Genomic DNA, 69,225 nt, shown 5'->3' with positions numbered 1-69,225 from the left:
AGGAGGAGCCAGAAAATAGGTGCAGGAGGAGGCCATTCGGCCCTTCGAGCCAGCACCGCCATTCACTATGATCATGGCTGATCATCCACAATCAGTAACCCGTGCCTGCCTTCTCCCCACATCCCTTGATTCCACTAACCCCTAGAGCTCTATCTAACTCTCTTTTAAATTCATAGAAACATAGAAAATAGGTGCAGGAGTAGGCCATTCAGGCCTTCGAGCCTGCACCGCCATTCAATATGATCATGGCTGATAGAAACATAGAAAATAGGTGTAGGAGTAGGCCATTTGGCCCTTCGAGCCTGCACCGCCATTCAATATGATCATGGCTGATCATCCAGCTCAGTAGCCTGTACCTGCCTTCTCTCCATACCCCCGATCCCTTTAGCAAAAAGGGCCACATCTAACTCCCTCTTAAATATAGCCAATGAACTGGCCTCAACTACCTTCTGTGGCAGAGAATTCCACAGACTCACCACTCTCTGTGTGAAGAAATGTTTTCTCAACTCGGTCCTCAAAGACTTCCCCCTTATCCTTAAGCTGTGACCCCTGGTTCTGGACTCCCCCAACATCGGGAACAATCTTCCCGCATCTAACCTCTCCAACCCCTTAAGAATTTTATGTTTCTATAAGATCCCCCCTGTCTTCTAAATTCCAGTGAGTACAAGCCCAGTCTATCCAGTCTTTCCTCATATGCAAGTCCCGCCATCCCAGGGATTAATCTGGTGAACCTTCTCTGTACTCCCTCTAAGGCAAGAACGTCTTTCCTCAGGTTAGGAGACCAAAACTGCACACAATACTCCAGGTGCGGTCTCACCAAGGCCCTGTACAACTGCAGCAGAACCTCCCTGCTCATAAACTCAAATCCTCTTGCTATGAATGCCAACATACCATTCGCTTTCTTCACTGCCTGCTGCACCTGCACGCTTGCTTTCAATGACTGGTGCACCATGACACCCAAGTCACGTTGCATCTTTCCTTCTCCCAATCGGTCACCATTCAGGTAATACTCTGCTTTCCTGTTCTTGCCACCAAAGTGGATAACCTCACATTTATCCACATTATATTGCATCTGCCATGCATTTGCCCACTCGCCTAATCTATCCAAGTCACTCTGCAGCCTCCTAGCATCCTCCTCGCAGCTAACACTGCCACCCAGCTTCGTGTCATCCGCAAACTTAGAGATGTTGCATTCAATTCCCTCGTCCAAATCATTAATATACACTGTAAATAACTGGGGTCCCAGCACTGAGCCTTGCGGTACCCCACTAGTCACTGCCTGCCATTCCGAAAAGGACCCGTTTATTCCTACTCTTTGCTTCCTGTCCGCCAACCAATTCTCTATCCACCTCAACACTGAACCCCCAATACCGTGTGCTTTAAGTTTGTACCCCAATCTCCTATGTGGGACCTTGTCGAAGGCCTTCTGAAAGTCCAGATATAACACATCGACTGGTTCTCCCTTATCCACTCTACTAGTTACATCCTCGAAAAATTCTATAAGATTTGTCAGGCATGATTTGCCTTCCATAAATCCATGTAAATTGGCCTCCACTGCCCTCTGTGGCAGAGAATTCCACAAATTCACAACTCTCTGGGCTCCTCCTGCACCTATTTTCATTCTAGGCGTCAGTTTCAGTATTCATCTGACGTGCTGAAGTTAATAAGTAGGCTAATTTTGTTAAGTCGGCAATGTTGTAGACCCAGCAGCTGAGGAAACACAATCTGCCACAGGCAATGATGGTTCAATTCTATACTGCCATCGTCGAGTCCGTCCTCACCTTTTCCATCGTGGCCTGGTTTGGCTCAAGCACCAAGCACGACATCCGGAGGCTGCAACAAATCGTTCGATCAGCTGAGAAGGTTGTTGGCTGCAACCTTCCCCCCATTGATGAACTGTACACTGCAAGGGCCAGGAAGCGAGCGGGAAAGATCATCTTTGACCCCTCTCACCCTGGCCATGAACTCTTTGAAGCACATCCCTCTGGAAGGCGACTCCGGACTGTCAAAGCAGCCACAGCCAGACATAAAAACAGCTTTTTTTCCGCGAGTAGTAGCTCTACACAATCTACATAGTCTCTTTTTGCTCTGGTTGATTTCACTCACACGTTTAAACCGTAATGTTGTATTCTTAATGTTTTAATGTTTTATGCTTTGTTCTTAATGGTTTACTGTATGTTCGTATTGTTACTTGCGAGCGGAGCACCAAGGCACAATCCTATGTGTACATACTTGGCCAAAAAACGTATTCATTCATTCCATTAAACAAATTAAAATACGGCAGCGGCCAAACAATATTCCCAACTGTAGGAACTATCTTTGAAGTAGTGGGGAGGTGTCCAACTGCCCTACGGCTACATTTATGCATGGAGGCGAGAATCATTCTTCATTATTTCTGGAGATGGCTGGCATTTTCTTTCATTATTGATAGCACAACATGAATTCTGAAGAATTCCAAAGAAAACAGTGAGGTCAGGAGAAACTTGCTTTATTTGTTATGTAAGGCACAAATGCGTCAAGACTTTCTATAAAAAAAACACTTTAAAATGCCTTTGAGTTTTGGGGCCAGTCGCATCCAGCTGGCACTGTGAGCAGTCGGCTGTGGGCAGCTTGGCCCACATTTTGCATTTTCACTTGGGTACAGTATGAATGAGAAGACGCTGATACTGTTGATTGTCTGCTCCTCGACAGGGCCGAGGAGGGCTGATATTAGGAACACTTCTCTGCCCGGTTCCCACCACGGATGGCTGACCTGCTGAGTTCTACCGGCACTTTGGAGGGGAATGGACAGGCGACGTGTCGGGTCGGGACCCTTCTTTGGACTGATGGAGTCGGGGGAGAAAGCTGTGGTGTTTGGGGGGGGGGGGGCTCCTTAATTTGGAGAATTCAATATTCATGTCATTGGGCTGTGAGCTATGAGGTGCTGTTCCTCCAGTTTACGTGTCACCTCACTCTGGCAATGGAGGAGGCCCAGGACAGAAAGATCAGTGTGTGATGAGTGGAAAGGGCAGTTAAAATGGTTGCCAACGGGGAGATCCAGCAGGCCTTGGCGGACCGAGCGCAAGTGTCGGGTGAAATGCACGCCTAGTCTAGGTACAAGGAACAGCAGATGCTGGTTTACAAAGAGACACATCTCCTGGAGCAACTTGCACCTCTGGAGAGCATGGACAGGCAACATTCTAGGTCAGGACCCTTCTTCAGACTACTTGGTGTGGGGGCGTTGAGAAAGTTGGGAAGGAGAGGTGGGAGAGGTCGCCTTAGATTCCCTTCCCTCCACAGATGTGAGGGGTAACTTTATCACACAAAGGGTTGGGGATGTATGGAACGAGCTGCCAGGGGCGTTTGTTGAGGCTGGAACTATCCTTTTAACGTTTAAGAAACAGTTATAGACAGGTACATGGATAGGACAAGTTTGAAGGGATATGGACCAAATGCGGGCAGGTGGGACTGGTGTAGCTGGGACATGTGCTGGAGTAACTCGGCGGGTCAGGCAGCATCTGTGGAGAACATGGATAGGTGACGTTTCACAGAGTGCTGGAGTAACTCAGCGGGTCAGGCAGCATCTGTGGAGAGCATGGATAGATGACGTTTCACAGAGTGCTGGAGTAACTCGGTGGGTCAGGCAGCATGAGTGAAGAACATGCTGTGTGTAAGTGACATTTCGGGTCGGGACCCTTCTTCAGACTGACATTATGTTACCAGATGAGGCGGTGATCGGCAGTTGGGTGGAGTGAGTGACAGAGGCGAGAGAAAACAAGCACCAAAAGGGTGTGAGATAAGGAAAGAGGAATGTACACGTGCAGCTTTAAGGGACATTGGTCAGGTAGCATTTGGAGTATTGCACACAGTTCTGGTCACCCCATTGCAGGATTGATGTGGAGGCTCTGGGGAAGTTGCAGAGAGGGTTTCCAGAATGGTTTAAAAACAAGGAACTGCAGATGCTGGTTTACAAAAAAGGACACAAAATGCTGAAGTAACCCTCCCTCCTCGCCACCACTCAACCTGGGGGGGAGAGAGAGAGAGTCGAGGTAGAGGGAGCAGCGGGTGAACGGGAGCGCGGGGTGGGGGAGGGTGTCAGAGGGTTCGGTGAAGGAGCACCGCCACTTGCGGGGGCTGCTCTCTCCACTCTCTCTCTCTCTCTCTCCCAGCACCAGCGAGATCTGCACCACCCCGTCTCTAACGCAACAAAATAAGAACAAAACACATGAAACTTCCCTGCTCGCCGCCGCCGCTCACCCCGGGGATGCAGGGCTTCTGACATCAACTGCACCTGTGTTTGTTCTTATTTTGCTGCATTAGAGGGAGAAGGGACCGGGGAAGAGAGTGGAGCAGTGGCGCAGATCTCGCTGGCTCTGGGAGAGAGGGAGTGAGAGGGAGGGAGCAGCACCTGCAAACGGCGGCGCTCACCCGCTACAAATTTTTGTTATTTTTAGTGTGTTTTAAAAAGTTTGTGTTTATGTTCTCTGGTTTGTTTTATGTGGGGGGTGGGGTTGGGGAAAGGTTCTTTAAATCTCTTACCTTGCCAGAGATATGCTTGTTTTGCGGATTGTATCATCGGTCACTCTGCGGTCTATGGGTAGAGAGTGGGGTTGGGGGAGAGAGGGGGGGGGAGAGAGAGAGTGGGGAGGGGAGAGCGGGAGTGCGGTGTGGGGAGGGGGAGGGTGTCAGAGGGTCCGGTGAAGGTGCCGGTGCGGCTCGGCCGCGGGACGTTTCGGTGCCCGGTGCGGCTCGGCCGCTGGACTTAACATCGCCCGGTGCGGCCGCGGGACGTTTCGGTGCCCGGGGCGGCTTGGCCGCGGGGCCTTCCATCCCCTTGCGGGGGCTGTGCGTGTCGGTTGCCTCGGTAGGGGTCGAGCTGTCTGTCCGTGGGTGCGGGGGGAGGAGAGGGGAAGTTTTGAAGTTTTGTTGCCTCCATCACAGTGAGGGGGTGTTTGGAGTCACTGTGATGGATGTTTGTGTTGGGGTCGTGTGTCCTGTGTTCTTTTCTGTGACTGCTGAAATTTCGTTCGGTGTTGTGCCGAATGACAATAAAGTTTTGTTATGTTATGTTATGTTATGTGGAGCAGCCGAAGTGGCGTTCTCCCGTGTGTGTAGGCCGGTGGGTCTCCAGCAGGCACAGCCTCAGCCAGGCCTTGCCACACACGTCGCACTCATAACGCTTCTCCTTGTTCAGCCCCGTCACTCACTGGGCTGGGGAAGGGGCAATTGCCGGCATGCACCAGCTGGTGCCTCAGCAGGTTGTTGGAGCGGGTGAAGCCCTTGCCGCACTGGGCGCAGGTGAAGGGGCGCTCCCCGGTGTGGGTACGCTGGTGCCTCAGCAGGCTGGAGGACTGGGTGAAGCCCTTGCCGCACTGGGTGCAGGTGAAGGGGCGCTCGCCGGTGTGGGTGCGCTGGTGCTCCAGCAGGTTGTTGGAGCGGGTGTAGCTCTTGCCGCACTGGGCGCAGGTGAAGGGGCGCTTCCCAATGTGGATGCGCTGGTGCTTCAGCAGGCTGTTGGAGCAGGTGAAGCCCTTGCCGCAGTCGCTGCAGGTGTACGGCCGCACTCCGGTGTGTAGGCGACGGTGCATTAACAGGTCCGGCGACGACTTGAAGCCTTTGCCGCAGTCGGAGCAGGTGAAGGGCCGCTCACTGCTGTGCACCCACTGATGCCACTGTAGCCCCGACGACCGGGCAAAGCTCTTGCCGCAGTTGGAGCAGGTGAAGGGCTTCTCGCTGGAGTGCACGTGGTAGTGCCGCAGCAGGTTGCCGTAGCGGGTGAAGCTCTTGCCGCACTCCGAGCAGTCAAAGGGGCTTTCTCCCGTGTGTGCCCGCCGATGGGTCCTCAGCTGGCTTGGGTGCTGCCAGGCCTTGCCACACACGTCACACACATAACGCTTTTCCTTTTTGTGCCCTGTCATGCGGTCGTCCACCGAAGCTCAGCCCGCACACCGAGCAGATGGGTGGGGGGCTCACCGGCACCCTGGCCGCCCTCAAAGGCCGCTCACGTCCCCGTCTCTCTGTCCTAAACCCTGGAGGGGAAAACAGAGGGTCAACAAGCTGGCAAACAGGACATTACTGACACACGAACATCACTAGTGCTTGAAGGGAGTGGGGATGGGGGAGGGATGATGGGTGGGGGTGAGTGGTGGGGGGGGGTGAGGAGTGTGGGGGTGAGAAGGATGAGGGGTGTGAGGGGGGTGAGTGGAGGGGAGAGTGGTAGCGGGGGGGTGAGGGGTAGGGGGGTGTGGGGTAGGGGGTGAGGGGTAGGGGGGTGAAGGGTAGGGGGTGAGGGGTAGGGGGGGTGAGGGGTAGCGAGGGGTGAGGGGTGTGGTGGTGAGGGATGGAGGGGGTGGGTGCAGGGGAGGGGGTAGGGTTGCCAACTTCCTCACTCCCAAATACGGGACAAGGTGACGTCACCGCCTTGCGCTCCACGTGCTCCCGCTCCCACCAATGGCGGCCGCCCGGGCCGGGGCCGCGTTGCTACGCAACCTCCGTTAGGCGGCGCCCGGGCCTTTGGGCCGGCCCTGTCCGGAACAGGTGGGCGCAGGTTTAACCAGCATCTGCAGGGTTTTTATCCGTCAGCGTCCGGGCCTAATACAGGACAAGGGCGGTTCCTTCAGGGGGTGAGGGGTCTGGGGGAGTGAGGAGGCGATGTGAGGGGGGGGCGGGGCCACACCGACTTGGGGGCGCCGAGCATCCGGGCACCGCGCCGAGCTCCCGCTGCTGGGGCGGGAGCGCCCGCGCCATGACAACCGTTGCTAGGGCGGGATGGGCGGCTGCGATTCGCGGAGGGCGCTGTCTGTCCGAGAGGCGGGGCTGCGGCTCGACCTATAGGACGCGCTCACCTGCGCCGGTGGGGAAGCTCACGTGAGGTGGGCCGGTGAGTCGCCGCCGCCGCCGACGACGGGACGAGGCCTCCGCTCGCTCAGCGCCGAGAGCTCAGGTGGGGAACAGCCGCCGCCGCTCGTCCCCGCGTCCTTTCCCCACCCCGTCTTCCCTTCCCGAGGGCGTTCCTGCGGCCGGCCACCCGAGGGGTGGGATGTGAGTGAATGACGGAGGGAGGGAGGTCTGGGCGCCCTCTGGTCCTCCCAACGCAGCGCCCCTTGGCGCGGGAAGTCGCGGTGCAGCGTCTCTGGTCAGCCGGCCGCAGCGCCCCCTGGCGGCGGGAGGGTTGAGTTTAGTTTATTGTCGCGTGTTCCGAGGTGCAGGGAAAAGCTTTTTTTGTCGTGTGCTAACCAGTCAGCAGAAAGGCAACACACGATTACAATCGATCCGTCCGCAGTGTACGGATACGGGATAAAAGGGAATTACGCTGAGGGCAACATTTGTGTGACACCAGCGCGGAGACAAGGCTTCTCCCTGTACAAGGTCAGAAGTGACAGGAACAGAATTAGGCCATTCGGCCCATCAAGTCTACTCCGCCATTCAATCATGGACGATCTATCTCTCCCTCCTAACCCCATTCTCCTGCCTTGTCCCCAAAACCCCTGACACCCTATCTCGGATCACGGAACGGTAATGAGCCAATATTAGGAGAAGGGGAGGTGCAGTGAGATCTGGGTGTGTTTGTACATCAGTCATTCAAGTTAAGCATGCAGGTACAGCGGGCATTGAAGAAAGCTCATGGCATGTTGGCCTTCATTGCGAGAGGATTTAGGTTGAGGAGCAAGGAGGTCCTACTGCAGTTGTACAGGGCCCTGATGAGACTGCAAGTCTACTTTATTTGTCACATACACATACAAGATGTGCAGTGAAATGAAAGTGGCAATGCCTGCGGATTGTGCTAAAGCTACAAAACAGAATAGAATTATTTTTTTTAAACACAACACAAAAAAATAAATTAATACTGTAAATTACTCCCTGGTGATATAAGAGTTGACAGTCCTGATGGCCTGTGGGAAGAAACTCCGTCTCATCCTCTCTGTTTTCACAGCGTGACAGCGGAGGCGTTTGCCTGACCGTAGCAGCTGGAACAGTCAGTTGCTGGGGTGGTAGGGATCCCCCATAATGTTGCTGGCTCTGGATCTGCACCTCCTGATGTATAGGTCCTGCAGGGGAGTGAGTGTAGTTCCCATAGCCGAACGCACTACTCTCCGCAGAGCCTTCCTGTCCTGGGCAGAGCTGTTCCCAAACCAGATTGAGATGTTGCCGGACAAGATGCTTTCTACAGCCCCAGAGTAGAAAGACTGAAGGATCCTCAGAGAGACTCGGAATTTCCTCAGCTGTCTGAGGTGGTAAAGGCGCTGCCTTGCCTTACTCACCAGTGCGGCAATGTGTGTTGTCCATGTCAGATCCTCTATGATGTGGACTCCCAGGTATTTAAAGCTGCTCACCCTATCCACGGTAATCCCAATTATCTCCGGTGGCGTATACGTCCTCCGATGTTGAACCCTTCTAAAGTCCACAATTAGCTCCTTAGTTTTAGTGACATTCAAGAGGAGGCTGCTGTCCTGACACCAGAGTGCCAGATCAGCCACCTCCTCCCAGTAGGCCTTCTCATCGTTATCGGAGATCAGGCCCACCACCACAGTGTCATCAGCAAACTTGATGATGGAGTTTGAGCTGAACCTGGCCACACAGTCATGTGTGTATAGGGAGTACAGTAGGGGGCTAAGGACGCAACTCTGGGGGGATTCAGGGTGAGGGGGTTAGATGTATGTCTCCCCATCTTGACCACTTGGGGCCTGGCGGTGAGAAAGTCCAGGACCCAGGCACACAGTTAAGCCCCAGTTTCAGCAGCTTCTCAGCAAGTCTGGTGGGGACTATTGTATTGAAAGCTGAACTAAAATCAATGAACAACATCCTCACATAGCCCCCCTTCTGGCTGTCAAGATGAGAGAGAGCGGTGTGCAGAACCTGGGAGACCGCATCATCCGTGGATCTGTTCGGACGGTATGCGAACTGCAGCGGGTCCATATTGCGAGGGAGGAAGGCACAGATGTGGTTCTTGATCAGCCTCTCGAAGCATTTCATGACCACCGAGGTGAGGGCCACCGGTCGGTAGTCATTCAAACAAGCTGGAGAGGCATTATAGACAATAGACAATAGGTGCAGGAGTAGGCCATTCAGCCCTTCGAGCCAGCACCGCCATTCAATGCGATCATGGCTGATCACTCTCAATCAGTACCCCGTTCCTGCCTTCTCCCCATACCCCCTCACTCCGCTATCCTTAAGAGCTCTATCCAGCTCTCTCTTGAAAGCATCCAACGAACTGGCCTCCACTGCCTTCTGAGGCAGAGAATTCCACACCTTCACCACTCTCTGACTGAAAAAGTTCTTCCTCATCTCCGTTCTAAATGGCCTACCCCTTATTCTTAAACTGTGGCCCCTTGTTCTGGACTCCCCCAACATTGGGAACATGTTTCCTGCCTCTAATGTGTCCAATCCCCTAATTATCTTATATGTTTCAATAAGATCCCCCCTCATCCTTCTAAATTCCAGTGTATACAAGCCCAATCGCTCCAGCCTTTCAACATTCTTTGGCACTGGTACGATAATGGATCTTTTGAAGCATGCAGGAACCACGGACTTGGCCAAGGAGAGGTTGAATATTGTGGTGAGCACTGGAGCAAGCTGAGTAGCACAAGCCTTTAGTACTTGCCCAGATATACCATCTGGGCCTACAGCTTTCCTCATGTTCACACCATCAGAGCCCTCCTCACGTCGGAATATTGTGTGCAATTTTGGTCTCCTAATTCGAGAAAGATCATTCTTGCTATTGAGGGAGTGCAGCATAGGTTCACCAGGTTAATTTCCGGGATGGCGGATTTGACATATGATGAAAGAATTGGTCGACTGGGCTTGAATTCGCTGGAATTTAGAAGGATGAGGGGGACCTCATAAAAACATGTAAAATTATGAAAGGATTAGACAGGGTAGATCCAGGAAAAAAAATTCCTGATATTGGGGGAGTCCAGAACCAGGGGTCACAGTTTAAATGCCATTTAGGACTGAGATGAGGAAAAACGTTTTCACCCAGAGAATTGTGAATCTGTAGAATTCTCTGCCACAGAAGGCAGTGGAGGCCGATTTCAAAAGAGTTAGATTTAGCTCTTAGGGCTAACGGAATCAAGGGACATGGGGAGAAAGCAGGAACGGGGTACTCATTCTGGATGATCAGCCATGATTATATTGAATGGCTCGAAGGGCCAAATGGCATAATCATAATCAAAATCATACTTTGCAACATATGAGAAATTTGATTTGCCGCAGTCCTACGACTTGAAGCCTTTTGACGCCGTCGGTGCAGGTAATGGCTAGAGGGGCTGAGGGGAGGGGGAGAAGGGAGGGGGGAATGGAGGGGAGAGGTGATGAGAAGGGGGGGAAGTGGGGAAGGCACGTCCGCCTGCCACGTGCAAGTGGGAGGCGCGGTGCCCGGATGCTTGGCGCCCCCAGGTCGGTGCGGCCTTCCACCCCTCACACATCCCCTCACCTCCCCACCTCCCCTCCCACTTTCGCCCCCCCCCCCCCCCCATTCAAACACTAGTGATGTTCACGTGTTAGTAATGTCCTGTTTGCCAGCTTGTTGACCCTCTGTGTTCTCCTCCTGCAGGACGGAGAGACGGGGACGTGAGCGGCCATTGAGGGCGGCCAGGGTGCCAGTGAGTCCCCTCCCATCTGCTCATTGTGCGGGCTGAGCTTCGGTGGAAGACCACATGATGGGGCCCAACAAGGTGAAGCGTTTTGAGTGTGACGTGTGTGGCAAGGCCTGGCAGCAGCCGTGCCAGCTGGACATTCACCGGCGGACGCACACGGGAGAACGCCCCTTCGACTGCTCCGACTGCACCAAGACCTTCAAGACGGCGCAGGAGCTGAAGATCCACCGGCGATTGCACACGGGCGAGAAGCCGTTCACCTGCCCCACCTGCGGTAGGAGCTTCACCCAGTCGTCGGGACTGTGGGCGCACCGGCGGGTGCACAGTAGTGAGCGGCCCTTCACCTGCTCTGACTGCGGCAAGGGCTTCAAGTCGTCGCCGGACCTGAAGGTGCACCGGCGCATGCACACCGGGGAGCGGCCGTACACCTGCAGCGACTGCGGCAAGGGCTTCTCCCACTCCTACCAGCTGCTGGAGCACCGGCACACCCACACCGGCGAGCGCCCCTTCACCTGCGCTCAGTGTGGCAAGGGCTTCACCCGCTCCTACAGCCTGCTGGAGCACCAGCACAACCACACTGGCGAGCGGCCCTACATCTGCCCCCAGTGCGGCAAGGACTTCACCAGCTCCACCAAGCTGCTGGTGCACGAGCGGTTGCACGCCGGCGAGCGCCCCTTCACTTGCTCCGACTGCGGCAAGGGCTTCAAGAGGTCATCGGACCTGAAGGTGCACCAGCGCCTGCACACCGGGGAGCGGCCGTACACCTGCAGCGACTGCGGCAAGAGCTTCATCCGCTCCTACAGCCTGCTGGAGCACCAGCGCATCCACACCGGCGAGCGCCCCTTCACCTGTGCCCAGTGCGGAAAGGGCTACAGCCGCTCCTCCAAGCTGCTGCAGCACCAGCGGGTGCACGCCGGCGACCGTCCCATCCCCAGCCCGGTGAGTGGCGAGCGCTTTGCCGTGGCCTCCCACGCCCTGTCGCACCAGCACGTGCACACCAGTGGCCAGCCCTACGACCGCCAGTACTGAGGTGAGGCGTTTGACAGCTCGCGGGGGCTGCGGCAGCACCGGCGAGCGGCTCTTCCCACCGCGGCAAGTGTTTCAAGAGTGCACGGGGGCTGTGGGAGCACCAGCGGATACACACCAGAGAGAGACCCTTTGTGTGCGCCGAGTGTGGCAAGGGTTTCACCCGCATGTCCAGCCTGTGGCGTACCCACACTGGCAAGCCTCCCTTCCCCTGCCCATCCTGTGGTAAAGGCTTCACCCGCCTAGACCCCCTGTTGGAGCACCGGCGGATCCACACTGGCGAGCTCCCTTTCACCTGCCCGCTCTGTGGCAAGGCCTTTGCCCGCTCCTCCAGCCTGCTGGCTCACCGCACCGTTGGATAGGTGTTTGGGTATACACAAAATGCTGGACGGAATGGGCAACATTTCGGGTTTAGACCCTCTTCTATCTCGACCCAAAACGTCACCCTTTTCTTCTCTCCAGAATTGCTGCCTGTCCCGCTGAGTTACTTCAGCAATTTGTGTCCTTTTTTGTAAACCAGCATTTGCAGTTCCTTGTTTTTAAACAATTCTGGTAAACCCTCTCTGCACCTTCCCCAAAGCCTCCACATCAGTCCTGTAATGGAATGACTAGAACTGTGTGCAATACTTCAAATGCTACCTGACCAATGTCTCTTAAAGCTGCACATATACATTCCTCTCTCCTTATCTCACACCCTTTTATCTGCTTGGTTTCTGAAGAAGAGCCCCGACCTGAAATGTCACCTATCCACGTTCTCCACAGATGCTGCCTGAACCACCGAGTTACTCCAGCACTCTGAAACGTCACTTATCCATGTTCTCCAGAGATGCTGCCGGACCCGCTGAGTTACTGCAGCACTTCGTGTTAGTCATAGAGTGATATAGTATGGAAACAGGCCCATCGGCCCAACTTGCCCACACCGGCCAACATGTCCCAGCTATACTAGTCCCACCTGCCCGCGTTTGGTCCATATCCCTCCAAACTTGTCCTATCCATGTACCTGTCTATAACTGTTAAACGTTGGTATAGTCCCAGCTTCAACTACCTCCCCTTCCATACAACACCCACCCTTTGCGCGGAAAAGTTACTCCTCAGATTCCTATTAAATCTTTTCCCCTTCACCTTGAATGTGTGCCCTCTGGTCCTCGATTCCCCGACTCTGGGGGAAGAGTGCAAGAGATTCTGTGCATCTAACTAAATTGTGTTCTCTGCAAGATTCCAGCATCTGCAGTTTCTTGTGTCTCCCTCACCTATATCCACCTTTCACTTCTGAAGAAGGGTCTCAACCTGAAACGTCACCCATTCCTTCTCTCCAGAGATGCTGCCTGTCCCGCTGAGTTAGTCCAGCATTTTGTGTTCGCTGATCACTTGCCAGGCTTTGTCCAGCCCCCATCTCTCTTTTCCAGCTTCCTCCTCCCACCCTCTCTGATCAGTCTGAAGAAGGGTCCTGACTCAAAACGCCATCTGTCCATTCCCTCTAAAGCGGTGGAGGAACTCAGTGGGTCAGGCCGCCTCGGTGGAGGGAAGGGAATCTTAGGCTACCACTCCCACCTCTCCATCTCAACTTCCTCCACCCCCCACACCAAGCAGTCTGAAGAAGGGTCCTGACCTAGAATGATGCCTGTCCATGCTCTCCAGAGGTGCAAGTTACTCCAGGAGAACGTGTCTTTGTAAACCAGCATCTGCTGTTCCTTGTACCGAGACTAGGCGTGCAGTTCCTTGTACCTAGACTAGGCTTGCGCTCGGTGCGCCAAGGCCTGCTGGATCTCCCGGTTACCAACTATTTTAACTGCCCTTCCCACTCCCACACTGATCTTTCTGTCCTGGGCCTCCTCCATTGCCAGAGTGAGGTGACACACAAACTGGAGGAACATCACCTCATAGCTCACAGCCCAATGACATGAACATTGAATTCTCCAAATTAAGAAGACCCCCCCCAATCTCCTAATCAAGTCATGGAGTCTGTTCCAACCCCATCTCTTTGTTCCAGCTTTCTCCCCCAACTCCATCAGTCCAAAGAAGGGTCCCGACCCAACACGTCGCCTGTCCATTTCCCTCCAAAGTGCCGGTAGAACTCAGCCCTCCTTGGCCCTGTCGAGGAGCAGACAATCAACAGTACCGGCATCTTCTCATTCATGCTATACCCACATGAAAGTGCAAAAAGTGGACCAAGCTGCCCACAGCCGACTGCTCGCAGTACCAGCTGGCTGCAACTGGTCGCAAAACTTGAAGGCATTTTTAAATGTTTTTTTTAAAAGAAAGTCTTGACGTATTTGTGCCTTACATCTATCTATCTATATATATATTACTAAAACTTTCTGTTTGTTTGTGTGTATGTGTCCCCCTTGCCTCTCGCCCGGCGGTGACTCGCACGCCGGCAGTCAGCGCTGAACGCATGGGCACTGGTAAGTGGCTTTCGCCGCCAACAGGTCCACGGAGGGGAGTGAGCGTGGGGGCCGAGTGGGTGGAGGGGAAGGTGGGGGTAGGGGAGAGTGGGGGTGGGGGGGGAGAGTGGGGCTGCGGGGGAAGGGGTCGAGGGAGAGTGGTGGTGGGGGGAAGAGAGTGGGGGTGGGGGGGGACAGGAGAGAGTGGGGGTGGGGACGAGGGGAGAGTGGGGGTAATGGGTGGGAGAGAGGGGGTGGGGAAGAGGGCAGAGTGAGGGTGGGGAGGAGGGAAGATTGGCGGGAGAGTAGTGGTGGGGGGAGGTGGGGGGGAGGGGAGAATAGGGGTGGGGAGGGGGAATGGGGGTGGAGGCAGGGCTGGGGGAGTGGGGGCAGGGGAGGGGCAAATGGTGGTGAGGTAGGGGGATGGAGTGGGTCAGCGGGGGGATAAGGGGGATTGAGTGGGGGGGGTATTGAGGGTGCTACACCAATACAGGAGAGGCTTTGGGTCCAGGGCTCACTCAGTCACACCCTTCCCCTTCCCTGTTCCCCCTCTACGAGGAATGGGCCCAAAGGGTCCATTTGGTCTGGTAACAAATAAAGCAAGTTTTTCCTGACCTCACTGTGTTCTTTGGAATTGTTCAGAATTCATGATGTGCTATCAATAATGAAAGAAAAAATGCCAGCCAAATCCAGAAATGATGAGAAATTATTCTTGTCTCCATGCATATCTGTAGCCGTGGGGCAGTCGGACACCTCCCCACTACTTCGAAGATAGTTCCTGCAGTTGGGAATATCGTTTGGCTGCTGTTGCATTTTGTTTAATGGATTTGATTAGATTACGAAATGTTTGCTGTCCTACAAGGGTCTTTCCTCTGAGGAGTTTCTATCGCAACATGCCCACTCTTGCCTTTATGAAGAGACTGATGTTTTGTACTGCAAAATAAGACCCATTGATTGAATTGTGGTCAAATCCTAGCAAACTCTGTCACCTTTTTAATAATGTAGCTGTCACCAATGTTGCAGAAGAAAAAGAGCAATTATTACACACTGCACAACATACTTTTTTGACAACAAACAATGTCACATTTTGTTTCAGGCTATTCCTCACTGATCCTCACTATTTGAAGCCATTTCAGGCTTCTATGATGAAAACTGATAATCCCCGGGATGGCAGGACTGTCGGATGAGGAAAGATTGGAAAGACTGGGCTTTTATTCACTCGAGTTTAGAAGGATGAGAGGGGATCTTATAGAGACGTATAAAATTATGAAAGGATTGAACAAGCGAGATGCAGGAAAAATGTTCCCATTGTTGGGGGAGTCCAGAACCAGGGCCCACAGTCTAAGAATAAAACTGAGGTGAGAAGAAACTTTTTCACCCAGAGAGTTGTGAATGTGTGGGATTCTCTGCCACAGAGGGCAGTGGAGGCCAATTCACTGGATGAATTTAAAAGAGAGTTAGATGGAGCTCTAGGGGCTAGTGGAATCAAGGGACATGGGGAGAAGGCAGGCACGGGTTACTGATTGTCGATGATCAGCCATGATCACAATGAGTGGCGGTGCTGGCTTGAAGGGCCAAATGGCCTCCTCCTGCACCTATTTTCAAACTAATTCAATTGCTTATCCCTGCTGATGCAAACTTTTAGCTTGTTACAGAGTGTGAGGTGTGGGTGGGTGGGTGGAGGGGCTGGATGATTTTTTGGACCACGATGCTTAATCTTAAAGTGAGACGGAGCCGAGATCACTTCCAGAGCCTTTTATTTTCAATCTCAGCAAGAATCTTTCCTACATGCAGACAGAGGAGCAAAGACGGCGCGTCGCGACTTCCGGACGCCAGAGGGCGCTGTAATCGGAGGACCAGAGGGCGCCCAGACCTCATACCCGCGCCCGCACGCCACGGACTCCGGCTCTTCGGGTCGGCGGCCGCAGGATCGCCCTCGGGAAGGGAGGAGGGGGTGAGGGAAAGGACGCGGGGCCGAGCAGCGACGGCGACGGCCGTTCCCCACCTGAGCTCCCGGCGCCGAGCGAGCGGAGGCCCCGTCCCGTCCCGCCTCCAGGTCCCGCCTCCTCCTCACTGACTGGCAGCGCCATCGGCCAATGGGAGAAGGGCCCGCCTCCGACGTCACAAAGGACCATGACCTCCCCCCGGCGCTGATGAGCGCGTCCTATAGGTCAAGCCGCAGCCCCGCCCCCCGGACAGACAGCGCCAATCGCAGCCGCCCATCCCGCCCTAGCAACGGGGGCGCTGGTGGTTCAGCAGGTTGGAGGAGCGGGTGAAGGCCTCGCCGCAATGGGCGCTGGGGAAGGGGCGCTCGCCGGTGTGTAGGTGCCAGTGCACTTTCAACTTGAAGCCTCAACCCCGACGAATTCATAGAAACATAAAATATTCGGCCCTTCGAGCCTGCACCGCCATTCAATATGATCATGGCTGATCATCCAACTCAGTATCCTGTACCTGCCTTCTCTCCATACCCCCGATCCCTTTGCCACAAGGGCCACATCTAACTCCCTCTTAAATATAGCCAATGAAAACTGGCCTCAACTACCTTCTGTGGCAGAGAATTCCACAGATTCACCACTCTGTGTGAAAAAAAACTTTCTCATCTCGGTCCTAAAAGATTTCCCCCTTATCCTTAAACTGTGACCCCTTGTTCTGGACTTCCCCAACATCGGGAACAATCTTCCTGCATCTAGCCTGTCCAACCCCTTAAGAATTTTGTAAGTTTCTATAAGATCCCCCCTCAATCTTCTAAATTCCAGCAAATTCAAAAAGCTCTGGCCGCAGTCGGAGCAGTGGAAGGGGGATGGGAGGGTGGTGGTGAAGGGGGGATGGGAGGGTGGGGGTGAAGGGGGGAGTGAGGTGGCAAAGCGCGGGGGCAGTGACGAAAGGGGATGAGGGCGGTGGAAGTGAGGGGAAGGGGGAGAAGCGGGGGGGGGTGAGAGGGCAAGTGTCGGGGGGCTGCACCGACCTGGAGGCGCCGAACATTCGTGCACTGCGTCGAGGCCGCCAGCCAGCCGCCCTGTCACGTGCGGGCAGGAGGCAAGGCGCGGTGCCCGGATGCTTAGAGCCCCCATGACGTTGCGGCCTTCCCCCCATCACGCATCCTCGCCCCCTCTGCACTCACTCACCCCCCAGACCCTTCCTCCCCACTCCCTCACCCCCTTCAAGCATTAGTGGTGTTCACGTGTTAGTGCTGTCCTGTTTGCCAGCTTGTTGACCCTCTGTGTTTCCCCTCCTGCAGTGTTTAGGAGCCTTTACTGTGGACGGAGAGACGGGGACGTGAGCGGCCATTGAGGTCGGCCAGGGTACCGTTGAGCGCCCCACCCCCCCTCCCATCTACTCGGTGTGCGGGCTGAGCTTCGGTGGAGGACCACATGATGGAGCACAACAAGGAGAAGCGTTATGAGTGCGACCTGTGTGGCAGGGCCTGGCATCAGCCGGGCCTGCTGGAGACCCACCGGCGGGTGCACACGGGAGAACGCCCCTTCGACTGCGCCGACTGCCGCAAGACCTTCAAAACGGCGCAGGAGCTGAAGATGCACCGGCGGGTGCACACGGGCCAAAAGCCGTTCACCTGCTCCACCTGCGGCAAGAGCTTTGCCCGATCATCGGGGCTGATGCAGCACAGGCAGGTGCATAGCAGTGAGAGGCCCTTTACCTGCTCTGACTGCAGCAAGACCTTCAAGATGGCGCGGGGCCTAAAGATCCACCGACGGGCGCACACGGGCGAGAAGCCCTTCACCTGCTCCACTTGCGGCAAGAGCTTTGCCCAGATGTCGGGGCTATATCAGCACCGGCGAGCGCACACTGGCGAGAAGCCCTTTGGCTGCTCCAACTGCGGCAAAAGCTTTTCATCGTCGTCGGGGCTGTGGGCACACCAGCGGGTGCACAGCGGTGAGCGGCCCTTCACCTGCTCCGACTGCAGCAAGGGCTTCAAGTCGATGCCAGAGTTAAAGGTGCACCGGCGCCTGCACACCGGGGAGCGGCCGTACACTTGCAACGACTGCGGCAAGGGCTTCACCCACTCCAACAGCCTGCTGGAGCACCAGCGCATTCACACTGGCGAGCGCCCATTCACCTGCACCCAGTGCGGCAAGGGCTTCACCCACTCCTCCAACCTGCTGAGGCACCAGTGGGTGCACGCCGGCGAGCGCCCCTTCACCTGCGCCCAGTGTGGCAAGGGCTACACCAGCTCCTCCCAGCTGCTGAGGCACCAGCGGGTGCACGTCGACGACCATCCATCCCCAGCCCGGTGAGTGGCGAGCGCTTCGCCGTGGCGTCCCACGCCCTGTCTCACCAGCGTGTAAAAAACCAATGGCCAGCCCTATGACTGCTAGTACTGCGGTGAGGCGTTTGACAGCTCGCGGGGGCTGCGGCAGCACCAGTGGGCCCACGCCGGCGAGCGGCTCTTCCCACGTTTCAAGAGCTTCAAGCATGATCCATATCCCTCCATTCCCTGTATATCCATGTGCCTGTCTAAAAGCCTCTTAAACACCCAGTGGCGCAGGGGTAGAGTTGCTGCACGTTCTCCCCGTGGCCTGCGTGGGTTTTCTCCAGGTGCTCCAGTTTCCTCCCACACTCCAAAGATGTGCAGGTTTGTAGGTCTGTTTCCGCGCTGTATTACTAAAATCTAAAGCGCACGGGTGCTATGGGAGCACCAGCGGACACACACCGGGGAGAGACCTTTTGTGCGTGCCGAGTGTGGCAAGGGTTTCACCCGCATGCCCATCCTGTGGTAAGGGCTTCGCCCGCCTGGACCACCTGCTGGAGCACCAGCGGGTCCACACCAGCGAGTGCCCCTTCACCTGCCCACTGTGTGGCAAGGTCTTTGCCCGCTTCTCCAGCCTGCTGGCACATCGTGCTGTGGATAGGCGCTGTTTAGGTAGACACAAAATGCTGCAAGGAATGGGTAATGTTTCGGGTCAAGACCATCTTCCGGCTTGACCAGAAACGTCAACCATTCCTTCTCTCCGGAGATGCAGCCTGTCCTGCTGAGTTGCTCAAACACACACCTCTGCATAAATGTAACCTATTATATATATATGATACATGAATATGTGTGTGTGTGTGTGTGTTGATGTGAGAGGCAAGATAGAGATAAATAGATCTCAAAGTTCCTTCTCATGGATCAGAAGCAACTTTGATTTAAAGCAACACTCTATTTCTCTCTTCATCTTATTTCTCATATGATATACATAAACTATTAAGGCGATGCGACCTTTATAGTTTATGTGTCTGCATGTATATATATATATATATAAACACACATATATAGATCTCTAGTTTATTTCTTGTGATTTCCTCCAATTATTTGTTTAGCAACCTTTTTCTTTCGATCTCTCTCTCTCTCTATATATATATATATATATAAAATCAGTCATGCGCATACTTCTCAGCACATGGTTCTCCCTATCATGATTACTGTTCTCATACATTTCATTAGAGGCTACCCCCATAAACATTCACAATCAGTGACATCAAACTTATTTCCAGAAATCCTAATATTGTGAATAAAATAACTATGAACACGTCAAGATATTTTTTCATTCTTTTCATTCTATATTAGCGTAATAAAATGTAATGCATACATACCCACACTGATACAGAGGTGCTAGCTTTTGACATGAATAATGTACATTACTACCATAGTTTAGTTTTGAATTTAACATATAATTGAGGGGTCGATGCAATATAGTGCTAACCCTCACTTTTGTGAAAAATGAGTTACATGCATTAACACGATCCTTACCCACTACCCTACAACCTGTAAAAATTTCATATTTAAATTCAACCGATATGTTGGTCAAATAAGACAGTCACCTTTTGTTTTCTTTGTGATTTATGGATTTTTCAAATGTGAATATCTCATCACAGGACATTTGTGGGTAAGCAGTATATTGCACCAACCCCCTTCAATTTTACATAATTCATAAATGAACTTAACACTTTTTATTTCTCATTCATGGTAAGATTTACATCATTTTGTGTGCGAGATATACAGGGTTGCACTGTTTTGCATATGAGCTAACCAACGAAAAGCTGAGGTCCTGATTATACCAGCTCTTCACCTCCCCCCCTTGTCTGAAGAAGGGGCCCAACCTGAAACATCACCCATCCTTTTTCTCCAGTGATGCTGCCTGACCTGGTGATTTACTCCAAAACTGTGTCTATTTGAATTTGATTCATGCTTCTGTACCACATCAGGCAGCATTGGTCATTTTAGTAGCTGTCAAGGGTTTTTAACTAATCAATTTACCCATTGAAATTTTCTTGGCTCTAAGTATTAAGCTAAATGTATTTTCAATTATATTGTGGATACAGTAGAGTTCTATTGTTTGCAAATGCCTAATCTCTGCTTCCATGACATTTAAAAATAAAACAAGAGATACAGCTCATGGAGGTGAAATTACAATTAATTAGAGAAAGCTAAATGCTGCCTGACCTGCTGATTTAATCCAGCATTTTGTGAATAAAGTTAATTAAATATGATCAATTGGCCAGATACAGAGTGGATCTCTAGTGCAAATATTCAATCAGTTCCTGCATTTGACACCAACACCATTGTCAAGTTTGCAGATGACACAACGGTGATCGGGCTGATCACCAACGGTGATGAAACAAAATACAGAGCGGAGGTGCAGAACCTGGTGGACTGGTGCTCTGATAACAACCTGTCCCTAAATACCACCAAGACCAAGGAGCTGATCATCAACTTCCGTAGGTCAAACAACGGGGAATACGCCCCGATCTTTATCAACGGGGACAGTGTGGAGAGAGTGTCCAGCTTCAAGTTTCTGGGCACTCACATTTCGGAGGACCTAACATGGTCCAATAACACTGCTGCACTGGTCAAGAAGGCACAGCAATGAATGTTCCACCTAAGAACACTGAAGAAGTCTGGTCTACCCCAACAGCTGCTGACGACCTTCTACCGCTGCACCATAGAGCATCCTAACGCATGGCATCCCTGTGTGGTATCTCAGCTGCACGGAGGCAGAGAGGAAAGCTCTTCAGCAGGTAGTCTACAGAGCTCAGAGGACCATCGGAATGCAGCTACCAGCCTTGGAGGGCATCTACAACACACGGTGCCTCAGAAAAGCCACCAGCATGCACAAAGACTCCTCACACCCCTGCAACAGTCTGTTCGAACTGCTACCATCGGGCAGACGATACAAGGCCTTCTACGCCCGCACCTCCAGACTCAGGAACAGCTTCATCCCCAGGGCCATAGCTGCTATGAACCGGTCCTGCTGAGCCGGATGGTCACATCGCACAGTGATCCGGCACAGATCTACTTGCACTTTATTCTGTTTTACAATTATTACATTTATTACAATTTGTTTCATTGGGTTGTTTAAATTAATACTGACTAGCTAATTAAATTATTGCATCGTATGGGAGGCGCATTCCCAATCTCGTTGTACCCCTGTACAATGACAATAAAGATATATTGTATTGTAACATCCAAAGTTTAAAGATTGGACAACTCTTCAAGAAATAGTTATAAATGTCAACTATCAACTTATCCAAGAAGTTAAACAAAAATAATTGTTTGCAAACATTTTGTATACAAAGAAATCGCAGAGTTATGAACACTGCCCGGTCTAGCACACAGAAAAATCTGCCTACTAAAATGGCGCTGAGATTTAGCCATGCCCGACTACGGTTTTCAGTCGAGTGGTCGATCTTTCGTCCCTGCTCACGTGACCGGCGACCAGGTCCCGCCCCCACTGACGGGCATCGCCAGGGGCCAATGGGAACGAATCAAGTCGCTGACGTCACAAAGGGGCAGGTACAGCCCCCTCCCTGTGTCCGGCCAATCAGTGGAGCCCATTCCGCCCTGGCAACGGTTGCCACGTGCCGTCCGGCCAATCAGGGGACACGTCCCCCGTCCTAGATGGTACGGGCGCCCGGTTCCCGGATGCTCGGCGCCCCAGGTCGGTGCGCTCCCCCACCCCACTCACCCCCATTCCCTCCCCACTCACCCCCATTCCCCCCTCACCTCACCCCCTCATTCCCACCCACGCACCCCCATTCCACCCACTTCCCCCCACTCACCCATCTCCCCCACACTCACTCACCCCCTCCCCCTCACTCACCCCCATTCCCCCTCCCATTCCCCGCACTCACCCCCCTCATGACCCCACTCACCCCCTCCCCCACTCATCTCCCCAATCACCACTCACCCCCCCACTCACCCCTCCCCCACTCATCCCTCCCTCATTCCCCACCTCCACTCACCCCCCCTCACGCTTCCATCGTCCACCCCCTTCCCTCCTCAGGGAGAACCGGTCCCGCCTCATGGGGTGGGGGGAGAAGGGTCAGGCAGCATCTGTATTGAAGATAGACACCAAGTGCTGGGGTAACTCAGCAGGGCAGGCAGCATTTGCGGAGAAAAGGAATGGGTGATGTTTTGGGTCTAGAACCTGCTGTAGTTTTGTTTAGAGATGCCGCGCAGAAACAGCTCTATCGGCCCACGGAGTCCACTCCAACCAGCGACCACCCCGTACACGAGCACCATCCCACGCACATTAGGGACAATTGAACAATTTTGCAGGTGGAGGCCATTTGGCCCTTCGAGGCAGCACCACCTTTCAATGTGATCATGGCTGATCATTCACAATCAGTACCCCGTTCCTGCCCTCTCCCAATATCCCGACTCCGCTATCTTTAAGAGCTCTATCTAACTCTCTCTTGAAAGCATCCGGAGAATTGGCCTCCACTGCCTTCAGAGGCAGAGAATTCCACAGATTCACAACTCTGACTGAAAAAGTTTTTCCTCATGTTCGCTACACTGTGGCGCCCAGAAATATATAACCGTTTCCTCCACCCTAAACGCCCCCAATTCACGTGTTAGTAATGTCCTGTTTGCCAGCTTGTTGACCCTCTGTGTTCCCCTCCTGCAGGGTTTAGGAGCCGTTGCTGTGGACGGAGAGACAGGGACGTGAGCGGCCACTGAGGGCGGCCAGGGTGCCAATGAGCCCCCCCCCCCCCCAAATCTGCTCGGTGAGCGGGCTGAGCTTCGGAGGAGGACCACATGACTTCAAGTCAATGCCACAGTTGAAGGTGCACCAGCGCCTGCACACTGGGGAGCGGCCGTACACCTGCAGCGACTGCGGCAAGGGCTTCACCCGCAACAACAACCTGCTGCAGCACCGGCACACCCACACCAGTGAGCGCCCCTTCACCTGCAGCGACTGCGGCAAGGGCTTCAAGTCGTTGCGGGAGTTGAAGGTGCACCGTCGCCTGCACACCGGGGAGCGGCCGTACACCTGCAGCGACTGCGGCAAGGGCTTCACCCGCTCCGACAATCTGCTGCAGCACCAGCGGGTGCACGCCGGCCAGCGCCCCTTCACCTGCGCCCAGTGTGGCAAGGGTTTCACCTACTCCTCTAGGCTGCTGAAGCACCGGCGGGTACATACCGGTGAGCGTCCCTTCACCTGCTCCGACTGCAGCAAGGGCTTCAAGTCGATGCCGGAGTTGAAGGTGCAGAGAAGTGTTCCTAATATCAGCCCTCGGCCCTGTCGAGGAGCAGACAATCAACAGTACCAGCATCTTCTCATTCATACTGCACCCAAGTGAAAATGCAAAAAGTGGGCCGAGCTGCCCACAGCCGACGGCTCACAGTACCAGCTAATTGCGACTGGCCCCAAAACTGTTTTACAAAAGAAAGTCTTGACGCATCTGTGCCTTACATAACAAATAAAGCAAGTTTCTCCTGAGCTCACTGTGTTCTTTGGAATTCTTTAGAATTAAACAGTCGGATCCCTCCCCACTACTTCAAAGATAGATCCTGCTGTTGGGAATATCATTTGGCCGCTGTTGCATTTTATTTATTTAAAGGAATGAATGAATGAATAGGTTTATTGGCCAAGTATGTACACATACAAGCAATGTGCCTTGGTGCTCCGCTCGCAAGTAACAACACAAACATACAGTAAACAATTAAGAACAAAGCATAAAACATTGAAACATTAAGAATACAACATTACGGTTTAAACATGTGTGTGAAATAAACCAGAGCAAAAGGAGACTACAGACTTCTAGTTATTGAGTAAAGATACTACTCGCGGAAAAAAAGCTATTTTTATGTCTGGCTGTGGCTGCTTTGACTGTCCAGAATTGCCTTCTAGAGGGATGTGATTCGAAGAGTGTATGGGCAGGGTAAGCGGGGTCAGAGATGATCTTGCCCGCACGCTTCCTGGCACTTGCAGTGTACAGTTCGTCCTCAGTCTGAAGCGTCTCCAATTCCTTCTCTCCATGTGTGACGTCTAACATGTGTGGTAAGACCTGGCTGTACCCGTGCCGGCTGGAGATCCACCGGCGGGTGCACACGGGCGAGAAGCCCTTCACCTTCTCCACCTGCGGCAAAAGGTTTGCCCTGTAGTCTGGGCTGCAGCGGCACCGGCGGGAACACAGCGATGAGCGGCCCTTCGCCTTCTCCGACTGCGGCAATGGCTTCAAGGCGATGACAGTTGAAGGTGCACCCGCACCTGCACACTGGGGAGCGGCCATCCACCTGCAGTGACTGCGGCAAAGGCTTCACCCGCTCCCACAACCTGCTGAAGCAATAGACAATAGGTGCAGGAGTAGGCCATTCGGCCATTCTCAATCAGTATCCCGTCCTGCCTTCTCCCGATATCCCCTGACTCTGCTATCCTTAAGAGCTCTATCTTTTGAATGCATTCAGAGAACTGGCCTCCACTGCCTTCTGAGGCAGAGAATTCCACAGATTTACAACTCTCTGACTGAAAAAGTTTCTCCTCATCTCCGTTCTAAATGGCCTACCCCTTACTCTGGACTCCCCCAACATCGGGAACATGTTTCCTGCCTCTAACGTGTCCAACCCCTTAATAATCTTATATGTTTCGATAAGATCTCCTCTCATCCTTCTAAATTCCAGTGTATACAAGCCTAGTCGCTCCAGTCTCTCAACATATGACAGTCCCCCCATTCCGGGAATTAATCTAATTAGTAAACCTACACTACACGCCCGCACGGTGGCGCAGCGGTAGAGTTGCTGCTTTACAGCGAATGCAGCGCCGGAGACTCAGGTTCGATCCTGACTACAGGTGCTGCACTGTAAGGAGTTTGTACGTTCTCCCCGTGGGTTTTCTCCGAGATCTTCGGTTTCCTCCCACACTCCAAAGACGTACAGGTATGTAGGTTAATTGGCTGGGTAAATGTAAAAATAAATAAAAAATGTCCCTAGTGGGTGTAGGATAGTGTTAATGTACGGGGGTCGCTGGGGCACGGACTTGGTGGGCCGAAAAGGCCTGTTTCCGGCTGTATATATATGATATGATAATAGCAAGAATATCCTTCCTCAAATTTGGAGACCAAAACTGGCGAGCGCCCCTTCACTCCCCATTGCGGGAAGGGCTTCACTCACTCCTCCAACCTGCAGCGGCTCCAGCAGGTGCACGCCGGCGACCGTCCCATCCCCAGCCCGGTGAGTGGCGAGCGCTTTGCCGTGGGGCTCCCACAGCCTGTCTCACCAGCACTTGATACTTTGTGACATTGGGGGCGGGACCTGCTCCCATTGGCCGCTGGCGATGCCCGTCAGTGGGGGAGGGGGCGGGACCTGGTCGCCGGTCACGTGAGGCGGGACATGGCCTCAGACCGCTCAGCGCCGGGATCTCAGGTGGGGAACCGCCGTTGCCGTTCGGCCCCGTGTTCTTATCCCCCACCCCCTCCTTCCTTCCCGAGGACGATCCGGCGACCCGAAGAGCCGGAGCCCGAGGCGTGAGGGCGCGGGGGTGAGGGAGGTCTGGGTGCTCTCTGGTCCTCCGGCTCTAGCGCCCCCTGTCGGTTGAAGGCCGCGGTGTTGCGCTTCTGGTCCTACGACTGCACCGCCCCCTGGCGGCGGGAGATCGCGACGCACTTTCTATCTTATAGTATAAGAAAATAACTGCAGATGCTGGTACAAATCGATTTATTCACAAAATGCTGGAGTAACTCAGCAGGTCAGGCAGCATCTCGGGAGAGAAGGAAAAGAGAGCACTTTCTTTCTTCCTCTGCAGCGACTTCTGTAGGAAGGGGAGGGGAAGGAAGGGAGACGTGGGTGAGGAGGAAAGGGGGAAGTGGGATGAGGGCGGTGGAAGTGAGGGGAGGTCGCTAGGTGGGGGCTGAGGGGGCATGTGGGGGGGGTCGCACCGACCTGGGGGCGCCGAGCATCCGGGCACCACGTCGAGCCGCCCTGCGCTGTGACGCTAGGTGACGTCAAATGGCGCCGTGCGTGCGGGTGACGTCACGGTGCAGGGCGCCTCACGTGTGGGCGGGAGGCTCGGCGTGGTGCCCGGATGCTTGGCGCCCAGGTCGGCGCGGCCTCCCCTCTCACACATCCCCTTCACCCCTCCACCTCCCCCCCCACTTCCCCGTCACACATCCCCATACACATCTCATCCCCACACACCCCCCCTCTCACCCTCAAACCTCCATCCCCTCCACCTTCCCCCACTACCCTCTCAATCCCCAGACCCCTCGACCCCCTCACCCTTCGACTCAACCCCCTCAGCCCCTTCCCCATCGCCCTCAGACCCATCGACCCCCACTCCACCCCCCCCCCCCCTGTCTCCTTCAAGCACTAGTTATCTTCACATGTTAGTAATGTCCTGTTTTCCAGCTTGTTGACCCTGTGTGTTCCCCTCCTGCAGGGTTTAGGAACCGTTGCTGTGGACGGAGAGTCGGGGACGGGGACGGAAGCGCCCATTCAGGGCGGCCAGGGTGCCGGTGAGCCCCCCCCCCCGCCATCTGCTCGGTGTGCGGGCTGAGCTTCGGTGGAGGGCCACATGACGGGGCCCAACAAGGAGAAGCGTTATGAGTGTGATGTGTGTGGCAAGGCCTGGCACACTGGGCGCAGGTGAAGGGGCACTCACCGCTGTGCACCCGCTGGTGCCTCAGCAGCTCAGAGGAGCGGGTGAAGCTCTTGCCACACTGGGCGCAGGTGAAGGGGCGCTCGCCGGTGTGGGTGCGCTGGTGCTCCAGCAATCTGTTGGAGCGGGCAAATCCGTGCCGCATTCCTGGAGACCCACCGGCAGGTGCACACAGGCGAGAAGGCCTTTTGCTGCTCCACCTGCGGCAAGGGCTTTGCCCGGTTATGGGAGCTACACCAGTACTGGCAGGTGCACAGCGGTGAGAGGCCCTTCACCTGCTCCGACTGCGCAAAGGCTTCCAGTCGTCACCAGACCTGTTGCTGCATCGGAAGGTGCACACCTGCAGTGAATGCGGAAAGCGCTTCACCCTCTCCAACAGACTGCTGGAGCACCAGCGCACCACACCGGCGAGCGCCCGTTCACCTGCACCCAGTGCAGCAAGGGCTTCAACCGCTCCAACGGACTGTTGGAGCACAAGCGCACTCACACTGGCGAGCGCCCCTTCACCTGCGCCCAGTGTGGCAAGGGCTACACCAACTCCCGCAGCCTGCTAGAGCACCATCGCTCCCACAGCGATGAGAGCCCCCTCACCTGCGCCCAGTGCGGCAAGGTCTCCCACCGCACCAAAAGCTTGCTGGAGCACCAGCGCACCCACACGGGCAAGCGCCCATTCACCTGCGCCCAGTGCGGCAAGAGCTTCACCTGCTCCAACAGATTGCTGGAGCACCAGTGCACCCACACCGGTGAGCGCCCCTTCACCTGCGCCCAGTGTGGCAAGGGCTTCACCCGCTCCTCCAACCTGCACCAGCCGATGGAGGCCCACGCTGGTGAATGGCTCTTCCCAGTGCGGCAATCATTTCAAGAGTGATCCATATCCCTCCATTCCCTGTATATCCAGGTGCCTGTCTAAAAGTCTCTTAAATACCTAAGACCACCTGCTGGAGCACCGGCGGGTCCTTTTCGGCAAGCGCCCCTTCACCTGCCCGCTCTGTGGCAAGGCCTTTTCCCTCTCCTCCAGCCTGCTGGGACAACGCACTGTGGACAGGCGTTGTTTAGGTAGACACAAAATCCTGCAAGGAATGAGTAACGTTTCGGGTCGAGTCCCTCTTCAGTCTCCACCCCAAAAGGTCACCCATTCCTTCTCTCCGGAGATGCTGCCTGTCCCGCTGAGTTACTCCAGAATTTTGTGTCCATCTATCACTTGCCAGGCTTTGTCTCTTTGTTCCAGCTTTCTGCCCCGACTCCCATCAGTCCAAAGAAGGGCTCCGACCCGACACGTCGCCCGTCCATTCCCCACCAAAGTGCCGGTAGACCTCAGCAGGTCAGCTATCCGTGGTGGGAACCGGATGGAGACGTGTTCCCAATATCAGCCCTTCGTGGCCCTGTCGGCAATGCGGTGTCCATTCTTGGGATGGGATGCAAGGTCCGAGCTGCCCAGTCATCGACAGCTCCCCCCCGAGGGCGATCTCTTCGTCATTCCTCTGTATTCTCGCTGGCGAAAGGATTAATCCACAGACACCGCTTCCGCCCCCCCAGTCGTTCCCCCTCATCGCCGAATGGTGGCATCTCGCTCTCCGCCCTTGGACGGCGGTAAACAAGGACTTTTGCTCGTTCACCCGTTGGAGCCAAGTTGTATTCCAATGAAGTAAATGTCTTTTTTTAGTAAGCAGCTCAGGTCCTCTGGCTGCAGCGCCTCCTGGCGGCGGGAGGGTTGAGGTACCGAGGTGCAGTGACAAACTTTTTTGTCACATGCTAACCAGTCAGCAGAAAGGTAACATGATTACAATTGATCCGTCCTCAGTGTACGGACACGGGATGAAGGGAATTACGATGAGTGCTAGACATGTGTGATTCCAGCACGGAGACAAGGTTTCTCCCTGTATAAGGTCATAAGTGACAGGAGCAGAATTAGGCCTTTTGGCCCATCAAGTCTACTCCGCCATTGAATCATGGACGATCTATCTCTCCCTCCTAATCCCATTCTCCTGCCTTCTCCCCAAAACCCCTGACACCGTATCTCGGTTCATGGAACGATAACGAGCCAATATTAGGAGAAGGGGAGGTAACGCGAGACCTCGATGTGCTTGTACATCTGTCACTGAACGCATCCATCTGTTACTTAAAGATAGACACAAAAAGCTGGGGGAAGTTAGCGGGACAGGCAGCGTCTCTGGAGAGAAGGAATGGGTGACGGTTCGGGTCGAGACCCTTCTTCAGAATGGTTAGGATTAAGGGAAACGAGAGATGTTGACGGTGATGTGGAGAGATAAAGAATAATGAATGAAAGATATGCAATAAAGTAAGGATGATAAAGGAAACAGGCCATTGTAAGCTGTCTGGTGAAAATGAGAAGCTGGTGTGACTTGGGTGGGGGAGGGTTGGAGGGAGCGGAAATGCCAGAGCTACCTGAAGTGAGGGAAATCAGTGTTGATACCACATGGCTGTAAGCTGCCCAAGCAACATATGAAATGCTGACCTCCAATTTGCATTGAGCATCACTCTGACAATGGAGGATACCGAGGACAAAAAGGTCAGTGTGGGAATGGGAAGCAGAATTAAAGTGTCCAGCAGCCAGAGGATCAGGTTGGTTCAGCTGGGCTGAGTGAAGGTGTTCCGCGAAACGATCGCCCAGTCTGCGTTTGGTCTCGCCGATGTATAAGAGTCCACATCTTGAACAACGGATACAGTAGATGAGGTTGCAGGAGGTGCAAGTGAGGGTTTGTCCCACCCTCACCTCCCTTCCAGCTTCCTTCCCCAACTACAATCACTGAAGAAGGGTTCCGACCCGAAACCTCACCTATCCATGTACTTGCATTAAACATTATACACAAACCTATGTATCTGAACACTGGATGGTTCGATTGTAATCATGTTTTTTCTTCCGCTGACAGGATAGCACGGAACAAAAACCAGAGGGTGGTAGGTATGTGGAGCGAGCTGCCAGAGGGTGGTGGGTATGTGGAGCGAGCTGCCAGAGGGTGGTGGGTATGTGGAGCGAGCTGCCAGAGGGTGGTGGGTATGTGGAGCGAGCTGCCAGAGGGTGGTGGGTATGTGGAGCGAGCTGCCAGAGGAGGTGTAGGGAGCAGATATAGTGACAATATTTAAAACATGTTTGGACAGGTTCATAAGTCAGAACAGCAGAACTAGGCCATTCGGCCCATCGAGTTTGTTCCACCATTCAATCATGACTGATCTATCTTTCTCAATCCCATTCTCCTGCCTTCTCCCCATAACCGCTGACACCCGTACCAGTCAAGATTCTGTCAAATCTCCTCTTTAAAAGGCACGGCTCGGTGGCGCAGCAGTAGAGTTGCTGCCTCACAGAGCCAGGGACCTGGGTTCCATCCTGACTACGGGTGCTGTCCTTACGGAGTTTATACGTTCTCCCAGTGACCTGCGTGAGTTTTCTCCGGGTGCTCCGCTTTCTTCCCACACTCCAAAGATGCGCAGGTTTGTAGGTTAATTGGCTTCTCCCAAAATTGTAAAATCGTCCCTGAAGGGGGATGTGTGAGAGGGGGGGGCCGCCACGACCTGGGGGCGGCGAGCATCCGGGCACTGCGTCGAGCCGCCCTTCGCCGTGACGGAGCGGTGACGTCAAATGCTGCCGTGCGTGCGGGTGATGTCACGACAAATGCTGCCTCACGTGCGGGCGGGAGGCTCGGCGCGGTGCCCGGATGCTTGGCGCCCCCAGGTCGTGGCGGCCCCCCCCTCTCACACATCCCCCTTCACCTTTCCGCCCCGTCACACATCCTCACACACACACCCCCTCTCTCACCCTCAAACCTCCCTCCCCTTCACCTTCCCCCACGCCCCTTTCAACCCCCAGACCCCTCAACCCCTGTTTTCCAGCTTGTTGACCCTCTGTGTTCCCCTCCTGCAGGGTTTAAGAGCCGTTGCTGTGACGGGGCCATCTGCTCGATGTGCGGGCTGAACTTCGGTGGAGGACCACTTGACTGGGCCCAAGGAAAAGGGTTATGAGTGCGACGTGTGTGGCAAGGCCTGGCAGCAGCCGTGCATTTCTGGAGACACGACGGTGTGTGCACACGGGCGAGAAGGACTTTTGCTGTTCATCCTGTGGCAAGGGCTTTGCCCGGTTAAGGGAACTACACCGACACCGGCTGGCGCACAGTGGTGAGCGTCCTTACACCTGCAGTGACTGCGGAAAGCGCTTCGCCTTCTCCAGCAGATTGCTGGAACACCAGCTCACCCACACCGACGAGCACCCCTTCACCTGCGCCCAGTGCGGCAAGGGCTATAACAGCTCCCGCAGCCTGCGAGACCACCAGCGCACCCACACCGGCAAGCACCCCTTCACCTGCGCCCAGTGCGGCAAGGGCTTCTCTCGCTCCATCAGACTGTTGGAGCACCAGCGCACCCACACCGGCGAGCGCCCCTTCACCTGCGCCCAGTGCGGCAATGGCTTCTCCCGCTCCAACAACCTGCAACAGCACCAACGTAGTCACACCGGCGAGCGCCCCTACATTTGCGCCCAGTGCGGCAAGGGCTTCACCCGTTTCAACAGCCTGCAGGAGCATGAGTGGGTGCACAGTAGTGAGCGCCCCTTCACCTGCTCCGACTGCGGCAACGGCTACACCAGCTCCCGCAGACTGCTAGAGCACCAGCGCACCCACACCGACGAGCGCCCCTTCACCTGCGCCCAGTGCGGCAAGGGCTACACCAGCTCCCACAGGCTGCTGGAGCACCAGCGCAACCACAACGACGAGCGCCCCTTCACCTGCACCCAGTGTGGCAAGGGCTTCGCCCGCTCCCACAGACTGCTGGAGCACCAGCGCACCCACACCGGCGAGCGCCCCTTCACCTGCGCCCAGTGCGGCAACGGCTACACCAACTCCAACACCCTGCTACAGCACCAGCGTACTCACACCGGCGAGCGCCCCTACACCTGTGCCCAGTGTGGCAAGGGCTTCACCCTCACCAGCAGACTGCTGGAGCACCAGCGGATGCACAGCGGTGAGCGCCCCTTCATCTGTGCCCAGTGTGGCAAGGGCTTCACCCGCTCCGAAAGACTGCTGGAGCACCAGCGCATCCACACCGGCGAGCGCCCCTTCATCTGCTCCCAATGTGGCAAGGGCTTCACCCGCTCCTCCAGCCTGCTCCGGCACCAGCGGGTGCACGCCGGCGACCGTCCCATCCACAGCCCTGTGAATGGTGAGCGATTTGCTTTGGCGTCTCACTCCCCGTCTCAGCAGCGCGTCCACACCAGTGGCCAGTCTTACAATTGCCAGTACTGTGGTGAGGCGTTTGACAGCTCGCGAGGGCTGCGGCAGCACCGGCGGGCCCACGCTCGTGAACGGCTCTCCCCAGTGCGGCAATCGATTCAAGAGTGATCCATATCCCTCCATTCCCTGTATATCCATGTGCCTGTCTAAAAGCCTCTTAAACACCCAGTAGCGCAGAGGTAGAGTTGCTGCCTCACGGCGCCAGAGACCCGGGTTCCATCCTGACTACAGGTGCTATCTGTATGGAGTTTGCATGTTCTCCCCATGTCCTGCGTGGGTCTTCTCTGGGTGCTCCGGTTTCCTCCCACACTTCAAAGACGTGTGGGTTTGGAGGTTAATTGGTTTGGTATAAATGTAAATTGCCCCAGTGTGCGTAGGATAGTGTTAGGGGATCGCTGGTCGGTGAAGACTCGGCGGGCCGAAGGGCCTGTTCCCGTGCCAACTCACTAATGTTTAAAGTGCACAGGGGTTGCGGGAGCACCGGTGGATACACATCGGAGAGGGACCCTTTGTTTGCGTCGCGTGCGGCAAGAGTTTCACACGCATGTCCAGCCTGTGGCAGCACCGGCGTACCCACAGCGGTGAGTGTCCCCCTACCCATCCTGTGGTAAGGCCTTCACCCGCCTGGACCACCTGCTGGAGCACCGGCGGGTCCACATCAGCAAGCGCCCCTTCACCTGCCAGCTCTGTGGCAAGGCCTTTTCCAGCTCCTCCAGCCTGCTGGGACAACGCACTGTGGACAGGCGCTGTTTAGGCAGACACAAAATGCTGCAAGGAATGGGTAACGTTTCGGGTCGAGTCCCTCTTCAGTCTCGACCCCAAAACGTCACCCATTCCTTCTTTCCGGAGATGCTGCCTGTCCCGCTGAGTTACTCCATAATTTTGTGTCCATCTATCACTTGCCAGGCTTTGTCCAGAACCCATCTCATTGTTCCAGCTTTCTGCCCCGACTCCATCAGTCCAAAGAAGGGGCCCGACCTGTCACGTCGCCCGTCCATTCCCCACCAAAGTGCTGGTAGACCTCAGCAGGTCAGCCATCTGTGGTGGGAACCGGATGGAGAAGTGTTCCCAATATCAGTCCTACTTGGCCCTGTCGGCAATGCGATGTCCATTCTTGGGATGGGATGCAAGGTCCGAGCTGACCAGTCATCGACAGCCCCCCCCCCCCTCCGAGGGCCATCTCTTCTTCATTCCTCTGTATTGTTCTCGCTGGCGAAAGGCGTCAGGATTAATCCACAGGCACCGCTTCCGTCCCCCAGCCGTTCCCCCTCATCTCCAAACATCTCACTCTCCGCCCTTGGACGGCCGCAAGACTCCGACGGCAGTAAACAAGGACTTTTGCTCGTTCACCCGTTGGAGCCAAGTTGTATTCCAATGAAATAAATGTCTTTTTTAATAAAGCGTCTCTGGCCGTATCGCCTCCTGGCGGTGGGAGGGTTGGGTTTAGTTTATTGTCACGTGCACCGAGGTGCAGTGAGAAGCATTTTTGTTACATGCTAACCAGTCAGCAGAAAGGCGACACACGATTACAATTGATCCGTCCGCAGTGAACGGACACGGGATAAAGGGAATTACGATGAGTGCTGGACATGTGTGATTCCAGCGCGGAGACAAGGTTTCTCCCTGTATAAGGTCATAAGTGACAGGAGCAGAATTAGGCCTTTTGGCCCATCAAGTCTACTCCGCCATTCAATCATGGATGATCTATCTCTCCCTCCTAATCCCATTCTCCTGCCTTCTCCCCAAAACCCCTGACACCGTATCTCGGTTCATGGAACGATAACGAGCCAATATTAGGAGAAGGGGAGGTAACGCGAGACCTCGATGTGCTTGTACATCTGTCACTGAACGTATCCATCTGTTACTTAAAGATAGACACAAAAAGCTGGGGGAAGTTAGCGGGACAGGCAGCGTCTCTGGAGAGAAGGAATGGGTGACGGTTCGGGTCGAGACCCTTCTTCAGAATGGTTAGGATTAAGGGAAAAGAGAGATGTTGACGGTGATGTGGAGAGATAAAGAATAATGAATAAAAGATATGTAATAAAGTAAGGATGATAAAGGAAACAGGCCATTGTAAGCTGTCGGGTGAAAATGAGAAGCTGGTGGGGGAGGGTTGGAGGGAGGGGAAATGACAGAGCTACCTGAAGTGAGGGAAATCGGTGTTGATATCACATGGCTGTAAGCTGCCCAAGCAACATATGAGATGCTGTTCCTCCAATTTGCATTGAGCATCACTCTGACAATGGAGGATACCGAGGACAAAAAGGTCAGTGTGGGAATGGGAAGCAGAATTAAAGTGTCCAGCAGCCAGAGGATCAGGTTGGTTCAGCTGGGCTGAGTGAAGGTGTTCCGCGAAACGATCGCCCAGTCTGCGTTTGGTCTCGCCGATGTATAAGAGTCCACATCTTGAACAACGGATACAGTAGATGAGGTTGCAGGAGGTGCAAGTGAGGGTTTGTCCCACCCTCACCTCCCTTCCAGCTTCCTTCCCCAACTACAATCACTGAAGAAGGGTTCCGACCCGAAACCTCACCTATCCATGTACTTGCATTAAACATTATACACAAACCTATGTATCTGAACACTGGATGGCTCAATTGTAATCATGTTTTTTCTTTCCCCTGACAGGATAGCACGGAACAAAAACCAGAGGGTGGTGGGTATGTGGAGCGAGCTGCCAGAGGGTGGTGGGTATGTGGAGCGAGCTGCCAGAGGGTGGTGGGTATGTGGAGCGAGCTGCCAGAGGGTGGTGGGTATGTGGAGTGAGCTGCCAGAGGAGGTGTAGGGAGCAGATATAGTGACAATATAGGAGGCGAAGAAATCGCCCGTTCACACGCAGCCACCAGAGCATACAGTGTACATACAAACGCAATATCCTGTGCAGAACAGGGCAAGATTGTGTTGCACAAAGCCCGGGGTAGCACGGACAAGAAGGTCCGAAGGGCCCTCAATCCGAGCTAACCCTAACCCTCCCCTGACCTCACTCTGAAGAAGGATTTTCAATTCCTTCTCCAGAGATGCTACCCGTCCTGCTGAGTTACTCCACCATTTGCAGTTCTTTCTGACTACGCCCTCCTCCCTCGGATTGGCGGTGACGTCACGGCACAAACCAAAACTGTACACAATACTCCAGGTGTGGTTTTCCCAGGGCCCTATACAACTGCAGAACCTCCTTACTCCTATACTGAAATCCTCTCGTTATGAAGGCCAACTTGCCATTAGCTTTCTTCACTGGCTGCTGTAACTGCATGCCAACTTTCAGTGACTGGAGTACAAGGACACCCAGGTCTCGCTGCACTTCCACCAACCTAACCTGACACCATTGAGATCATAATTTGCCTCCTTGTTTTTGCTGCCATAGAGGATAACCTCCTAACATCCTCTTCACAGTTCACTCTGCCACCCAGCTTTGTGTCATCTGCAAACCTGCTAGTGTTACTTCTAATTCCTTCATCCAAAGCATTAATATATATGGTGAATATATGGTGCGGCCTCAACACCGAGCCTTGCGGCACTCCACTCGCCACTTCCTGCCATTTTGAAAAGGACCCGTTTACGACCACTCTTTGCTTCCTGTCTGCCAACCAATTCTCTATCCATGTCAACACTCTGCCCCCAATACCATGTGCTCTAATTTTGCTCACCAATCTCCCGTGTGTGACCTTATCAAAGGCTTTCTGAAACTCCAGACACACCACATCCACTGGCTCCCCTTCAACCATTTTACTTGTCACATCCTCAATAAAAATTCCAGAAGATTAGTCAAGCATGACTTCCCTTCATAAATCCATGCTGGTTTGGACTTATCCTTTTACTGCTATACAAATGCACCGTTATTACCTCTTTAATAATTGACTCCAGCATCTTCCCCACCACTGATGTCAGGCTAACTGGTCTGTAATTCCCCGTTTTCTCTCTCTCGCTCCTTTCTTGAAAAGTGGGATAACATTAGCTATCCTCCAATCCACAGGAACTGATCCTGAATCTATTGAACATTGGAAAATGATCACCAATGCGTCCACTATTTCTAGAGCCACCTCACTGATTACCCTGGGATGCAAACCATCAGGCCCTGGGGATTTATCAACCATCTGTCCCATCAGTCGACCCAATACTATTTCACGCCTAATGCAAATTTCTTTCAGTTCCTCTATCCCCCTAGATCCTCTGTCCCCTAGTACATCTAGGAGATTGTGCCTTCTTTAGTGAAGACAGATCCAAAGTAGCTGTTCAAGTTTTCTGCCATTTCCTTGTTATCTATAATAATTTCACCCATGTCTGCCTTCAAGGGACCCACATTTGTCTTTGCTAATCTTTTTCTCTTAAAATATCTAAAGAAGCTTTTACTGTCCATCTTTATATTCATGGCTAGCTTCCCCTCGTACTTCATCTTTTCAGCCCGTATTGCCCATTTTGTTAACTTCTGTTGTCCTCTGAACGATTCCCAATCCTCTGGCTTCCTGCTACTCTTGCTGTGTTGTAGTTTTATTCCATCCCTAACTTCCCTTGTCAGCCACAGTTGCCTCCTACTCCCCTTAGAATCTTTCTTCCACTTTGGAATGAAATGATACTGCGTCTTCCGGATTATGCCCAGAAATGCCTGCCATTGGTGTTCCACCATCATTCCTGCTAGGATCCCTTTCCAGTTAACCTTGGCCAGCTCCTCTCTTATGCCTTCATAGTCCTCCTTGTTAAACTGCATCACTGACACTTCCAATTTAATCTTCTCCCTCTCAAATTGCAGATTTAAACTAATCATATTATGATCACTACCTCCAAGCGGCCCCTTTACCTCGAGTTCTCTTTATCAAATCTGGTTCATTGGACAACACTAAATCCAGATTTGCCCTTTCTCTGGTAGGCTCCAGCACAAGCTGCTCTAAGAATCCATCTTGGAGGCACTCTACAAACTCTCTTTCTTGAGGCCCAGAACCAACATGATTTTCCCAGTCTACCTGCATATTGAAATCCCCCATCACCACAGTGTCATTGCCTTTCTTACATGCCAGCTTTAACTCCAGCTGCAACTTACACCCTATATCCGGGCTACTATTTGGGGGTCTGTAGACAACTTCAATAAGCGTCTTCTTACCGTTACAATTCCTCAACTCTATCCACAGCGACTCTACCTCATCAGTCCCTATGTCACCCCTCGCAAGGGACTGAATTTCGTCCCTCACCAACAGAGCCACCCCACCTCCTCTGCCCACCTGCCTGTCCTTTCTATAGGATGTATAACCCTGAATATTAAGTTCCCAGGCCCGATCCTCCTGCAGCCACGTCTCTGTAATCCCCACAATGTCATATCTACCAATCTCTAACTGAGCCTCAAGCTCATCTACTTTACTTCTTATACTTAATGCAGTCATGTACAATACTTTTAATTCGTTATTCATCTCACCTTTCACATCGATTCTCATTACACTTTGCCATACTCTCCTATTCATTTACGAGCTTTCTTTCCCGTTTATTCCGAGTTCATTAGCTATCCCTTTACTCGCTTTCCCTTTCACTCCATCCTTGACCATCCCATTTGACACCCCCCCTATTTAGTTGAAAACCACCCGTGTAGCAGTGGCAAACCTGCCTGCCAGAATGATGGTCCCCCACCTGTTACAGTGCAATCCATCCCTTTTGTACAATTCCCCCTTACCCCCAAACAGACCCCAGTGGTCTAAGAATCTAAATACCTGCCAAGTTTAGTGTGCATGTTTAGTGGTGAATTTGGCTTCAGAGTCTGGCAGAATTCTGGCAAAAACCTGCGACAATTCAAGGGCTGCTGGGACGGAAGACAGTTCCGCTGAACTGGCAGCCATAGTAATTACTGGCAGTGCTTGCCTCCAGTACACCGCTTGTACTCCAGAAGGCGTTGCGTGGCAACAGTACGGGTCAGCGGTCGTGACCTCGCCTGCCGGGCAAGGGCCCTATTCACTGGATGTTTTAAAGAGAGGGTTAGATTTAGGTCTTAGGGCTAACGAAATCAAGGGTTATGGGGAGAAAGCAGGTATGGTGTACTGATTGTGGATGATCAGCCACGATCACATTGAATGGCAGTGCTGGCTCGAAGGGCCGAATGGCCGACTCCTGCACTTGTTCTTTGTGTGTTTCTATGTAAAAGCTTTTCACTCCACATCACCGTCTATACATCTTTCACTTTCTGGCGACTCTCAATCTGAGGGAGGGTCTCGACCCGAAACGTCGCCATTGTTTCTCCCCAGAGATGCGGCCTGTCCCGCTGTGGCTTCTGGGGGCCCGGAGGCGGGACGTGACGCCTGATTGATCGGTCTAGCTCCGTTGCTAGGGCGAGATGGGCGGTTCCGATTGGCGGAGCGCGCTGTCTGTCCGGGGGGCGGGGGTGCGGTTTTGATTGGTGCGTCGTCGTGAGGGGGCGGTACCTGGTGCTCTGTGACGTGAGGCCGCGGAGGCGCGACGTGCTCCCATTGTCCGAGGTCCCAATGGCGCGCCCGTCGGTGGGGAAGGGGGCGGGACCTGGTCTCCGGTCACGTCGGGCGGGACGAGACCTCCGCTCGCTCAGCGCCGGGAGCTCCGGTAGGGAACCGCCGCTGCTACTCGGCCCCGCGTCCATTTCCTCCACTCCTTCCTTCCCGAGGGCTATCCTGCGGCCGCCAACCCGAAGCCCGAGGCTTGCAGGGGTGAGGGAGCGAGGTCTGGGCGCCCTCTGGTCCTCCGACTCTAGCACTCCCTGTCGGTTGAAGGCCGCAGTGTAGCGCCTCTGGTCCTACGATTGCACCGCCCCCTGGCGGCGGGAGATCGCGACGCACTTTCTTTCTTCCTCTGCAGCGACTTCTGGAGGAAGGTGGGGTAAGGAAGTTCAACAGTTCAACAACAGAGCTTTATTTGTCATTCGGTACCAAGGTACCGAACGAAACTACATAGCAGTCACACACAAAAAAGAACACAAGACACATGACCCCAACACAAACATCCATCACAGTGACTCCAAACACCCCCTCACTGTGATGGAGGCAACAAAACTTCCACTCTCTTCCCCACGCCCACGGACAGACAGCTCGTCCCTGACCGGCCCACACAGTCCCCGCAAGGGGATGGGAGTCCCCGCGGCCGAGTCGCACCGGGCACTGAAACGTCTCTCGGCCGAGCCGGGCGATGGAAGGCCCAGCGACCGAGCCGTGCGCAGCTAAGTCCCGCGGCCGAGCCGCACCGGGCGATGTTAGGTCCCGCGGCCGAGCCGCATCGGGCGATGTTAAGTCCAGCGGCCGAGCCGCACCAGCGATGAAAAGTCCCGCGGCCAAGCCGCGCCGGGCGATGTTAGGCCCCGCGGCCGAGCCGCGCCGGGCGATGTTAGGCCCCGCGGCCGAGCCGCACCGGGCACTGTTAAGTCCAGTGGTCGAGCTGCACCAGCGATGTTAGGCCCCGCGGCCGAGCCGCACCGGGCGATGGAAGGCCCCGCGGCCAAGCCGCACCGGGCACTGTTAAGTCCAGCGGCCGAGCCGCACCGGGCGATGGAAGGCCCAGCGGCCGAGCCGCACCGGGAGATGAAAAGTCCAGCGGCCGAGCCGCACTGGGCGATGGAAGGCCCCGCGGCCGAGCCGCACCGGGAGATGAAAAGTCCAGCGGCCGAGCCGCGCTGGGCGATGGAAGGCCCCGCGGCCGAGCCGCACCCCGCGCCGTGAGGAAGAGACCTAAAAGAGAAAGGTTTCCCCCCACCCACACCACCACCCCCCCACCACACATACACAACCCAAAAAAAACAAACACCATCCCAACACCGACACACAACAAAAAAAAAAGGAAAAAAGATGAACAGACTGCTAGCGAGCCGCAGCCGTTAGGCGCTGCCACAGTACAGAGAGAGGTGGGTGAGGAAGCAAGAGGGGGAAGGGGGATGAGGGCGGTGGAAGTGAGGGGAGGTCACTAGGTGGGGGCTGAGGGGGCAAGTGGGGCGGGTCGCACCGACCTGGGGGCTGCGAGCATCCGGGCACTGCGTCGAGCCGCCCTTCGCCGTGACGGAGCGGTGACGTCAAATGCTGCCGTGCGTGCGGGTGATGTCACGACAAATGCTGCCTCACGTGTGGGCGGGAGGCTCGGCGCGGTGCCCGGATGCTTGGCGCCCCCAGGTCGGCGCGGCCCCCCCCTCTCACACATCCCCCTTCACCTTTCCGCCCCGTCACACATCCTCACACACACCCCCCCTCTCACCCTCAAACCTCCCTCCCCTTCACCTTCCCCCATGCCCCTCTCAACCCCCAGACCCCTCAACCCCTGTTTTCCAGCTTGTTGACCCTCTGTGTTCCCCTCCTGCAGGGTTTAAGAGCCGTTGCTGTGACGGGGCCATCTGCTCGATGTGCGGGCTGAACTTCGGTGGAGGACCACTTGACTGGGCCCAAGGAAAAGCGTTATGAGTGCGACGTGTGTGGCAAGGCCTGGCAGCAGCCGTGCATTCCTGGAGACACGACGGTGTGTGCACACGGGCGAGAAGGACTTTTGCTGTTCATCCTGTGGCAAGGGCTTTGTCCGGTTAAGGGAACTACACCAACACCGGCTGGCGCACAGTGGTGAGCGTCCTTACACCTGCAGTGACTGCGGAAAGCGCTTCGCCTTCTCCAGCAGATTGCTGGAACACCAGCTCACCCACACCGACGAGCACCCCTTCACCTGCGCCCAGTGCGGCAAGGGCTATAACAGCTCCCGCAGCTTGCGAGACCACCAGCGCACCCACACCGGCAAGCACCCCTTCACCTGCGCCCAGTGCGGCAAGGGCTTCTCTCGCTCCATCAGACTGTTGGAGCACCAGCGCACCCACACCGGCGAGCGCCCCTTCACCTGCGCCCAGTGCGGCAAAGGCTTCTCCCGCTCCAACAACCTGCAACAGCACCAACGCAGTCACACCGGCGAGCGCCCCTACATTTGCGCCCAGTGCGGCAAGGGCTTCACCCGCTTCAACAGCCTGCAGGAGCATGAGTGGGTGCACAGTAGTGAGCGCCCCTTCACCTGCTCCGACTGCGGCAACGGCTACACCAGCTCCCGCAGACTGCTAGAGCACCAGCGCACCCACACCGAAGAGCGCCCCTTCACCTGCGCCCAGTGCGGCAAGGGCTACACCAGCTCCCACAGGCTGCTGGAGCACCAGCGCAACCACAACGACGAGCGCCCCTTCACCTGCACCCAGTGTGGCAAGGGCTTCGCCCGCTCCCACAGACTGCTGGAGCACCAGCGCACCCACACCGGCGAGCGCCCCTTCACCTGCGCCCAGTGCGGCAACAGCTACACCAACTCCAACACCCTGCTACAGCACCAGCGTACTCACACCGGCGAGCGCCCCTACACCTGTGCCCAGTGTGGCAAGGGCTTCACCCTCACCAGCAGACTGCTGGAGCACCAGCGGATGCACAGCGGCGAGCGCCCCTTCATCTGTGCCCAGTGTGGCAAGGGCTTCACCCGCTCCGAAAGACTGCTGGAGCACCAGCGCATCCACACCGGCGAGCGCCCCTTCATCTGTGCCCAGTGTGGCAAGGGCTTCACCCGCTCCTCCAGCCTGCTCCGGCACCAGCGGGTGCACGCCGGCGACCTTCCCATCCACAGCCCTGTGAATGGTGAGCGATTTGCTTTGGCGTCTCACTCCCCGTCTCAGCAGCGCGTCCACACCAGTGGCCAGTCTTACAATTGCCAGTACTGCGGTGAGGCGTTTGACAGCTCGCGAGGGCTGCGGCAGCACCGGCGGGCCCACGCTCGTGAACGGCTCTCCCCAGTGCGGCAATCGATTCAAGAGTGATCCATATCCCTCCATTCCCTGTATATCCATGTGCCTGTCTAAAAGCCTCTTAAACACCCAGTAGCGCAGAGGTAGAGTTGCTGCCTCATGGCGTCAGAGACCCGGGTTCCATCCTGACTACAGGTGCTATCTGTACGGAGTTTGCATGTTCTCCCCATGTCCTGCGTGGGTCTTCTCTGGGTGCTCCGGTTTCCTCCCACACTTCAAAGACGTGTGGGTTTGGAGGTTAATTGGTTTGGTATAAATGTAAATTGCCCCAGTGTGCGTAGGATAGTGTTAGGGGATCGCTGGTCGGTGAAGACTCGGCGGGCCGAAGGGCCTGTTCCCGTGCCAACTCACTAATGTTTAAAGTGCACAGGGGTTGCGGGAGCACCGGTGGATATACATCGGAGAGGGACCCTTTGTGTGCGCCGCGTGCGGCAAGAGTTTCACACGCATGTCCAGCCTGTGGCAGCACCGGCGTACCCACAGCGTTGAGTGTCCCCCTACCCATCCTGTGGTAAGGCCTTCACCCGCCTGGACCACCTGCTGGAGCACCGGCGGGTCCACATTGGCAAGCGCCCCTTCACCTGCCAGCTCTGTGGCAAGGCCTTTTCTAGTTCCTCCAGCCTGCTGGGACAACGCACTGTGGACAGGCGCTGTTTAGGCAGACACAAAATGCTGCAAGGAATGGGTAACGTTTCGGGTCGAGTCCCTCTTCAGTCTCGACCCCAAAACGTCACCCATTCCTTCTTTCCGGAGATGCTGCCTGTCCCGCTGAGTTACTCCATAATTTTGTGTCCATCTATCACTTGCCAGGCTTTGTCCAGAACCCATCTCATTGTTCCAGCTTTCTGCCCCGACTCCATCAGTCCAAAGAAGGGGCCCGACCTGTCACGTCGCCCGTCCATTCCCCACCAAAGTGCTGGTAGACCTCAGCAGGTCAGCCATCTGTGGTGGGAACCGGATGGAGAAGTGTTCCCAATATCAGTCCTACTTGGCCCTGTCGGCAATGCGATGTCCATTCTTGGGATGGGATGCAAGGTCCGAGCTGACCAGTCATCGACAGGCCCCCCCCCCCCCCTCCGAGGGCCATCTCTTCTTCATTCCTCTGTATTGTTCTCGCTGGCGAAAGGCGTCAGGATTAATCCACAGGCACCGCTTCCGTCCCCCAGCCGTTCCCCCTCATCTCCAAACATCTCACTCTCCGCCCTTGGACGGCCGCACGACTCCGACGGCAGTAAACAAGGACTTTTGCTCGTTCACCCGTTGGAGCCAAGTTGTATTCCAATGAAATAAATGTCTTTTTTAATAAAGCGTCTCTGGCCGTATCGCCTCCTGGCGGTGGGAGGGTTGGGTTTAGTTTATTGTCACGTGCACCGAGGTGCAGTGAGAAGCATTTTTGTTACATGCTAACCAGTCAGCAGAAAGGCGACACACGATTACAATTGATCCGTCCGCAGTGAACGGACACGGGATAAAGGGAATTACGATGAGTGCTGGACATGTGTGATTCCAGCGTGGAGACAAGGTTTCTCCCTCTATGAGGTCATAAGTGACAGGAGCAGAATTAGGTCTTTCGGCCCATTATGTCTACTCCGCCATTCAATCATGGACGATCTATCTCTCCCTCCTAACCCCATTCTTCTGCCTTCTCCCCAAAACCCCTGACACCCGTATCTCGGTTCACGGAGTGGTAATGAGCCAATATTAGGAGAAGGGGAGGTACGACGAGATCTTGGTGTGCTTGTACATCAGTCACTGAAAGTGAGCATGCAGGTACAGTGGGCAAAGAAGAATGTTAATGGCATGTTGGCGTTCATTGGGAGAGGATTTGAGTTTAGCAGCAAGGAGGTCCTACTGCCGCTGTACAGGACACTGGTGAGACTGCACTTGGGATATTGTGTGCAATTTTGGTTTCCTAATTTGAGGAAGGACATTCTTGCTCTTCAGGTTGTGCAGCGTAAGTTAGCCAGGGATCGCTAGACTGACATATGGTGAACGAATGGGTCGACTGGGTTTCTATTCGCTGCAATGTAGTAGGAAGAGAGGGGACCTTATAGAAACATAAAATTATGAAAGGTTTGGACAGGGTAGATGCAGGAAAAATGTTTCCGATGTTGGGTGAGTCCAAAAAGAGGGGTCACAATTTCAGAAAAAGGCGATGGCCAGTTGACCTCTTTGCTCCTCTACTCAACTCCTCTCGTTATGGCCAACATGCCATTAGCTTTTTTCCCTGCCTGCTGTACCTGCAGGCTTACTTTCAATGACTGCTGCAGAAGGACACCCAGGTCTCGTTGTACATACCCTTTTCCTAACCTGTCTCCATTCAGATAATAGAGTGCTGGAGTAACACCTTACATTTCCTTGTCGCTGTGTCTCCCTGTCCTGTGACTATCAGTCTGAAGAAGGGTCTCGATCCGAAACGTCACCCATTCCTTCTCTCCTGAGATGCTGCCTGACCTGCTGAGTTACTCCAGCATTTTGTGAATAAATACCTTCGATTTGTACCAGTATCTGCAGTCATTCCCCCTCGTTCCCCCTCATCTCCAAACGGTGGCATCTCGCTCTTCGCCGTTGGACGGCAGCAAGACTCCGGCGGCGGTAAACAAGGACATTTGCTCGTTCACCCGTTGGAGCCAATTTGTATTCCAATGAAATAAATGTGTTTTTTTTAAAAAGTGTCTCTGGTTCTCCGAATGCAGCGCCTCCTAGCGGCGGGAGGGTTCAGTTTAGTTTATTGTCACGTGCAGTGAGAAGCTTTTTTGTTACATGCTAACCAGTCAGCAGAAAGGCAACACACGATTACAATTGATCCGTCCGCAGTGTACGGACACGGGATAAAGGGAATTACGATGAGTGCTAGACATGTGTGATTCCAGCACGGAGACAAGGTTTCTCCCTGTATAAGGTCATAAGTGACAGGAGCAGAACTAGGCCTTTTGGCCCGTCAAGTCTACTCCGCCATTCAATCATGGACGATCTATCTCTCCCTCCTAATCCCATTCTCCTGCCTTCTCCCCAAAACCCCTGACACCGGTATTTCGGTTCACCGAACGGTAATGAGCCAATATTAGAAGAAGGGGAGGTACGTCGAGACCTCGGCGTGCTTGTACATCAGTCACTGAAAGTAAGCATTGTGGCGCGTCGATAGAGGCCCGAAATAAAGGCAAGGAGCCAGGTATTTCGGGGACGTTATGTTTTTATTATACCTTGGTTATCAGACGGGTCGAGTCTGCCGGAATGGCTTCGCGCCCAAAACCTTGTCCTTATATACATGGTACCGGACCGCCTCCCTGGACTGGTCCATTCCCGTGCCGAGGGGTCGGTAGTAGTATGGCCCGACCCTTGGGAGCCGCCACAGGACCCCCCCTAGAACCGGAGGCACGAAATGCACTGGTGGTCGCACAACCCGACCGGACCGCGTACGGTAATCGGTCGACAGAGGGGCCGGCGGAGGAACAGTTGGAGGAACAGGTGGTGGGTCCCGGAAGGGTGGGCGACCTCATGGCCGAGGCTGGGCAACCCGCACCGGTTGGTCGATGTCCAAGTGGGCCGGCTTCAGGTGGTCAATTGACACGGCCTCCGGCCGGCCCCCCATGTCCAAGACAAAGGTTGTCTGTCCGTGCTCCAGCACCCGGTACGGGCCCTTATACGGCCTCTGGAGTGGCGTCCGGTGGGCGTCACGGCGCAGGAACACAAAGGCGCAGTTCCGGAGGGCCGATGGCACGTAAGGGCGGAATGTCCCAAGGCGGGACGTCGGCACGGGTGCGAGCTTGCCAACTCGCTCTCGGAGGCGCTGTAGGGTGGATGAGGGCGGTTCCTCTCGCCCCGGCAACGAGGGCACGAACTCCCCGGGCACCGTGAGCGGGGACCCGTATACGAGCTCCGCTGAGGATGAAGCCAGGTCACCCGGTTTTCCTTCCCCTCGATGAAGCGGATGGAGGTGGTGAATTCCGAGATGTAGGCCAACTGGCGCTGCTGTCGGGCGGACCATGGGTCGGAGACCTTTGCCAGGGCGAACGTGAGCGGCTTGTGGTGCGTGTAAGCGGTGAACGGACGGCCCTCCAGAAAATAGCGGAAGTGACAAACGGCCAGGTACAGGGCGAGGAGCTCGCGGTCGAAGGCGCTGTACTTCCTCTGGGCGTTGCTGAGGTGCCGGCTGAAGAAGGCCAGGGGGCGCCAACCCCCGTCCGTCAGTTGCTCCAGTACGGCACCAACCGCCAACTCTGAGGCATCCACCGTAAGGGCTGTCGGGGCATCCTCCCGTGGGTGAACCAGCAGCACAGCCCGAGCCAGGGCCTCCTTCGCGCCATCAAAGGCTGTTACCGCCTCGTCGGTCCACACGACGATCTTACGCTTGCCCGCCAGCAGCTCGTATAGTGGTCGCATGATGTGGGCCGCGGATGGCAGGAACCGGTGATAAAAGGCCACCATGCCGACGAACTCCTGCAGGCCACGCACCGAGGACGGACGGGGAAACCGGCGGATGGCGTCTACTTTGTCCGGCAGGGGAACCGCTCCTTGCGAGGACACACGGTGGCCGAGAAAGTCGATTGTGGCCACGCCAAAGCGGCACTTGGCGAGGTTTATAGCCAACCCGTGCTCGCTGAGCCGCTGAAAAAGCTGCCGGAGGTGGGCACAGTGCTCCTGCCGCGAGCGGCTGGCTACCAACATGTCGTCAAGGTAGACAAACAGGAAATCCAGCCCGCGACACACGCCGTTCATTAACCGCTGAAATGACTGTGCGGCGTTCTTGAGGCCGAACGGCATCCGTACAAACTCGTAGAGTCCGAACGGCGTGATGATTGCCGTCTTGGGCACATCCTCCGGGTGGACCGGGATCTGGTTGTAACCTCGCACCAGATCCACCTTCGAGAATATCGTGGCCCCAGCCAAATAGACAATAGACAATAGACAATAGACAATAGGTGCAGGAGTAGGCCATTCAGCCCTTCGAGCCAGCACCGCCATTCAATGCGATCATGGCTGATCACTATCAATCAGTACCCCGTTCCTGCTTTCTCCCCATACCCCCTCACTCCGCTATCCTTAAGAGCTCTATCCAGCTCTCTCTTGAAAGCATCCAACGAACTGGCCTCCACTGCCTTCTGAGGCAGAGAATTCCACACCTTCACCACCCTCTGACTGAAAAAGTTCTTCCTCATCTCCGTTCTAAATGGCCTACCCCTTATTCTCAAACTGTGGCCCCTTGTTCTGGACTCCCCCAACATTGGGAACATGTTATCTGCCTCTAATGTGTCCAATCCCCTAATTATCTTATATGTTTCAATAAGATCCCCCCTCATCCTTCTAAATTCCAGTGTATACAAGCCCAATCGCTCCAGCCTTTCAACATACGACAGTCCCGCCATTCCGGGAATTAATCTAGTGAACCTACGCTGCACGCCCTCCATAGCAAGAATATCCTTCCTCAAATTTGGAGACCAAAACTGCACACAGTACTCCAGGTGCGGTCTCACCAGGGCCCGGTACAACTGTAGAAGGACCTCTTTGCTCCTATACTCAACTCCTCTTGTTACGAAGGCCAACATTCCATTGGCTTTCTTCACTGCCTGCTGAACCTGCATGCTTCCTTTCATTGACTGATGCACTAGGACACCCAGATCTCGTTGAACTCCCCCTCCTCCTAACTTGACACCATTCAGATAATAATCTGCCTTTCTATTCTTACTTCCAAAGTGAATAACCTCACACTTATCTACATTAAACTGCATCTGCCATGTATCCGCCCACTCACACAACCTGTCCAGGTCACCCTGCAGCCTTATTGCATCTTCCTCACAATTCACACTACCCCCCAACTTAGTATCATCTGCAAATTTGCTAATGGTACTTTTAATCCCTTCGTCTAAGTCATTAATGTATATCGTAAATAGCTGGGGTCCCAGCACCGAACCTTGCGGTACCCCACTGGTCACTGCCTGCCATTCCGAAAGGGACCCATTTATCCCCACTCTTTGCTTTCTGTCTGTTAACCAATTTTCTATCCATGTCAGTACCCTACCCCCAATACCATGTGCCCTAATTTTGCCCACTAATCTCCTATGTGGGACCTTGTCGAAGGCTTTCTGAAAGTCGAGGTACACCACATCCACTGACTCTCCCTTGTCAATTTTCCTAGTTACATCCTCAAAAAATTCCAGTAGATTTGTCAAGCATGATTTCCCCTTCGTAAATCCATGCTGACTCGGAACGATCCCGTTACTGCTATCCAAATGCTCAGCAATTTCGTCTTTTATAATTGACTCCAGCATTTTCCCCACCACTGATGTCAGACTAACTGGTCTATAATTACCCGTTTTCTCTCTCCCTCCTTTCTTAAAAAGTGGGATAACATTTGCTATTCTCCAATCCACAGGAACTGATCCTGAATCTATAGAACATTGAAAAATGATCTCCAATGCTTCCACTATTTCTAGAGCCACCTCCTTAAGTACTCTGGGATGCAGACCATCAGGCCCTGGGGATTTATCAGCCTTCAGTCCCATCAGTCTACCCAAAACCATTTCCTGCCTAATGTGGATTTCCTTCAGTTCCTCCATCACCCTAGGTTCTCCAGCCCCTAGAACATTTGGGAGATTGTGTGTATCTTCCTCAGTGAAGACAGATCCAAAGTAACGGTTTAACTCGTCTGCCATTTCTTTGTTCCCCATAATAAATTCCCCTGCTTCTGTCTTCAAGGGACCCACATTTGCCTTGACTATTTTTTTCCTCTTCACGTACCTAAAAAAACTTTTGCTATCCTCCTTTATATTATTGGCTAGTTTACCCTCGTACCTCATCTTTTCTCCCCGTATTGCCTTTTTAGTTAACTTTTGTTGCTCTTTAAAAGAGTCCCAATCCTCTGTCTTCCCACTCTTCTTTGCTATGTTATACTTCCTCTCCTTAATTTTTATGCTGTCCCTGACTTCCCTTGTCAGCCACAGGTGTCTCTTACTCCCCTTAGAGTCTTTCCACCTCTTTGGAATAAATTGATCCTGCAACCTCTGCATTATTCCCAGGAATACCTGCCATTGCTGTTCTACCGTCTTCCCTGCTAGGGCCTCCTTCCAATCAATTTTGGCCAGCTCCCGCCTCATGCCTCTGTAATCCCCTTTGCTATACTGCAATACCGACACTTCCGATTTTCCCTTCTGCCTTTCCATTTGCAGAGTAAAACTTATCATGTTGTGATCACTGCCTCCTAATGGCTCTTTTACCTCTAGTCCCCTTACCAGATCAGGATCATTACACAACACTAAATCCAGAATTGCCTTCTCCCTGGTAGGCTCCAGTACAAGCTGTTCTAAGAATCCATCTCGAAGGCACTCTACAAACTCTCTTTCCTGGGGTCCATTTCCAACCTGATTTTCCCAGTCTACCTGCATGTTGAAATCTCCCATAACCACCGTAGCATTACATTTTTGACACGCCAATTTTATCTCCTGATTTAACTTGCACCCTAAGTCGAGGCTACTGTTTGGGGGCCTATAGATAACTCCCATTAGGGTCTTTTTACCCTTACAATTTCTCATTTCTATCCATACTGATTCAACATCTCCTGATTCTATGTCACCCCTTGCAATTGAATGAATATCATTCCTTACCATCAGAGCAACCCCACCCCCTCTGCCCACCTGTCTGTCTTTTCTATACGTTGTGTACCCCTGAATATTCAGTTCCCAGCCCTGGTCCTCTTGTAGCCATGTCTCAGTGATCCCTACAACATCATACTTGCCCATGACTAACTGAGCCTCAAGCTCATCCACTTTATTTTTTATACTACGCGCATTTAAGTACAACACTTTAACTTCTGTATTTACCTCCCCTCTCACATCGTTCACAATTGTCCCTGCCCTTAATTTCTTTTCCGCTCTGGAACTTCTGTTCCCATTCTTCCTAGAGTCTTTTGCAATATCTCCTGTATTCCCTTTTACCTCATCTTCATATTCACAATTTGTTAACCCCTCCCCCCCACTACTTAGTTTAAAGCCACAGGTGTCACACTAGCAAACCTGCCTGCCAGAATGTTTGTCCCCCTGCTGTTAAGATGCAACCCGTCCCTTTTGTACAAGTCACCCCTAGCCCAGAAGCCTAGCACGGGGTCTCAATCCTCGGCGGTAGCGACGTTCAGCGGCCGATAATCCCCGCAAGGTCTCCAGCCCCCGTTTGCCTTGGGGACCATGTGGAGTGGGGATGCCCATGGGCTGTTGGAAGGGCGGACGATCCCCAAGGATTCCATCGTGCGGAACTCCTGTCGTGCCAGGCGTAGCTTCTCAGGCGGCAGTCGGCGTGCTCGTGCGTGGAGGGGTGGGCCGGTAGTTGTTATATAATGGAACACCCCATGCTTGGGGGTCGATGACCGGAATTGCGGGGCCATAATATCGGGAAGCTCCGCCAGAACCCGAGCGAAATGGGAGTCCACGGACGACAGCGGACGTATAATGGGCTCATTCAGCCGCAGCGCAATGGGCTCCATCGTGGCGGAGTGGACCAAGCGCTGCTGCCTGACGTCCACGAGGAGGGAATGAGCCCGCAGAAGGTCAGCCCCGAGCAACGGCTGGGAGACGTCGGCGATCGTGAACTGCCACGTGAAATGACTGGCGCCGAAAACGATGTGGAATGTGCGGACGCCATAAGTCTGAATGTGGCTCCCGTTTGCCACGGTGAGGATGGGCCCCCGCTTCCCAGAACGAATGTCCAGCGGCGAAGGGGGCAGGACGCTCAGCTCCGCCCCGGTATCCACGAGGAAGCGGCCCACGGAGCGCCGATCCCAGGGGAAGAGGCGGTGAATCTGGCTGGCCGCCGCGGGGACTATTGGCAGCCGGCCTCGGCGTTTCCCGGGAACGTGCACGGCTGGCGGCATTGTCGGGCTGCCGCACCCCAGCGCGGGTGGTAATAACACCAGTACCTCCTGCTGGTGCTGGCTGGAGCCTGCTGGTGTGGGACTGCAGGTGCATGTGCGAGTGCAGGACCCGCAATGGCCACCGGGGGCGATCTCGCAGGCCTCCGGGGCATAGCTGTCACTCCTTCCACAGCTCCCCCGCCGGACCGGAGAAAATCGGGCGCTTCTCGAGTGACGTTTAGCACGCTGACGTCATCACGGCGCGCCGCCCACAGCGCTTCCGCGCGCCTGCCGAGGGCCCGTGTGTCTGCAAAGGAGGCGTCGGTGAGCTGCAGGCGAATGTCGGCCGGCAGCAGCTGCAGGTAAGTGTATTCAAACATTAGGCACGGTCTGTGCCCGTCGAGCAGCGCGACCATCTCCTTCAGGAGGCTAGATGGGCGCCGGTCACCGAGGCCCGGCATGTGGAGGAGCCTTTCGGCCCGCTCCATTCGGGTTAGCCCGTAGGTTTGGAGCAGCAGCTCCTTAGGGGCTTCATATTTATCGTGGGTCGGGGGGATCCTGGAGGAACTCCGTTACCTCTTCGGCCGTGTCCTGGTCAAGGGCCCCCACCAGGTGGAAAAAACGGGTGTCATCCGTTGTGCTGCCCCGCAGCTGGAACTGGGCCTCCGCTTGGTAAAACCAAACGCGAGCCCAGGTGGTCCAGAAGGTCGGGAGCTTGATGGCTAACGCGTCGACAGCTGCGGCCTGGTCGGCCTGCGAGCCGGACGGACGGTCGGCTATCCATTGTTTGTCCATCCTAGTCACGTCGGGGTCACCAATGTGGCCCAAAAATTGTCCTTATATACATGGTACCGGACCGCCTCCCTGGACTGGTCCATTCCCGTGCCGATGGGTCGGTAGTATGGCCCGACCCTTGGGAGCCGCCACAGCATGCAGGTACCGCGGGCAAAGAAGAAAGCTATTGGCATGTTGGCCTTCATTGGGAGAGGATTTGAGTTTAGGAGCAAGGGGGTCCCACTGCAGTTGTACAGGGCCCTGGTGAGACTGCACTTGGGATATTGTGTGCAATTTTGGTTTCCTAATTTGAGGAAGGACATTCTTGCTCCTGAGGTAGTACAGCGTAGGTTAGCCAGGGATGGCGGGACTGACATATGATGAAAGAATAGGTCGACTGAGTTTCTATTCGCTGGAATTTAGTAGGGGACGTTATAGAAACATATGAAATTATGAAAGGTTTGGACAGGGTCGATGCAGGAAAAATGTTCCTGATGTTGGGGGAGTCCAGAAAGAGGGGTCGCAATTTCAGAAAAAGGGGATGGCCATTTGACCTCTTTGCTCCTCTACTCAACTCCTCTCGTTATGAAGGCCAACATGCCATTAGCTTTTTTCCCTGCCGGCTTGCTTTCAGTGACAGCTGTAGAAGGACACCCAGGTCTCGTTGTACATACCCTTTTCCTAATCTGTCCCCATTCAGATAATAGAGTGCTGGAGTAACACCTTACATTTGCTTGTCGCTGAAGAATGTTCCTTCTCTCCAGAGATGCTGCCTGTCCGGCTGAGTTATTCCAGCACTTTTGTGTCTGTCTTGTGGAGAACATGGAGAAGGGACGGTCATGACCCTTCTTCAGACCTGAAACATTGCTGATCGATGTTGACCACAGATGCAGTCTGACCCGCTGAGTTGCTCCAGCATTCTGTGAAACGTCACCTATCCATGTTCTCCACAAATGCAGCCTCCAGGATTTTGTGTCTTTTTGTGCATGAACCAGCATCTGATGTTCCTTGTGATGACCAAAGATAGGCACAAAGTGCTGGGGGAAAAATATGGGCAAAGTTTCGGGTCGGGACACTTGGCTACTTGTCAAACTTTATTGTTAGAGAAGTTAGAGAAATGTCATTCTCTGATTTTAGTTAACTATTACCTCCCTTTTATTGATAGCGGTATGAATATTGATTTATCTAACTTCAAGTAACCCTTACATCCCCTCTCTCTCCATCGCGCCCCCACTCATGTCATACCATCTTCAAAGTCATCTTGTTAAGTCTCGTTGTCTGTAGCATCTGCTTTGTCCTGTCATTTTCACACCTCACCCTTCCATATCTATAGTCTCCCTCTTCCCTGAGTCAGTCTGAAGAAGGGTCTCGACCCAAAACGTCACCCAATCCTTTTCTCCAGAGATGCTGTCTGACTTATTCCAGCTTTTTGTGTCTATCCCGTTTTTTTCCTCTCTCTTCCCTGTGCCCCACCTGAACGTGACCCGTTTCCCCCTCCCCTTTCACCAATGCCTTCACATTCTGCTCATCTTCACTCACAGCCTTTTCTGTTCTTCCCATCTCTGGCAATTGTCCACCCATCTGCCAATCATGTCCTCCCCCTCACCTGTATCCATCTGTTACTTAAAGATAGACACAAAAAGCTGGAGGAAGTCAGCGGGACAGGCAGCGTCTCTGGAGAGAAGGAATGGGTGACGGTTCGGGTCGAGACCCTTCAGACTGGTTTGGGATAAGGGAAACTAAAGATATAGATGGTGATGTGGAGAGATAAAGAATAATGAATGATAGATATGCAATAAAGTAACGATGATAAAGGAAACAGGTCATTGTAAGCTTGTGAGATGCAGTTCCTCCAATTTGTGTTGAGCATCACTCTGACATTGGAGGATACCGAGGACAAAAAGGTCAGTGTGGGAGTGGGAAGCAGAATCCAGCAGCCAGGAGATCAGGTTGGTTCAGCTGGGCTGAGCGAAGGTGTTCCGCGAAACGATTGCCCAGTCTGCGTTTGGTCTCGCCGATGTATAAGAGTCCACATCTTGAACAACGGATACAGTAGATGAGGTTGGAGGAGGTGCAAGTGAGGGTTTGTCCCACCCTCACCTCCCTTCCAGCTTCCTTCCCCAACTACAATCACTGATGAAGGAGACCGACCAGAGGCGCTGCACCGCGGTCTTCAACCGACAGCGGGCGCGATAGTCGGAGGACCAAGAGGGCGCCCAGACCAAAGATACTAGAGTTACTCTAGTATCTTTGGCCCAGACCTCACTCACTCACATCCAACACACCCCGCGCCCGCACGCCTCGTACTCCGGCTCCTTGGGTCGCCGGCCGCGGGATCGCCCTCGGGAAGGAAGGATGGGGTGGGGGTAAGAACGCGGGGCCGAGCGGCGGCGGCTGTTGCCCACCTGGGCTCCCGGCGTGTTCCACGTCACAGCGACCAGGTCCCGCCTTTTGCGCGCTGACGGGCAGAGCTATCGACCAATAGGAGCAGGTCCCACCTCCATGACCAGGTCACAAAAACCAGGTATCACCCTCTCCCGCCGAGCAACCAATCAGAGCCCCCTCGTCGCAGGTGAGCGCGTCCTGTAGGTCAGGCTGCAGCCCCGCCCCTCGGACAGACGGCGCCTTTCGCCAATCGTAGCCGTCCATCCCGCCCTAGCAACGGTTGCCTGGGCACGGCCGGCCCCCGGGCCCACAGAAGCTGCAGCGGGGCCACTGGTGCTTCAGCAGGTTGGAGGAGCGGGTGAAGGCCTCGCCGCACTGAGCGCAGGGGAAGCCCCCTGGTGGAGGGGTAGACCTCACGGCCCTTGACAACAGCACATTGCACTGGCCACAGCGCCTAGAGGGCGTTGCATAACTCCTGCTGCCTCAAACGCAAGAAGAAACAGATGCCGGATTTGAACGTGCACTGGCGCCTGCACACCGGCGAGCTCGCCTGCTCTTGTCAAGGGCTGTGAGGTCTACCCCTCCACCAGGGGGACGGAGGACAGTGCAGTCGAAAATGACGTGCTGCGCTGTTTGCTGGTCTGCTCCACACACGCAGGCTGCTGATGGACGCAACCCCCAACGATGCATGTTGGCGTTGAACCGGCCGACCCCTGTGCGGAGCTGGTTCAGGGCGACCCACTCTTTGCGGGGCATATCCGAGCCGGGTGGGGCTGTGGTGTTCGGTGCGACGGTGAATTGAGGAGGTCGCGATGTCTGTTCCCAGCTGGTTTTCCATGCTCCTAGTATCCGGCATCGACTTGAAGCCTCAGCCCCGACGAATTCAAAAAGCTCTTGCCGCAGTCGGAGCAGTGGAAGGGAGCGGGGTCAAGGGGAGAAGGGAGGGGAGGTGAGGGGAGAGGTGGTGAGGAGGCAAGGGGGGGAGGTGGGGAAGGGGGATGAGGGCGGTGGAAGTGAGGAGAGGTGGGGAGGCGCACCGACCTGGGGGTGCCAAGCATCCAGACATTGCATTGAGCTGCCTGCACGTCCGACAGCCAGCTGCCCTTCGCCGTGATGGGGCGGAGATGTCATGGCGCCTTGCGTGCAGATGAAGTCACGGCGCAGGGCGGCTCACGGGTGGGCGGGAGGCTCGGCGTGGTGCCCGGATGCTTGGCGCCCCCAGTTCGGTGTGGCCTTCCTCCCTCATACATCCCCCCTCACACCCCTCCTCCCCTTCACGTGTTAGTAATGTCCTGTTTGCCAGCTTGTTGTCCCTCTGTGTTCTCCTGCAGGGTTTAGGAACCGTTGCTGTGGACGGAGGGACTGGGACGTGAGTGGCCATTGAGGGCAGCCAGGGTGCCGGTGAGCGCCCCTCCCCCCCATCTGCTTGGTGTGCAGGCTGAGCTTCGGTGGAGGACCACATGACGGGGCCCAACACGGAGAAGAGTTATAAGTGCGACGTGTGTGGCAAGGCCTGGCAGCATCTGTACCTGCTGGAGACCCACCGGCGGGTGCACATGGGAGAACGCCCCTTCAGCTGCTCCGACTGCAGCAAGACCTTCAAGACGGTGCAGGCGCTGAAGATCCACTGGCAGGTGCACACGGGCGAAAAGCCCTTTGTCTGCTCCACCTGCGGCAACAGCTTTGCCCAGTCATCGGGGCTGAGGCAGCACCATCGGGTGCACAGCAGTGAGCGGCCATTCACCTGCTCTGACTGCGGCAAGAGCTTCAAGTCACTGCCACAGTTGAAGGTGCACTGGCGCATTCACACCGTGGAGCGGCCGTACACCTGCAGCGACTGTGGCAAGGGCTTCACCCGCTCCAACAAACTGCTGGAGCACCAGCGCACCCACACCGGCGAGCGCCCCTTCACCTGCGCCCAGTGCGGCAAGGGCTACACCAACTCCAACGCCCTGCTAGAGCACCAGCGTACTCACACCGGCGAGCGCCCCTACACCTGTGCCCAGTGTGGCAAGGGCTTCACCCTCACCACCAGACTGCTGGTGCACCAGCGGATGCACAGCGGCGAGCGCCCCTTCACCTGTGCCCAGTGTGGCAAGGGCTTCACCAGCTCCGAAAGACTGCTGGAGCACCAGCGCATCCACACCGGCGAGCGCCCCTACATCTGCTCCCAGTGTGGCAAGGGCTTCACCCGCTCCTCCATCCTGCTCCAGCACCAGCGAGTGCACGCCGGCGACCGTCCCATCCACAGCCCTGTGAATGGTGAGCGATTTGCTTTGGCGTCTCACTCCCCGTCTCAGCAGCGCGTCCACACCAGTGGCCAGTCTTACAATTGCCAGTACTGCGGTGAGGCGTTTGACAGCTCGCGAGGGCTGCGGCAGCACCGGCGGGCCCACGCTCGTGAACGGCTCTCCCCAGTGCGGCAATCGATTCAAGAGTGATCCATATCCCTCCATTCCCTGTATATCCATGTGCCTGTCTAAAAGCCTCTTAAACACCCAGTAGCGCAGAGGTAGAGTTGCTGCCTCATGGCGCCAGAGACCCGGGTTCCATCCTGACTACAGGTGCTATCTGTACGGAGTTTGCATGTTCTCCCCATGTCCTGCGTGGGTCTTCTCTGGATGCTCCGGTTTCCTCCCACACTTTAAAGACGTGTGGGTTTGGAGGTTAATTGGTTTGGTATAAATGTAAATTGCCCCAGTGTGCGTAGGAAAGTGTTAGGGGATCGCTGGTCGGTGAAGACTCGGCGGGCCGAAGGGCCTGTTCCCGTGCCAACTCACTAATGTTTAAAGTGCAGAGGGGTTGCGGGAGCACCGGTGGATACACATCAGAGAGGGACCCTTTGTGTGCGCCGCGTGTGGCAAGAGTTTCACACGCATGTGTAGCCTGTGGCAGCACCGGCGTACCCACAGCGTTGAGTGTCCCCCTACCCATCCTGTGGTAAGGCCTTCACCCGCCTGGACCACCTGCTGGAGCACCGGCGGGTCCACATCGGCAAGCGCCCCTTCACCTGCCAGCTCTGTGGCAAGGCCTTTTCTAGCTCCTCCAGCCTGCTGGGACAACGCACTGTGGACAGGCGCTGTTTAGGCAGACACAAAATGCTGCAAGGAATGGGTAACGTTTCGGGTCGAGTCCCTCTTCAGTCTCGACCCCAAAACGTCACCCATTCCTTCTTTCCGGAGATGCTGCCTGTCCCGCTGAGTTACTCCAGAATTTTGTGTCCATCTATCACTTGCCAGGCTTTGTCCAGAACCCATCTCATTGTTCCAGCTTCCTGCCCCGACTCCATCAGTCCAAAGAAGGGGCCCGACCTGTCACGTCGCCCGTCCATTCCCCACCAAAGTGCTGGTAGACCTCAGCAGGTCAGCCATCTGTGGTGGGAACCGGATGGAGAAGTGTTCCCATTATCAGTCCTACTTGGCCCTGTCGGCAATGCGATGTCCATTCTTGGGATGGGATGCAAGGTCCGAGCTGACCAGTCATCGACAGGCCCCCCCCCCCCCCCCCTCCGAGGGCCATCTCTTCTTCATTCCTCTGTATTGTTCTCGCTGGCGAAATAGTCAGGATTAATCCACAGGCACCGCTTCCGTCCCCCAGCCGTTCCCCCTCATCTCCAAACATCTCACTCTCCGCCCTTGGACGACCGCAAGACTCCGACGGCAGTAAACAAGGACTTTTGCTCGTTCACCCGTTGGAGCCAAGTTGTATTCCAATGAAATAAATGTCTTTTTTAATAAAGTGTCTCTGGCCGTGTCGCCTCCTGGCGGTGGGAGGGTTGGGTTTAGTTTATTGTCACGTGCACCGAGGTGCAGTGAGAAGCATTTTTGTTACATGCTAACCAGTCAGCAGAAAGGCGACACACGATTACAATTGATCCGTCCGCAGTGAACGGTCACGGGATAAAGGGAATTACGATGAGTGCTAGACATGTGTGATTCCAGCGTGGAGACAAGGTTTCTCCCTGTATGAGGTCATAAGTGACAGGAGCAGAATTATGTCTACTCCGCCATTCAATCATGGACGATCTATCTCTCCCTCCTAACCCCATTCTTCTGCCTTCTCCCCAAAACCCCTGACACCCGTATCTCGGTTCACGGAGTGGTAATGAGCCAATATTAGGAGAAGGGGATGTACAGTGGGCAAAGAAGAATGTTAATGGCATGTTGGCGTTCATTGGGAGAGGATTTGAGTTTAGCAGCAAGGAGGTCCTACTGCAGCTGTACAGGACACCGGTGAGACTGCACTTGGGATATTGTGTGCAATTTTGGTCTCCTAATTTGAGGAAGGACATTCTTGCTCTTCAGGTTGTGCAGCGTAGGTTAGCCAGGGATGGCTAGACTGGGTTTCTATTCGCTGCAATGTAGTAGGAAGAGAGGGGACCTTATAGAAACATATAAAATTATGAAAGGTTTGGACAGGGTAGATGCAGGAAAAATGTTTCCGATGTTGGGGGAGTCCAGAAAGAGGGGTCACAATTTCAGAAAAAGGGGATGGCCAGTTGACCTCTTTGCTCCACTACTCAACTCCTCTCGTTATGGCCAACATGCCATTAGCTTTTTTCCCTGCCTGCTGTACCTGCAGGCTTACTTTCAATGACTGCTGCAGAAGGACACCCAGGTCTCGTTGTACATACCCTTTTCTTAACCTGTCTCCATTCAGATAATAGAGTGCTGGAGTAACACCTTACATTTCCTTGTCGCTGTGTCTCCCTGTCCTGTGACTATCAGTCTGAAGAAGGGTCTCGATCCGAAACGTCACCCATTCCTTCTCTCCTGAGATGCTGCCTGACCTGCTGAGTTACTCCACCATTTTGTGAATAAATACCTTCGATTTGTACCAGTATCTGCAGTCATTCCCCCTCGTTCCCCCAACATCTCCAAACGGTGGCATCGCGCTCTTCGCCGTTGGACGGCCACAAGACTCCGGCGGCGGTAAACAAGGACTTTTGCTCGTTCACCCCTTTGGATCCAAGTTGTATTCCAATGAAATAAATGTGTTTTTAAAAAAAGTGTCTCTGGTCCTCTGAATGCAGCGCCTCCTAGCGGCGGGAGGGTTCAGTTTAGTTTATTGTCACGTGTACCGAGGTGCAGTGAGAAGAAGCTTTTTTGTTACATGCTAACCAGTCAGCAGAAAGGCAACACACGATTACAATTGATCCGTCCGCAGTGTACGGACACGGGATAAAGGGAATTACGATGAGTGCTAGACATGTGTGATCCAGCATGGAGACAAGGTTTCTCCCTGTATAAGGTCATAAGTGACAGGAGCAGAACTAGGCCTTTTGGCCCGTCAAGTCTACTCCGCCATTCAATCATGGACGATCTATCTCTCCCTCCTAATCCCATTCTCCTGCCTTCTCCCCAAAACCCCTGACACCGGTAATTCGGTTCACGGAACGGTAATGAGCCAATATTAGAAGAAGGGGAGGTACGTCGAGACCTCGGCGTGCTTGTACATCAGTCACTGAAAGTAAGCATTGTGGCGCGTCGATAGAGGCCCGAAATAAAGGCAAGGAGCCAGGTATTTCGGGGACGTTATGTTTTTATTATACCTCGGTTATCAGACGGGTCGAGTCTGCCGGAATGGCTTCGCGCCCAAAACCTTGTCCTTATATACATGGTACCGGATCGCCTCCCTGGACTGGTCCATTCCCGTGCCGAGGGGTCGGTAGTAGTATGGCCCGACCCTTGGGAGCCGCCACAGGACCCCCCCTAGAACCGGAGGCACGAAATGCACTGGTGGTCGCACAACCCGACCGGACCGCGTACGGTAATCAGTCGACAGAGGGGCCGGGGGAGGAACAGTTGGAGGAACAGGTGGTGGGTCCCGGAAGGGTGGGCGACCTCATGGCCGAGGCTGGGCAACCCGCACCGGTTGGTCGATGTCTAAGTGGGCCGGCTTCAGGTGGTCAATTGACACGGCCTCCGGCCGGCCCCCCATGTCCAAGACAAAGGTTGTCTGTCCGTGCTCCAGCACCCGGTACGGGCCCTTATACGGCCTCTGGAGTGGCGTCCGGTGGGCGACACGGCGCAGGAACACAAAGGCGCAGTTCCGGAGGGCCGATGGCACGTAAGGGCGGAATGTCCCACGGCCGGACGTCGGCACGGGTGCGAGCTTGCCAACTCGCTCTCGGAGGCGCTGTAGGGTGGATGAGGGCGGTTCCTCTCGCCCCGGCAACGAGGGCACGAACTCCCCGGGCACCGTGAGCGGGGACCCGTATACGAGCTCCGCTGAGGATGAAGCCAGGTCACCCGGTTTTCCTTCCCCTCGATGAAGCGGATGGAGGTGGTGAATTCCGAGATGTAGGCCAACTGGCGCTGCTGTCGGGCGGACCATGGGTCGGAGACCTTTGCCAGGGCGAACGTGAGCGGCTTGTGGTCCGTGTAAGCGGTGAACGGGCGGCCCTCCAGAAAATAGCGGAAGTGACAAACGGCCAGGTACAGGGCGAGGAGCTCGCGGTCGAAGGCGCTGTACTTCCTCTGGGCGTTGCTGAGGTGCCGGCTGAAGAAGGCCAGGGGGCGCCAACCCCAGTCCGTCAGTTGCTCCAGTTCAGGACCAACTGCCAACTCTGAGGCGTCCACCGTAAGGGCTGTCGGGGCATCCTCCCGTGGGTGAACCAGCAGCACAGCCCGAGCCAGGGCCTCCTTCGCGCCATCAAAGGCTGTTACCGCCTCGTCGGTCCACACGATGATCTTACGCTTGCCCGCCAGCAGCTCGTATAGTGGCCGCATGATATGGGCCGCGGATGGCAGGAACCGGTGATAAAAGGCCACCATGCCGACGAACTCCTGCAGGCCACGCACCGAGGACGGACGGGGAAACCGGCGGATGGCGTCTACTTTGTCCGGCAGGGGAACCGCTCCTTGCGAGGACACACAGTGGCCGAGAAAGTCGATTGTGGCCACGCCAAAGCGGCACTTGGCGAGGTTTATAGCCAACCCGTGCTCGCTGAGCCGCTGAAAAAGCTGCCGGAGGTGGGCACAGTGCTTCTGCCGCGAGCGGCTCGCTACCAACATGTCGTCAAGGTAGACAAACAGGAAATCCAGACCGCGACACACGCCGTTCATTAACCGCTGAAATGACTGTGCGGCGTTCTTGAGGCCGAACGGCATCCGTACAAACTCGTAGAGTCCGAACGGCGTGATGATTGCCGTCTTGGGCACATCCTCCGGGTGGACCGGGATCTGGTTGTAACCTCGCACCAGATCCACCTTCGAGAATATCGTGGCCCCAGCCAAATGGGCGTTGAAGTCCTGGATGTGGGGCACGGGGTCTCAGTCCTCGGCGGTAGCGACGTTCAGCCGCCGATAATCCCCGCAAGGTCTCCAGCCCCCGTTTGCCTTGGAGACCATGTGGAGTGGGGATGCCCATGGGCTGTTGGAAGGGCGGACGATCCCCAAGGATTCCATCGTACGGAACTCCTGTCGTGCCAGGCGTAGCTTCTCAGGCGGCAGTCGGCGTGCTCGTGCGTGGAGGGGTGGGCCGGTAGTTGTTATATAATGGAACACCCCATGCTTGGGGGTCGACGACCGAAATTGCGGGGCCATAATATCGGGAAGCTCCGCCAGAACCCGAGCGAAATGGGAGTCCACGGACGACAGCGGATGTATAATGGGCTCATTCAGCCGCAGCGCAATGGGCTCCATCGTGGCGGAGTGGACCAAGCGCTGCTGCCTGACGTCCACGAGGAGGGAATGAGCCCGCAGAAGGTCAGCCCCGAGCAACGGCTGGGAGACGTCGGCGATCGTGAACTGCCATGTGAAATGACTGGCGCCGAAAACGATGTGGACTGTGCGGACGCCATAAGTCTGAATGTGGCTCCCGTTTGCCACGGTGAGGATGGGCCCCCGCTTCCCAGAACGAATGTCCAGCGGCGAAGGGGGCAGGACGCTCAGCTCCGCCCCGGTATCCACGAGGAAGCGGCCCACGGAGCGCCGATCCCAGGGGAAGAGGCGGTGAATCTGGCCGGCCGCCGCAGGGACTATTGGCAGCCGGCCTCGGCGTTTCCCGGGAACGTGCACGGCTGGCGGCATTGTCGGGCTGCCGCACCCCAGCGCGGGTGGTAATAACACCAGTACCTCCTGCTGGTGCTGGCTGGAGCCTGCTGGTGTGGGACTGCAGGTGCATGTGCGAGTGCAGGACCCGCAATGGCCACCGGGGGCGATCTCGCAGGCCTCCGGAGCATAGCTGTCACTCCTTCCACAGCTCCCCCGCCGGACCGGAGAAAATCGGGCGCTTCTCGAGTGACGTTTAGCACGTTGACGTCATCACGGCGCGCCGCCCACAGCGCTTCCCACAGCGCTTCCGCGCGCCTGCCGAGGGCCCGTGTGTCTGCAAAGGAGGCGTCGGTGAGCTGCAGGCGAATGTCGGCCGGCAGCAGGTGCAGGTAAGTGTATTCAAACATTAGGCACGGTCTGTGCCCGTCGAGCAGCGCGACCATCTCCTTCAGGAGGCTAGATGGGCGCCGGTCACCGAGGCCCGGCATGTGGAGGAGCCTTTCGGCCCGCTCCATTCGGGTTAGCCCGTAGGTTTGGAGCAGCAGCTCCTTAGGGGCTTCATATTTATCGTGGGTCGGGGGGATCCTGGAGGAACTCCGTTACCTCTTCGGCCGTGTCCTGGTCAAGGGCCCCCACCAGGTGGAAAAAACGGGTGTCATCCGTTGTGCTGCCCCGCAGCTGGAACTGGGCCTCCGCTTGGTAAAACCAAACGCGAGCCCGGGTGGTCCAGAAGGTCGGGAGCTTGATGGCTAACGCGTCGACAGCTGCGGCCTGGTCGGCCTGCGAGCCGGACGGACGGTCGGCTATCCATTGTTTGTCCATCCTAGTCACGTCGGGGTCACCAATGTGGCCCAAAAATTGTCCTTATATACATGGTACCGGACCGCCTCCCTGGACTGGTCCATTCCCGTGCCGATGGGTCGGTAGTAGTATGGCCCGACCCTTGGGAGCCGCCACAGCATGCAGGTACCGCGGGCAAAGAAGAAAGCTATTGGCATGTTGGCCTTCATTGGGAGAGGATTTGAGTTTAGGAGCAAGGGGGTCCCACTGCAGTTGTACAGGGCCCTGGTGAGACTGCACTTGGGATATTGTGTGCAATTTTGGTTTCCTAATTTGAGGAAGGACATTCTTGCTCCTGAGGTAGTGCAGCGTAGGTTAGCCAGGGATGGCGGGACTGACATATGATGAAAGAATAGGTCGACTGAGTTTCTATTCGCTGGAATTTAGTAGGGGACGTTATAGAAACATATGAAATTATGAAAGGTTTGGACAGGGTCGATGCAGGAAAAATGTTCCCGATGTTGGGGGAGTCCAGAAAGAGGGGTCGCAATTTCAGAAAAAGGGGATGGCCATTTGACCTCTTTGCTCCTCTACTCAACTCCTCTCGTTATGAAGGCCAACATGCCATTAGCTTTTTTCCCTGCCGGCTTGCTTTCAGTGACAGCTGTAGAAGGACACCCAGGTCTCGTTGTACATACCCTTTTCCTAATCTGTCCCCATTCAGATAATAGAGTGCTGGAGTAACACCTTACATTTGCTTGTCGCTGAAGAATGTTCCTTCTCTCCAGAGATGCTGCCTGTCCGGCTGAGTTATTCCAGCACTTTTGTGTCTGTCTTGTGGAGAACATGGAGAAGGGACGGTCATGACCCTTCTTCAGACCTGAAACATTGCTGATCGATGTTGACCACAGATGCAGTCTGACCCGCTGAGTTGCTCCAGCATTCTGTGAAACGTCACCTATCCATGTTCTCCACAAATGCAGCCTCCAGGATTTTGTGTCTTTTTGTGCATGAACCAGCATCTGATGTTCCTTGTGATGACCAAAGATAGGCACAAAGTGCTGGGGGAAAAATATGGGCAAAGTTTCGGGTCGGGACACTTGGCTACTTGTCAAACTTTATTGTTAGAGAAGTTAGAGAAATGTCATTCTCTGATTTTAGTTAACTATTACCTCCCTTTTATTGATAGCGGTATGAATATTGATTTATCTAACTTCAAGTAACCCTTACATCCCCTCTCTCTCCATCGCGCCCCCACTCATGTCATACCATCTTCAAAGTCATCTTGTTAAGTCTCGTTGTCTGTAGCATCTGCTTTGTCCTGTCATTTTCACACCTCACCCTTCCATATCTATAGTCTCCCTCTTCCCTGAGTCAGTCTGAAGAAGGGTCTCGACCCAAAACGTCACCCAATCCTTTTCTCCAGAGATGCTGTCTGACTTATTCCAGCTTTTTGTGTCTATCCCGTTTTTTTCCTCTCTCTTCCCTGTGCCCCACCTGAACGTGACCCGTTTCCCCCTCCCCTTTCACCAATGCCTTCACATTCTGCTCATCTTCACTCACAGCCTTTTCTGTTCTTCCCATCTCTGGCAATTGTCCACCCATCTGCCAATCATGTCCTCCCCCTCACCTGTATCCATCTGTTACTTAAAGATAGACACAAAAAGCTGGAGGAAGTCAGCGGGACAGGCAGCGTCTCTGGAGAGAAGGAATGGGTGACGGTTCGGGTCGAGACCCTTCAGACTGGTTTGGGATAAGGGAAACTAAAGATATAGATGGTGATGTGGAGAGATAAAGAATAATGAATGATAGATATGCAATAAAGTAACGATGATAAAGGAAACAGGTCATTGTAAGCTTGTGAGATGCAGTTCCTCCAATTTGTGTTGAGCATCACTCTGACATTGGAGGATACCGAGGACAAAAAGGTCAGTGTGGGAGTGGGAAGCAGAATCCAGCAGCCAGGAGATCAGGTTGGTTCAGCTGGGCTGAGCGAAGGTGTTCCGCGAAACGATTGCCCAGTCTGCGTTTGGTCTCGCCGATGTATAAGAGTCCACATCTTGAACAACGGATACAGTAGATGAGGTTGGAGGAGGTGCAAGTGAGGGTTTGTCCCACCCTCACCTCCCTTCCAGCTTCCTTCCCCAACTACAATCACTGATGAAGGAGACCGACCAGAGGCGCTGCACCGCGGTCTTCAACCGACAGCGGGCGCGATAGTCGGAGGACCAAGAGGGCGCCCAGACCAAAGATACTAGAGTTACTCTAGTATCTTTGGCCCAGACCTCACTCACTCACATCCAACACACCCCGCGCCCGCACGCCTCGTACTCCGGCTCCTTGGGTCGCCGGCCGCGGGATCGCCCTCGGGAAGGAAGGATGGGGTGGGGGTAAGAACGCGGGGCCGAGCGGCGGCGGCTGTTGCCCACCTGGGCTCCTGGCGTGTTCCACGTCACAGCGACCAGGTCCCGGCTTTTGCGCGCTGACGGGCAGAGTTATCGACCAATTGGAGCAGGTCCCACCTCCATGACGTCACAAAGAACCAGGTACAACCCTCTCCCGCCGAGCATCCAATCAGAGCCCCCCCTGTCGCAGGTGAGCGCGTCCTGTAGGTCAGGCTGCAGCCCCGGCCCTCGGACAGACGGCGCCTTCCGCCAATCGTAGCCGTCTATCCCGCCCTAGCAACGGTTGCCTGGGCACGGCCGGCCCCCGGGCCCACAGAAGCTGCAGCGGGGCCACTGGTGATTCAGCAGGTTGGAGGAGCGGGTGAAGGCCTCGCCGCACTGAGCGCAGGGGAAGCCCCCTGGTGGAGGGGTAGACCTCACGGCCCTTGACAACAGCACATTGCACTGGCCACAGCGCCTAGAGGGCGTTGCATAACTCCTGCTGCCTCAAACGCAAGAAGAAACAGATGCCGGATTTGAAAGTGCACTGGCGCCTGCACACCGGCGAGCTCGCCTGCTCTTGTCAAGGGCTGTGAGGTCTACCCCTCCACCAGGGGGACGGAGGACAGTGCAGTCGAAAATGACGTGCTGCGCTGTTTGCTGGTCTGCTCCACACACGCAGGCTGCTGATGGACGCAACCCCCAACGATGCATGTTGGCGTTGAACCGGCCGACCCCTGTGCGGAGCTGGTTCAGGGCGACCCACTCTTTGCGGGGCATGTCCGAGCCGGGTGGGGCTGTGGTGTTCGGTGCGACGGTGAATTGAGGAGGTCGCGATGTCTGTTCCCAGCTGGTTTTCCATGCTCCTAGTATCCGGCATCGACTTGAAGCCTCAGCCCCGACGAATTCAAAAAGCTCTTGCCGCAGTCGGAGCAGTGGAAGGGAGCGGGGTCAAGGGGAGAAGGGAGGGGAGGTGAGGGGAGAGGTGGTGAGGAGGCAAGGGGGGGAGGTGGGGAAGGGGGATGAGGGCGGTGGAAGTGAGGAGAGGGGGGGAGGTGGGAGGGGGGGAGGCGCACCGACCTGGGGGTGCCAAGCATCCAGACATTGAGCTGCCTGCACGTCCGACAGCCAGCTGCCCTGCGCCGTGATGGGGCGGAGATGTCATGGCGCCTTGCGTGCAGATGAAGTCACGGCGCAGGGCGGCTCACGGGTGGGCGGGAGGCTCGGCGTGGTGCCCGGATGCTTGGCGCCCCCAGTTCGGTGTGGCCTTCCTCCCTCATATATCCCCCCTCACCCACCTCACCCCCCTCCTCCCCTTCAAGCGGATGTTCACGTGTTAGTAATGTCCTGTTTGCCAGCTTGTTGTCCCTCTGTGTTCTCCTCCTGCAGGGTTTAGGAGCCGTTGCTGTGGACGGAGGGACTGGGACGTGAGTTGTCGTTGAGGGCGGCCAGGGTGCCGGTGAGCCCCCCCCCCATCTGCTTGGTGTGCAGGCTGAGCTTCGGTGGAGGACCACATGACGGGGCCCAACACGGAGAAGAGTTATAAGTGCGACGTGTGTGGCAGGGCCTGGCAGCATCTGTACCTGCTGGAGACCCACCGGCGGGTGCACATGGGAGAACGCCCCTTCAGCTGCTCCGACTGCAGCAAGACCTTCAAGACGGTGCAGGCGCTGAAGATCCACTGGCAGGTGCACACGGGCGAAAAGCCCTTTGTCTGCTCCACCTGCGGCAAGAGCTTTGCCCAGTCATCGGGGCTGAGGCAGCACCGTCGGGTGCACAGCAGTGAGCGGCCATTCACCTGCTCTGTCTGCGGCAAGAGCTTCAAGTCGCTGCCACAGATGAAGGTGCACTGGCGCCTTCACACCAGGGAGCGGCCGTACACCTGCAGCGACTGTGGCAAGGGCTTCACCCGCTCCAACAACCTGCTGGAGCACCAGCGCACCCACACCGGCGAGCGCCCCTTCACCTGCGCCCAGTGCGGCAAGGGCTACACCAACTCCAACGCCCTGCTAGAGCACCAGCGTACTCACACCGGCGAGCGCCCCTACACCTGTGCCCAGTGTGGCAAGGGCTTCACCCTCACCACCAGACTGCTGGTGCACCAGCGGATGCACAGCGACGAGCGCCCCTTCAACTGTGCCCAGTGTGGCAAGGGCTTCAAACGCTCCGAAAGACTGCTGGAGCACCAGCGCATCCACACCGGCGAGCGCCCCTACATCTGCTCCCAGTGTGGCAAGGGCTACACCAGCTCCTCCAAGCTGCTCCAGCACCAGCGGGTGCACGCCGGCGACCGTCCCATCCACAGCCCTGTGAATGGTGAGCGATTTGCTTTGGCGTTCCACTCCCCGTCTCAGCAGCGCGTCCACACCAGTGGCCAGTCTTACAATTGCCAGTACTGCGGTGAGGCGTTTGACAGCTCGCGAGGGCTGCGGCGGCACCGGCGGGCCCACGCTCGTGAACGGCTCTCCCCAGTGCGGCAATCGATTCAAGAGTGATCCATATCCCTCCATTCCCTGTATATCCATGTGCCTGTCTAAAAGCCTCTTAAACACACAGTGGCGCAGAGGTAGAGTTGCTGCCTCACGGCGCCAGAGACCCGGGTTCCATCCTGACTACAGGTGCTATCTGTACGGAGTTTGCATGTTCTCCCCATGTCCTGCGTGGGTCTTCTCTGGGTGCTCCGGTTTCCTCCCACACTTCAAAGACGTGTGGGTTTGGAGATTAATTGGTTTGGTATAAATGTAAATTGCCCCAGTGTGCGTAGGATAGTGTTAGGGGATCGCTGGTCGGTGAAGACTCGGCGGGCCGAAGGGCCTGTTCCCGTGCCAACTCACTAATGTTTAAAGTGCACAGGGGTTGCGGGAGCACCGGTGGATACACATCGGAGAGGGACCCTTTGTGTGCGCCGCGTGCGGCAAGAGTTTCACACGCATGTCCAGCCTGTGGCAGCACCGGCGTACCCACAGCGGTGAGTGTCCCCCTACCCATCCTGTGGTAAGGCCTTCACCCGCCTGGACCACCTGCTGGAGCACCGGCGGGTCCACATTGGCAAGCGCCCCTTCACCTGCCAGCTCTGTGGCAAGGCCTTTTCCAGCTCCTCCAGCCTGCTGGGACAACGCACTGTGGACAAGCGCTGTTTAGGTAGACACAAAATGCTGCAAGGAATGGGTAACGTTTCGGGTCGAGTCCCTCTTCAGTCTCAACCCCAAAACGTCACCCATTACTTCTTTCCGGAGATGCTGCCTGTCCCGCTGAGTTACTCCAGAATTTTGTGTCCATCTATCACTTGCTAGGCTTTGTCCAGAACCCATCTCATTGTTCCAGCTTTCTGCCCCGACTCCATCAGTCCAAAGAAGGGGCCCGACCTGTCACGTCGCCCGTCCATTCCCCACCAAAGTGCTGGTAGACCGCAGCAGGTCAGCCATCTGTGGTGGGAACCGGATGGAGAAGTGTTCCCAATATCAGTCCTACTTGACCCTGTCGGCAATGCGATGTCCATTCTTGGGATGGGATGCAAGGTCCGAGCTGACCATTCATCGACAGGCCCCCCCCCCCCCCCCCCCTCCGAGGGCCATCTCTTCTTCATTCCTCTGTATTGTTCTCGCTGGCGAAAGGCGTCAGGATTAATCCACAGGCACCGCTTCCGTCCCCCAGCCGTTCCCCCTCATCTCCAAACATCTCACTCTCCGCCCTTGGACGGCCGCAAGACTCCGACGGCAGTAAACAAGGACTTTTGCTCGTTCACCCGTTGGAGCCAAGTTGTATTCCAATGAAATAAATGTCTTTTTTAATAAAGCGTCTCTGGCCATATCGCCTCCTGGCGGTGGGAGGGTTGGGTTTAGTTTATTGTCACGTGCACCGAGGTGCAGTGGGAAGCATTTTTGTTACATGCTAACCAGTCAGCAGAAAGGCGACAGACGATTACAATTGATCCGTCCGCAGTGAACGGACACGGGATAAAGGGAATTACGATGAGTGCTAGACTTGTGTGATTCCAGCGTGGAGACAAGGTTTCTCCCTGTATGAGGTCATAAGTGACAGGAGCAGAATTAGGTCTTTCGGCCCATTATGTCTACTCCGCCATTCAATCATGGACGATCTATCTCTCCCTCCTAACCCCATTCTTCTGCCTTCTCCCCAAAACCCCTGACACCCGTATCTCGGTTCACGGAATGGTAATGAGCCAATATTAGGAGAAGGGGAGGTACGATGAGATCTTGGTGTG

The 69,225-nt window shown here is 55.1% G+C and overlaps 5 protein-coding genes across 8 annotated transcripts; 4 read left to right on the top strand and 1 right to left on the bottom strand.

The window, feature by feature from the left end:
- Positions 1-2,495: 2,495 nt before the first annotated feature.
- On the bottom strand, positions 2,496-7,013 carry LOC144601029 (uncharacterized). Of its 2 annotated transcripts, none has more exons than XM_078412957.1 (2): positions 6,825-7,013; positions 2,496-6,008 (listed from the first exon to the last, which is right to left on the bottom strand). In XM_078412957.1, the coding sequence occupies exon 2, from the start codon at positions 5,895-5,897 to the stop codon at positions 5,151-5,153; it is 747 nt and encodes a 248-aa protein (XP_078269083.1). In that variant the 5' UTR covers positions 5,898-6,008; positions 6,825-7,013; the 3' UTR covers positions 2,496-5,150. The 2 variants fall into 2 exon arrangements, with proteins under 2 accessions (XP_078269083.1, XP_078269084.1); XM_078412958.1 differs by lacking the exon at positions 6,825-7,013 and adding an exon at positions 6,369-6,611.
- LOC144601053 (uncharacterized) lies at positions 6,820-23,025 on the top strand. Its single transcript, XM_078412986.1, has 5 exons — positions 6,820-6,922; positions 10,532-11,480; positions 11,708-11,953; positions 17,368-18,236; positions 22,891-23,025. The coding sequence occupies exons 2-5, from the start codon at positions 10,635-10,637 to the stop codon at positions 22,895-22,897; spliced, it is 1,968 nt and encodes a 655-aa protein (XP_078269112.1). The 5' UTR covers positions 6,820-6,922; positions 10,532-10,634; the 3' UTR covers positions 22,898-23,025.
- Positions 23,026-25,559: 2,534 nt separating this feature from the next.
- On the top strand, positions 25,560-32,827 carry LOC144601011 (uncharacterized). Of its 3 annotated transcripts, none has more exons than XM_078412918.1 (3): positions 25,560-25,628; positions 26,641-26,846; positions 30,740-32,827. In XM_078412918.1, exon 3 carries the CDS (start codon positions 30,834-30,836, stop codon positions 32,205-32,207), a length of 1,374 nt encoding a protein of 457 aa, XP_078269044.1. In that variant the 5' UTR covers positions 25,560-25,628; positions 26,641-26,846; positions 30,740-30,833; the 3' UTR covers positions 32,208-32,827. The 3 variants fall into 3 exon arrangements, with proteins under 3 accessions (XP_078269044.1, XP_078269043.1, XP_078269046.1); XM_078412917.1 differs by having other exon boundaries at positions 25,577-25,628; positions 26,641-26,716; XM_078412920.1 differs by lacking the exons at positions 25,560-25,628; positions 26,641-26,846 and adding an exon at positions 26,988-27,602.
- A 5,683-nt stretch (positions 32,828-38,510) lies between these two features.
- On the top strand, positions 38,511-58,826 carry LOC144601045 (uncharacterized). The gene is given in 7 exon segments (XM_078412980.1): positions 38,511-38,648; positions 40,386-41,650; positions 42,249-42,341; positions 42,344-42,441; positions 46,712-46,717; positions 54,337-54,387; positions 55,324-58,826. Coding segments are annotated over 6 exon segments (2,376 nt in total). The 5' UTR covers positions 38,511-38,648; positions 40,386-40,479; the 3' UTR covers positions 56,281-58,826.
- A 6,866-nt stretch (positions 58,827-65,692) lies between these two features.
- On the top strand, positions 65,693-68,775 carry LOC144601021 (uncharacterized). Its single transcript, XM_078412944.1, has 2 exons — positions 65,693-65,830; positions 66,390-68,775. The coding sequence occupies exon 2, from the start codon at positions 66,515-66,517 to the stop codon at positions 67,493-67,495; it is 981 nt and encodes a 326-aa protein (XP_078269070.1). The 5' UTR covers positions 65,693-65,830; positions 66,390-66,514; the 3' UTR covers positions 67,496-68,775.
- The last annotated feature ends 450 nt before the right edge of the window (positions 68,776-69,225 follow it).

Source organism: Rhinoraja longicauda, chromosome 16 (genome assembly GCF_053455715.1).
Source record: "Rhinoraja longicauda isolate Sanriku21f chromosome 16, sRhiLon1.1, whole genome shotgun sequence".
Classification (NCBI taxonomy): domain Eukaryota; kingdom Metazoa; phylum Chordata; class Chondrichthyes; order Rajiformes; family Arhynchobatidae; genus Rhinoraja; species Rhinoraja longicauda.
This window is presented reverse-complemented; position numbering and strand designations above follow the sequence as displayed.

Bases quoted from the DNA above. Each gene is read 5' to 3' on its own strand.
- LOC144601029 (XM_078412957.1), bottom strand. From the start codon at position 5,897: ATGACAGGGCACAAAAAGGAAAAGCGTTATGTGTGTGACGTGTGTGGC.
- LOC144601053 (XM_078412986.1), top strand. From the start codon at position 10,635: ATGATGGGGCCCAACAAGGTGAAGCGTTTTGAGTGTGACGTGTGTGGC. The intron at 11,481-11,707 runs GTGCACGCCGGC...TGGGAGCACCAG, and splicing joins AGCTGCTGCAGCACCAGCGG to CGGATACACACCAGAGAGAG. The intron at 11,954-17,367 runs GTTGGATAGGTG...CACATGATGGAG, and splicing joins GCCTGCTGGCTCACCGCACC to CACAACAAGGAGAAGCGTTA.
- LOC144601021 (XM_078412944.1), top strand. From the start codon at position 66,515: ATGACGGGGCCCAACACGGAGAAGAGTTATAAGTGCGACGTGTGTGGC.
- LOC144601011 (XM_078412918.1), top strand. From the start codon at position 30,834: ATGAGTGCGACGTGTGTGGCAAGGCCTGGCAGCAGCCGTGCATTTCTG.